Genomic DNA, 72,089 nt, shown 5'->3' with positions numbered 1-72,089 from the left:
GGAACTCATTTCTGTAATAATCAACTTGAGAAAGTTCTTAAAAGATATGGAGTAACTCATAAAATCTCCACTGCGTATCATCCACAAACAAGTGGACAAGTTGAAAATACTAACCGAGCTTTAAAACGTATTCTAGAAAAAACCGTAGGATCAAATCCGAAGAAATGGTCCATAAAATTGGAGGATGCACTTTGAGCTTTTAGAATAGCCTACAAAACTCCAATTGGAACCACACCTTTTAGACTCGTTTATGGAAAAGCATGTCATCTTCCAGTAGAAATTGAACACAAAGCATTTTGGGCTTTGAAGACATGTAATCTTGATTTACATGAAGCTGGACGTCTACGGTTAAGTCAACTAAACGAATTAGAAGAATTAAGACATGAAGCATACAAAAATTCGTTAATCTATAAAGAAAGAACGAAGAAATGGCATGATAAAAGAATCAGAAGTTCAAAAGAATTCAAAGAAGGAGACAGAGTTCTTCTTTTCAATTCACGATTCAAGCTATTTCCTGGAAAATTGAAATCAAGATGGTCTAGACCATTCATAGTCAAAAGAGTTTTCCCATACGGAACGATAGAATTAATAAATTCAAATGGAATTGAATTTAAAGTTAATGGTCACAGAGTTAAACATTACATAGATAGTCCGATGGAAGTCGACAACGAAGTTAATCACAATTTTGATACCACAGCTAACTAAGTGTGGGGAGAATCAAGTCTTTAAAGGATAATATGTATTTCTGTTAGAGTTAGATTGTCTGTTTTCGTGTAGTTCTCGAAAATGGAACCCGAATGGTCTTTCCCTAGCAGACCCTAAAGAACTAGTCTTCTCCCCCCATTCTGAATTTTTATTTTTTTTAGGTTTTTACGAAATGAAGACTTCCTATGAATTAAACCATGGTCTAATGCTACATGCTTTGATCACTAAACGTAATAATGACACACTTCCGAGTGAACTAGTATCAGTAATCAGAGAAAGATTGGACGGAGTAAGAAAAGAATCCAGATGCGAAGATAATAAGTTACAATTTGGTAAAGGAAAATCAAAATCCGCAGCGAAAAGAAGAGCACGACACCTTGAAAGATGTCACAAATGCGGAAAATGGTCACATGGAGGTAAATGTTCAAATAATCAAACCTATTCAAACACCGAATTTGTTACTTTATGCAGAGATGGACCGTTCATATGTATAGAAGAAAAAACACTGAATGCTCGAGGTTACGCCTATGTAGCCATGGAAAATCAATTAAACCGACTATCTTATGAGTGGGATAGATCGTATCACTAAGAATACTATCTCACAGGTAAGTCTGTACAGTTTTTATTTTTATTTTTATTTTTAACCTTTTGATAATAAACGCTAATTTGTTCGCTATAAAGTATTAAATTGGTATTGAATAAAATTAGGTTTGGCGACCGAAATTATTGATATCATTCAAAAATTTATTACATCACTGCGAAATTTAACGTTTATTCTTAAGGTATAAATATCTTTAATCAATCAACCCAAAATATTTCAAAAATTCGTCATGAGTTAAATTAGGTCATGGAACCGAAATTACTTTACCGAAAAGAGGGGCGTATATTTTTGATAATATTTGATTGATTAAAGTGGGATAAAAGACCAAAAAGATTTTTAATTTTATTTTTACCATGTTTTTAAAATTAATATATAAATATTAAATTAATATTGTAAACTTTTTAAATTAATATATTTAAAATTGTAAATATTTGAACAATTGATATTTTTAAGTTTGTATGTATAAAAACAAAAATATAATATAAGTTTGGAGTGAATTTATAATATGAATTTTTAATTAAGTTTGGTGTGAATTTTTAATTTTATGCATTTTAAATTTAAGTTTGGTGTGAATTTAAAAACAAAAATTTACTTTATTTCGTTAAGTTAAAAAATATGATTTTTAAAATTCGTCGTGAGTTGAAGACTAGGTCTTTGAATCGAAATTGCTTTACCCGAGGGAGGGACGAGAACTTTTATTATCATTATTTTTAATCTTATTGAATTAAAGTATGCCAAAAACATTAAAAAAAAAAAAAAACAAACGCCGCGACTCGCGGAGTTTGAAGAACAAAAACACCGCAAGTCGCGGAGGACCAAAATTACAGAAAAAAAAATAAAAGGCCCGAACTGATCAGTCCACACCACCCACACCCACAAACATACTGCGAAAAATAGCGAAAAACACTCCCAAAAATCGAATTTTTTCACCAAAAATCATCACATTTTTTTACTAAAATCATGTTGAGAAGGATGCTATCAAGGAATTACTCAAGAAAAACGGTAAATTTCTACACCTAAACACCATTTAATCCGAAAATTAGTGTTCTTGAGCAATTTTATACCCAATTCGATTTTGATGCTTTTTAGTGTAATTATGCTTAAATTGCTTATGTATTATGCTTGTATAACCTAGATTGATGCTATTTAACATGATTAGAAGTCTTAAACTTCAAATTTTGAGTAATCTAGGGTTTGTTTTCTTGAGCAAATTTGGGGCTTTTTGATATAAACAGGTTATGGCCGATTTTTGTCATGAATTATTGCTAAATTAAGTAGTGTAACATGTTTAGGTAGTTAAATGATCCAAACTTTGAGCCTAAATATGATTTTTGAGAATTAAAGTGGACTTTTTCAAGTCTAAAATTCATGAACTTGATTTTTGAGAGATAATGCCATTTGAAACTTGTTTAACTGCTAATAATGATTATTTTGACATTTTATTTGAGTTGAATGCTTATGAACTTGACGAACATTTTCGTATATGCTTATTTGGAAAAGTGTAGATTTGATAAAAATATGAAAATGAGCATAAGTTTGATATAAATTGAACATGTCATTGTAATTATTTTGATTGATGATTTTGCTGACACTAATGCATATTTGGATGCACAAAAATTGTGTTTGATGTGTTTTGCAGACTGAAAGGGGTGAATCTTCATCCCAAGCTCGCAATGCTCCTCCTGAGTATACGGAACAACAGGAGGTTGATAACTATTACAAACAAGATATACCTCATCCAGTTATGACATTTTCAGATATGCACTTGGAAGATTTGCACCCGAACTTGAGATTTGACAGATTTTGGATAGATTATCCAAAATACCAAAGGGGCTTGCATACTCTTCATTCTAAAGCTGTTGAAGTACCTAGGGTAATAGAATGGGCACCGTTAGAAGCTGTAGAATTAGCCGAGCCAATTAGGGAATTACTTGCACAGAGGTATGGTAATTCTACTTTTAACGACTGGGTACGTTTATTCAACATGCGTAGACCTGTATATAAAGTATGGTGTGAAGAATTATTGTGTAGTATAGAAATAAATGATCGAGTAGTTAGTTTAACCGATCGTTCTTTTATTAGATTTTTGTTAGGAGGTTCGATGCGCCACATGTCTCTACTAGACATGGCTCAGGCCTTACGTATATATACGCCTGAGGAGCTAGCATATGCCGATTGTCGAGGGTTGATATTAAATGGTAGAAAAATTGATGAAAATTTTAATACACATGGTGTATGGAGTCAAATGACTAGCCATCACCGATTTAAAGGGGGAAATTACTCTTATTTGGATATAGATAGAGCTGAGTTAAGAGTAATTCATAGGTTTTTAGCCAATTCGATTACACAACGAGGTAAGAATAAGGAAAAGGTAAATGAACAGGATTTGTTTTACCACATGTGTATTCGAGACCCACAAGGCGCTGTAAGTATACCTTATTGTGTGGGTTATTATTTATCAGCTATGGTTAAGGGGATGGGACCGCACAGTATAATAGGAGGTGGTATATTTATTACATTAATTGCTGAGTATCTCAATGTGGATATAAGTCGGGGGGGGATTATTAATCGAATAACCAGAACCCCACGATACAATTGGTTTAAATGTATACCATGGTGCTAAAGTTTTGAAGAGGCGAAATAACGCTGTAGTATGATATAATGGTAGACATCCACAGGTTGAGAGAAACCAACAGCCAGGTAATGTGGGAGGGGGAAATGAAATGACAGAAATGCAAAGGTTTATAGCTTCACAAGAGTATGAAAATGCTAGACATAGAGCATTTGAAGATTGGCAAGTTCATCAAAACCAATTCATAGCTCATTGCCAACATATAGGTAGAAACTATATTCCTACTCCAACGCCCGTATTCCCTCCCTGATCTATAGAGATGCAACCACCGTATCCTACGTATAACCCAGCCGAAGCATTCTATAACACATACGGTTATGCATGGAACCCCTACTGGTATCAGTATCATCCCTAGTCTATTTAGTTTTATTTATTTTATTATTTGTAATGTTGATACATTTAATACTTATGTTAATATTGTAATAGTTTTTATAATTTTCTAACTTTTATTATTAGATTTTAATAATTTTTGAATGTGGGGTAATATACCAAACTTCAAAAATATGTATATATGTTTGCAGTTTATCTTATGTACACAACAGGGTAAAACAACGCATTTTCAAAGACTGGCATTAAGTTCAGCAAAAGCAACTAATTTTGACGACAAGATGCAAAATATATGTGAAATAACAACAAGACGGAATGAACAAATGATATGCACCATTTATCATTCAGAAAACAAACGCCAATATGTTTGGAAACTTTGATAAAATTTAATCATTTTTCTACGCTAATCACCCTCAATAATTTAAATTGTTACTGATTTCTTACAAATGAGGGCATTGCAAGATCTTAAGTGTGGGAAGGGGTTAAATTCTTTTGGATTTTTAAAATTTTTACTTTATACACTTGATTACCATTAAAAATACTAGTAAAGTAGTAGTTGTATTAGAACCTAGTGCTCTCTGATAATAAAGAACAGCCCTAGTCTTATATACTGACTACCCAATTCTAGTAAAATTTTTCAAAATTTCCAATTAAATGAATTCAAAATCATGTTTATACATATTTATGAACGATAAAACTAGGTGTTAACACCGAAATTATTGTTACCTTGGAAAGGACATAAATTAAGAAACAAACCAAAATGTTAGAATTCATTTAAGAATGAAATAGAGGAGAACAAAAAGGAAAAATAAAAGCCAAGTGTGAGAAAATTCACCAAGTTATCTTAAACATATGTCACATATTTTTGTACAAATAATTGAAAATACTTTTGCTTTGGACTAAACTAAACAGTTTTACCCAATTTACTGTAAGAAAGATGGATCTACACGATGAATCAATTCCATCATTTAAAAGGAAGTAAAGTCTTCCGAAAAAGAAACACGCTTCTTGATTTAGGTCAGGAAGTTGTCGTCCAGACCAGCTGTAGGTTGACGAAAAATCTAGAAAAGTCATCACTAAAATCAGCAGGAAATCCACGGACCTCAGCATCAAACAGGGTCGCCAAGTGGTCAGACTTATCCTAACCATGAGAGGATCTGTCTCGTAAAATGGGGAGAACACCGTGCAAATTAGCTGGATAAGACTAATGAATCAGATCCCCAGAAAGGATAATCTCCTTAAAGATCAAAAATCAGCTTTTAAGACTGATATTACTCAATCCTAGAGATTGACCTTAAAGATTGAGAATTCAAACTCATGGAATTCAATGATATCTAAATTCGAGCTTGAACGAGAAAATAGTTTGATCAAATTAAAACCGATTTGTTTTCTGAAAACCCTATTTTCAATGCGTTCATTACCATTGAACGTAAAATCCTAGGAATTCACCTGAAATTCATTAGGTCACCTGAACCAAATCGGGTGTCAGCCGTAAGAACGGTGGTTGCATAGCATGGTCAAAGACAGGACCTTGTGCCAGACCAAAAAATTATAAGGGTGAGCTTTACTATTGCTTCTACAAAGGATAGTAATTGCGTCCGACACGTTATAAATTATAATCAAAAGAATGTCAGGGGACATTGCCTTAACAGTTGCTTGTTCAACGCTTTCCTTTACAACCGGACGGTAGTTTATCGAAAGGTAATATACGGAACAAGTAAACTGGACGTGTTGCATTCCCAATACAAGGTTAGCAAGTGGGTGACACAAAACCGCAAGTTTTGAGCTAAAATTTTCAAATATGAAACCCACCAAACCCACAAAAAGAATTTGAAAACACCGGTGAAGGGTTATTCCGGAAAACTTATCTAGGGTAAAAGCTAGATTTAATTTTCAAAAAGATCAAATGTTTTCATAAAGATCCAATTTCCTTAATGGATCTAAATTTTTATAGTCATGTGAGACTGTAAATCACATCGTTACTACCATTGTTTATACCGCCGTATAGAAATCACTGATGTACAAAGTGTGAAGAATAAAGAAGTGATTCTAGTATCTCAAGACTATATTGCTTGAGGACAAGCAACGCTCAAGTGTGAGAATATTTGATAATGCTAAAAACGAACATATATTTCATAGCATTATTCCTCAAGAAAGACAAGCTTTTAGTTGCAATTATTCTATTTACAAGTGATATTCGTTTAAATAATAAAAGGTGAAGACAAAAGACAGAATCGACGATTTGAAGACGCAAACGACCAAAAAACTCAAATGTACAAGATACAATTCAAAAGGTTCAATTTATTGATGAAAAACGTCTAAAAATGACAAGAGTACAAGTTACAAAACGCAAAGTACAAGATATTAAATTGTACGCAAGGACGTTCGAAAATCCGGGACCGGGACCAGAGTCAACTCTCAACGCTCGACGCAACGGACTAAAAATTACAAGTTAACTATGTATATAAATATAATATAATATATAATTAATTATATAAATTATATATATATTATATTTATATAAAAATCCGTCGGCAAGAAAGGAGCCAAAATGGTGTGAGCTGGAAATACGAACTCCGCGACTTGCGGAGTTCAAAGAAGGAAAAGGCCGCGACTCGCGGAGCTCACCTGGACAAAAATTCCTATAAAAGGCAACGCATTCTGATCGTAAAAATATCCATTAATCTATCTCTCTCTCAATATATACGTAAATATTTATATTTATATTTTAATTTTAATTTTAATTTTAATTTTAATCCTAATAATAAGGGTATGTTAGCGAATGTTGTAAGGGTGTAAGTCGAAATTCTGTCCGTGTAACGCTACGCTATTTTTAATCATTGTAAGTTATGTTCAACCTTTTTAATTTAATGTCTCGTAGCTAAGTTATTATTATGCTTATTTAAAACGAAGTAATCATGATGTTGGGCTAATTACTAAAATTGGGTAATTGGGCTTTGTACCATAATTGGGGTTTGGACAAAAGAACGACACTTGTGGAAATTAGACTATGGGCTATTAATGGGCTTTATATTTGTTTAACTAAATGATAGTTTGTTAATTTTAATATAAAGATTTACAATTGGACGTCCCTATAAATAACCATATACACTCAATCGTACACGATGGGCGGGATATTTATATATACGAATAATCGTTCATTTAACCGGATACGGGAATGGATTAATAGCCACTAGAATTATTAAAACATGGGTGAAATTATGTTCAAGGACACTTGGCATAATTGTTAACAAAGTATTAAAACCTTGGGTTACACGCAGTCGATAACCTGGTGTAATTATTAAACAAAGTATTAAAATCTTGTTACAGTTTAAGTCCCCAATTAGTTGGAATATTTAACTTCGGGTATAAGGATAATTTGACGAGGACACTCGCACTTTATATTTATGACTGATGGACTGTTATGGACAAAAACCAGACGGACATATTAAATAATCCAGGACAAAGGACAATTAACCCATGGGCATAAAACTAAAATCAACACGTCAAACATCATGATTACGAAAGTTTTAATAAGCATAATTCTTTTATTTCATATTTAATTTCCTTTATTTTATAATTAATTGCACTTCTAATTATCCCACTTTATTTTATTGTTATTGTATTTAATTGCACTTTTAATTATCGTACTTTTTAATTATCGCACTTTTATTTATCGAAATTTCATTATCGTTATTTATTTTACGCTTTAAATTAAGTCTTTTATTTATTTAATATTTTACATTTTGTTTTAACTGCGACTAAAGTTTTAAAAATCGACAAACCGGTAATTAAACGGTAAAAACCCCCCTTTATAATAATAATATTACTTATATATATATTTGTATTTTTATAAAATAAAACTAATATAGCGTTAAGCTTTGTTTAAAAGATTCCCTGTGGACCGAACCGGACTTACTAAAAACTACACTATTGTACGATTAGGTACACTGCCTATAAGTGTTGTAGTAAGGTTTAAGTATATCCATTCTATAAATAAATAAATATCTTGTGTAAAATTGTATCATATTTAATAGTATTTCGTTGTAAAATATAAAGCTATTTTATATACACCTCGCATAACGCCATATATATATATATATATATATATATATATATATATATATATATATATATATATATATATATATATATATATATATATATATATATATATATATATATATATATTACAATATATTAGAAGTCATATGTATTTATATATAGATTCACTTCTCATAATTACTTAATGATTCTGTTTTATTATTTTACATTTTTTAACTCAAATGATTAAATTATATTTATTAATTCAAAACATTATATATACACTTTTATTTATATAACTATATATATATATATATATATATATATATATATATATATATATATATATATATATATATATATATATATATTTACATTTTTTATTTGCATACAACTGTTCGTGAATCGTCGGGGATGGTCAAAGGTTTAAGTGTATCCATGTAAACAGTTCAAAGATTTTGGGATTTAATTAAATAGACTTTGCTTATCCTGTCAAAACCATATAAAATTAAGTTTAAATTTGGTCGCAAATTTCCGGATCGTCACAGAGGTAACGAATCCAACTTAAAGTGCCACAAAAAAACATTAATTTTTCTTGGAATAAATATATACCAAGTAGTGCGAAAAGGCAATGCCGGAAGTAGTTTCCGATCCAGGAACACCCTTAACGATTTGACTGTAAATGCACCATCCGAGTTAACCGAAAATATCCACTGATCTTCAGTATCCGTTAGATGAACGTTAGATAATTCGGTCCTAAGAGTATCAAGTGCAAATCTGTTTCGAGCCCCCAAGTTTTCTCTAGACCAACTCCAATGCCACTCGTCGTCCACCCACTTATCTTCGATCTTGTCATTCTTATGTACGTCTAAATGAAACAGTCAATTAAAACGGGTCGCTAAGTTATCGACCCAAACTATAAACCCGTTTGAACCGTACTTGTTTATTGTGATATACTCATGATCACTTTTGAATCCACTGTAGTTATGTTTAGTGATATATTAAGACCTACTCGACCTGGAAATGTTAAACCCAATTGAACCATTTTATAAAAATTTTGAGTTTGGTTTGCCAGACATAACGCGAAATGATCAAACGGAAAAAAACTAGTGTCTAGTAGATAAAATTGCAAACTAATGAATTATCCAAGTAAAAATAAAATAAAATTGGACTATGTTAAATTTATGACAAACAACAATTGTATGTGTAATCTTATGTAGTAGCTCATGTGGTAGTGGTCTGTCTCTCTTAGCGAGAGGTCAGGAGTTCGACTCCCGTGGGGTGCATCATTGTGCACGAGGTTGCCCCTTAATCCTTGAATACCACCAAGGGGACCTTTCGCACATCGCGTTGCGAGGGGGTGGGGGTTTACCGCCCATGCCCTCGGATTTGGCCGGATTTCCTCCTACGCAGCAGTTGAGACGGGTTATGCAACTGCGGGAGATGAACTCGTGAGTGGTTTAGTCCTCTCTGGATGATCCCGAACTGCTGTTAAATAAATAATTGTGTGTGTATATTTTTTATTTTTTCTATTTCTATCATGATTTTGGGAAGCAGGAAAAACATTTTTTTATATCAAGTTTTGCGAATAATAATAATAATAATAATAATAATAATAATAATAAAGGTTGTGAGTTTATATGACGAGTATGTTATGAAAGTGAAATGTGATGAATTAGTTCTTAGTAACGAGAAGAAAATGTTAAAGTAAGGCTAAACAAACAACATATTAATTTTAATCATTGGCTTATAGATGAAAATAGTCTAATAATATTCTGAATGTGTCTTTTAACATTTCCTTGAGACCTTATTATTTTTATGAAGGTTACGCTTATAATATTTTATTTTTCCAAGTAAAAATAAAAATAAAAATATAATCTCTTAATTAATACAGTAATAACTATTTAAAAAATCCGGACTGCGAAATTTCAAAATGAGTTGGCAACTTGGCACAACGCACATGCTGTCTCATTGTAACGGTGAGGTCATTCATGACACATAATATTGCAGTCCATTTTGCGCCTTATCCGCTAACTTTTCAGCCTGTTATGCCACGTGGCAGCGCACAGAGCTGTTGATGGCCCCCACCAAAACAGGATATAGAACTCTCTACAAATCGGCATATTTATATTTATTGGTATATACGAAGTATACTTTCTACAGGTATACTTGCTGAACCGCCTCTGCTTTTTAACTTTATTTTGTCACGAAAAGTTTCACTAACATCCTATTACTATAGTTATATTACAAAATATACCCTTATATTTTAGAAACTATCGCCAATGTTTCGTTTCTGACCAGAAACTCACCGATGTATCCAATGATTCGTTAAAAGTCAATTAGGCAACACATTGCTACGTATCCACAACCACTATTTAAGACTACCTGTTATATACACCGTAGTATGCAGCAGTACTCTTAGGTCATAATCATAAATTTATTGCTATAAACATTTTAAATTATTACTAGTACAATTTATTTTTTTAAAAGAAAATTAAAAATTCTATAACCTCATTAAAAAGACGAAGCTTCAATATACAACCAAGGAAACACATAACTATCCAAGCTCAACTAAAAGGAGTCGAACAAAGCACGTGACAATGAAAAGATGATGTCTAAGCGAGATGTCGAGAGAAAAAACCATCTTTAAGCCAAGTCAACAAGAGAAACCACGACACCAACAAAAAACGATCATATATCCTTCAAGAATTCACTGAATTATTTGAATTCTGCACTTTGGACAACCTTATCAAAATAGCACAATTGATCTATATAAAGTATCACTTTCTACTACTTGAAAAAGAAGTTCAAATATCATACTTATACCCAACATGCGTCAAGAATTACACATGCTAGCTTTCTCTTTGTTTTATTTACAGCAAAATAGTTTTTTAACTACAAAGATATTACATAAACGATACTTAAAGGTCCATGAGGCAGAGATTGAACTCATAATCACTCTCTTATACCGTACCTCCCCAATCACTGTGTTGTCATCGAGGGGACCACACCCCAAAATAAGATGTACACTTATGAATAATATGAAACAAAATTGAGTACAAAGAAGCGGAGATAAAATATGACGATAATAATAATATTGTTCGTAATTAGCAATAATAATACTTTAATAAAATTTAATATTAATACGGAGTATAGTGTTTTCAAATGTAAATTGCTTGGTAAACATGCCGTATACATAGGAGGTGATATTTCTACATTTAATTTTGATTGAATTCATAAAATTTAACATCATTTTCTAAAATACTCTCATATGTGTAAGTGGAGGTGAGGAAAAAACTATAAAGAGTATTTTGAGAACTATATAAAAAATTAATAAATTCATTAAAATTGAAAGGTACAATATGAAGTTATACTATACATTAATTCCAATTTGTCACATGGTCAATTATTATATTATGATGTTAGTTTGGGAATTTTACAGGTAAAGAGTATATAACAATTTTCCTCCTACGGTTGTGTGATATTCTTTTTTAGTCCCACAAAACTTGTAGCTATATTAAAACTTGTAGCTATATTATGCATCTCCGGTGGGATGACAATAAATTTCGATCCATCAGATATTTATTCAACATAATTCTTTTAAATGAATATGAATGATTTAAATAGATGATAAACAATACATATGAATAAGAATAATGTGAAAAATTAAAAGATCAGATATTGATGACATTTATCGTCTATGAATATATTCATTTATCACTCGAAATACATATGTGCATATAAAATATATACATGCTTACTTAAATATATCCATATACATCTACGCATAATTATCCATGTACATTATATAAGCTACTAACATGTTATCGGCAATATAGATTGTAAAGATACAACTATATTAATAGTATAATATTCACAAATCTTACATACATTACATATATTTTTTAAAAATACTTTGATGATTTCTAATGGCGTATCCTATCGTATACATGCATAAAATGCATAAAGGCATAATATTCGCATGAAATTAGCATCAGGAACACTGAGAACAACAGTTTTGTGAAACTGTCCGTCCAGCGTTCTCCGCTGTGCAGGCTGCTTCCGTCATGCGTAAGCCCTGAAGGCCGCCTAGCGCTTAAGCCCTGTCTGGAGAGCGTCACATCCAGCATAAATATCGAATCACGAATAACAGAATGAAGCATCATCTGACACGTGTCCCCGAATACTCCGGTGGATCTATCACTATAAATAGACCCCTTGGGTCGTCATTTTACACATTCAAACACACTGATAATTTGTGACCAGAGATTTCACCTTTCTCTCTCACATAGTATTTTCTCTCACTAGAAGTCATCCGGCTAGTAGCTCAACGCTCAGCGGACAAAGATTGATTAAGCCACCCCACAGATTTCTATATCTGTGATCCGGGTCTGCAGGGATTATTTCCCGAGGGTAAACATCAATCGGCAACATTCCCCCACTTTTAGCTATATACTTCTTGTATTTGTGCTGACACACTAAGCCTTACCTCATAAGGACATATGTGTCAACAATGGCGCCATCTGTTATCAAAACGAATCACCTCACCGATACTGACGACGAAAGCGAGGATAAAGAATTGGTACCCATAGGTGTAGGCATGATACATCCATGGAAAGCTGGACAACGGAGGAAGGCAGAGGTGTTAGAAGATTGGAAAGAACAATTAATATCATTTCCTTCTATGTTTAACACAAATTCATTCGATAGTCCAGTAGTTATAGAAGCGCGAGTTGCTAATTGCATAATAGGCAACGTTTATACTGACACAGGAGCTGGAGCAGGCATTATGTATGAACATTGCTTCATACAGCTTCCTAAACATGTACAAGAAACAATGAAGGAAACGTATGTGTCGTTAGCAAGTTTTACAAGTGAACCGTCTTGGTCTGAAGGAAGTATTCTTCTTGAAGTAGTTTTGGGCAAGCCACCCCTTAAACGCAAGGCCAACATACAGTTTCTGGTGGTAAAAGCAAATTCACAATACAATATAATTTTAGGAAGAACTGCCTTAATGACGTTTGGGGCTGTGACGTCAACCGTGCACGGCATGATGAAATTTTCAACGCCTGGCGGAATAGCAACGCTATACGCAGAACGGAAGAAATTAATTGAGTGTTCTCAAGTAACAAATACAACAATTAAGCCAATAATACATGATGATGGGTCAATCTCGCCAAATCCATAATTTCCAGATCAAAAGATCATAATTGGGCACACGTTATCTATGGAATGTAAAGAAAGATTATACAACATTTTGGCAACGAATTTAGACGTCTTTGCATGGCAACCGTCTGATATGACTGGTGTTTCAAGGGAAGTTGCAGAACATAGGTTAAATGTGAATCCTAATATACATAGGTTAATATACATCCATTGTTGACACTTATGTCCTTATGAGGTAAGGCTTAGTGTGTCAGCAATTTCATTCATAATATATAAGAATATCATTAAAAAAACTTAATATCATTAAAAAACTTAACATCTAACGATATTTGTTAATCCGCTTAATTCAACGGTGATATATGAATATGAATGAATAAATTATATTTAAATGGATGGATATTGATATTGGTTGAAAAAATTAAATGAAAATAAATATGAATATGAAATTACCTAATTTATATTCGAGTTTTTTTTTTTTTTTTTGAAAAGCAAAAGTATTATTATAACTTATAGAATGTATCGTTACAAGGCCCTACATTCAACCTATACAATGTATGAACAATAACGGAGCGAATGGACATATTGGAATATAAACAATTGAAGTAGGAATCGGGAGCATCGAAGCCTTCTTAGCAAAATGAGGGAACGAACTTGATAGAGACAAGCGGGGAAGGAGGATGCAACCGTACCGATCAAGCGGCGACAAAGTTGACAAAACACCAACCCATTTAATCTACCCACATAAGCTAAAGAAAAAACTCCGGCACTACCCGATTTCTGGGGAATCGAATTAGCCAATTCCCACGCGATTTGGAGATGGAACCGAGTAAAACGAAGGGTTTAAGAGCCATTGGTGCCATTCAATAGGATTTTTCTTCCGTGTTCGGGTTGAGATCCAGCTATAGCTTTGCGATTGAATTTCGGAGATGATCATAGCAGGGTTCCACATTTTATTTGAAAAGACTTTTAAGTTTCTATGTTTCCATATAATATAGCATGCTATCCATTTGGTGGCAAGCCATAAAGATGATCCAAAGGCGTTTTGTGGGAAACCTTGATCGGAGATGATGGCCCCGTTTATGTCGGAAATTGAATAGTTATTTTGATTCCACCAGTCAAGTATTTGTGTCCAGATTGAGGAAACCTTAGGGCAAGTGATCAGCGCGTGTTCAATGGATTCGATATGATGTTCGCATAAGGGACATAGGATGGTGTGTAGATCAATTCCTTTTTTATCTAGTTCACTTCTAGCAGGTATCTTTAGCTGTATGACCCTCCAAGTAAAAATGAAGACTTTTTGTGGGACGAATTTGTTACGAGGTATATCAATGTTTCGAGAATGGATACCGTATTTGAGTGCATTGATCAGATTTGATAATGATGATGTAGTGAATATGCCAGAGGCGTCGAGGGTGAATTTCCATGCATCGGGGCGATCTGTGATACACACGGATGATATTAAATTGTTGAGTTCCGTCAGATCATCCAATGCCCGGCCGCTAGGTGGACGGGACCAATCCCAGATTCCAATAGACTTGGAATTATCATACGATATTCTGTCGGCAACAGATGCTTCTTTTTGAGATTCCAACATGTAAAGTCTATGGAAGAGAGATTTGAGGTTATCGGATCCGATCCATATATCGTGCCAGAAACTAATCGAGGTGCCATTACCGATGCGCTTTGAAATTGATGTTGTGAAGTGAGTTCCTAACTTGTCCGCAGCTTTTCCGGCCTTAATAATCTCCTTCCAAATGGTGCGACCTGAAATATTCCTGCATAAAACATTAGTATCCAACCCCCCTCCCGCCCCATAAATACTTTTTATAATTTTTACCCATAGAGCATTATGTTCATTTTTGAACCTCCACCACCATTTTTAAAGGCAAGATTTGTATTAGAACACGAAAGATACAAAAAGATGTATGGCTTCTATATAAATGAATTGTTATACACAATAAAATACTTTATTTTATGTAGTATAAATATATTTCAAGAAAAAGTACAATTAACAACTACAGTACTTATGTATCAGATACATCCAGTAAATTATATAGAAGTACATATCATTATGAATTCGTATTTATTTATTTATTTATTTAATAACTTAATTTATTCTACCAAATAATAACGTCATAATTAGATATTGTTTTGTCCAAATTTAGATACGTATATCTAAACACGTGAAGACCAAGAAGACTGACACGTCTTTTGTCATAACAAGCGCGTGACGCAAAATATCCAGTTGGCACCCCTACTTTCTTTGCTGGCCAACCTTATCCCTTTCAACATTTTCAATTTTAATAATAATATAATATTTAATATTTAATTAATTACTGTAGTACTAATAACATAAACACTGTACGATATATTAAATATTAAATATTAAATATTAAATATTAAATATAAATAATAAAAATATAGATTTAAAATTAATGCACCATATACCCTCCTTTCTCTTCTCTAACAGCTTTTACACACAGATACAACGCCTATACACGTTCAAGATCCATCACATCTATTATATATCTTCTATTATTTACATATATAAAATCAAACCCTAGATTTTGTTCTGAACTCAAAATTAAAATTTCGATTCCAAAATTGATCACGTCAGTCGTTCAATCCTTATCTTCCGCTACAGGTAATTTATATAAATTTATAAACATTAAGTAATACGTTTCCATATTTTCTTTTAATTTCATGTGTTTAGGGTTTAGGATTCTAATTTGTGTATTTTTTTTCTAAGGATAAATTAGGTTAATGTATGAGGTCTGTTTGTAGCTCTGGACTGAAAATTGATGTATTTTTGACTTAATTTTGCTGATTTTGACTTTGATTTTAAATTAGGTATTGCTAATTGCTAATATATCTGATCTGTTTGTTTTGTTTACTATATGAAATTAATGATATTGATTCTCGTGTGATGCTTTTTGTGCTTAATTTCAGATCATTGGTTAGTTAGATTCTATTTGGATCAAAATTTGGGGTTTGGTTTGGTGTTGTGTTTTGATATTAATCCAAAATGATTTCGAGATCGTATGCGAACTTGTTGGATCTAGCAAATGGAAATTTCCCTGCTATGGAAGAACCTAGAAGGAAGATGATATCTAGGACAATGACTGTACCTGGTGTTTTAACCGAGCTTGACGATGAACAAGCTCGTAGCATTTCGTCTGATGCTGCTTCAACGGTTTTAGCCGATAGGTTAATCGTTGTAGCAAATCAGTTGCCAATAAAAGCTACTCGTAGGGTTGATGATACGACAAATGAATCGTCGTGGAGTTTTAGTTGGGATGAGAATTCGTTGTATAAGCATATTAAGGACGGTTTACCTGAAGAAATGGAAGTTATCTACATAGGTTCACTTAAGGCTGATATCGATGTTAGTGAACAAGATGACGTTTCGCAGATATTGTTGGAGAGGTTTAAATGTGTACCTGCTTTTATTCCTCCAGAGGTTTATGATAAGTCGTATAACGGGTTTTGTAAGCAGTACTTGTGGCCTTTGTTTCATTACAGGCTGCCATTTTCTGCTAGTCATGGTGGTCGGTTTGACCGGTCTTTGTGGGAAGCGTATGTGGCTGCAAACAAGATTTTCTCACAGAAGGTGATTGAAGTAATTAATCCAGACGATGATTACGTTTGGATTCATGATTATCATCTAATGGTTCTTCCTACATTTTTGAGAAGACATTTTAATAGGTTAAGGATGGGGTTTTTCCTCCATAGCCCGTTTCCATCGTCTGAAATTTACAGAACTTTGCCTGTAAGAGAGGAGATATTGAAGGCGCTTTTGAATGCTGATCTTCTAGGGTTTCATACGTTTGATTACGCTCGCCATTTTCTTTCTTGTTGTAGTAGAATGCTTGGTTTGGAGTATCAGTCGAAACGAGGGTACATCGGGTTGGAATATTATGGGAGGACGATTGGGATCAAGATTATGCCTAGCGGGATCCACATGGGACAAATGGAGTCTGTGTTGAGACAACCAGATAAACTAACGAAAGTTCGTGAGCTTGAACTTGAATTTGCAGGCAAAACAGTTTTACTCGGTGTTGATGATTTGGATACTTTTAAAGGTGTAAACTTTAAGATTTTAGCAATGGAACAAATGCTGAAATTACATCGTATTTGGCTTGGGAACGCAGTTTTGGTGCAGATTTTGAATCCTGCTCGTGGCAAAGGGCGACATGTGGAGGAAATAGAAGCCGAAATCAGAACTTGCACTGCAAGAATTAATCAAGAATTAGGGTTTCCGGGGTACACGCCTATCGTGCTTATTGATAAACCACTTAGTTTAACCGAAAAGGCTGCGTATTACACTATATCCGAAGCTGCTATTGTCACAGCTATTAGAGACGGTATGAATCTGACTCCGTACGAATATGTTGTGTGCAGACAAGGGATTTCGGGTTCAGATGGGTCTAATTCGCCTCAAAAGAGTATGTTAGTGGTGTCTGAATTTGTGGGTTGTTCGCCTTCTTTAAGTGGGGCCATTCGGGTCAACCCATGGAACGTTGAATCTACAGCAGAAGCCATGTACGATGCTATATCCGTATCCGATTTTGAAAAACAAATTCGTCATGAAAAGCATTATAAATACGTTAGTAGTCATGATGTGGCGTACTGGTCAAGAAGTTTTTTTCAAGATTTAGAGAGGACTTGTGCTGACCATTTTAGGCTTCGATGTTGGGGTATAGGATTAAGCTTTGGGTTTAGAGTTGTAGCACTTGACCCCATGTTTAGAAAGTTGACTGCTGATGTCATCATGGATGCTTACGGACGTTCTCAAAATAGAGCCATCTTGTTGGACTATGATGGCACTGTTATGCCACAAGCATCCATTGATAAATTCCCGAGTGCGAATGTTATCTCGATTATCAACAGACTATGCAACGATCCTAATAATACGGTGTTTGTCGTTAGTGGACGTGGTAAAGAGGATCTCGCTAAATGGTTTGCCCCGTGTGAGAAACTAGGAATTGCAGCCGAACATGGTTTCTTTTTAAGGTATTATGTTACTATCTTTATGCACATACATAAAACTAGTCAGTCAGTATACCTAGCAATCGAGTCGGGTTGGGTGACAGTCGAACCCAAATGGGTCAGCTTTTTTTTAACGGACCCAATCGGGTGATGTCTGGTTTGGCTCAAGACCCAATTTTTTCCTACATTTATAATAATGAGATAAAAATCTTACAATGAGCATAAATGAAAACTGATAATTGTAAACTAAACCGCAAAACAAACCTGAAACGCGAAACTGAAACTTGAAACGTGAAACTAAAACTGTAACTGAAACGCAAAACTGAAAACTGACTGAAAGGTGAAATTGAAACTGAAACACTAAACTGAAAACTAAAACGCAAAAATGATAACTAGCAGTCACAAACATGTATTTGCAAATCTGGAATGCTAAAAATAAGTAAATGATACAGGTGGCCAGGTAATAAAGAATGGGAAACAAGTGCACAAAATGCTAATTTTGGATGGATGCATATGGCAGAACCTGTTATGAGCTTATATACAGAATCCACTGATGGTTCTTATATTGAAAGAAAAGAAAGTGCATTGGTTTGGCATTTTCAGGATGCCGATACAAGTTTCGGCTCAGCACAGGCTAAAGAAATGTTAGACCATCTTGAAAATGTACTTGCAAATGAACCGGTTGTTGTAAAAAGCGGTCAATACATCGTTGAAGTAAAACCACAGGTATTGCATCCATACTTTTGACAGATACATAGTTATCGGATGGATCAATTTCGACCCATTAATGGGAAATGGGTTTCTTCATGTTATATCAAATGGGTAACTGCAATAAGTTGGGTAAGAATGGAACATGCCAAATGGGTCGGAAGTGACCCAAATTGTACTTGTGTTTAATACATTCAAATAACTATGCTAATCTTAAATGGTATAACTGAAGGTTTTTCACTGTTGTAGGGTGTGACTAAAGGTTTAGTTGCAGAGAAGATATTTACGTCGATGTTCAAGGATAAAAAGCAGGCTGATTTTGTACTTTGTGTTGGAGATGATAGAAGCGATGAAGACATGTTTGTGATGATTGGTGATTCAATAAAAGCGGGCATAATCTCACACAATAAATCAGTGTTTGCTTGCACCGTTGGCCAAAAACCGAGCAAAGCTGAGTATTATTTGGATGATACGATCGAAGTTATAAACATGCTCGAGAATCTTGGGGACATTTCATTGTCGGATCATTCTGAAGAAGAAGAAGATTCAGGGAGCTCGTTCTGAGCGTTCTCATCCCTCTGCTTTGTATCTTTTCGGGGTTGACTATTCTTGGTCAAAATTCAAGGCAGAGATTGTACATTCTGAAAGCAAGGGGTAAAGAAGGCATTTTTTTTTCTTGAATAGGTTACAAGGGAGTTTGTTTTGTTCTTTCTATATTTGGAAACATAGAAGATTGATTAAGAATATGTGGGGGCATTTGTTGGTACATTGTGGACATAAAAGTAAATGTTTTTCTTTGTTTCTGTCTGATTGAGAACATATAATGAACTCTTTGATGTAAATCTTGATAGAGTTTACCCTATTTCTTTTATCTCTGATTATCTTGTTGGAAAGGGCAAACTAGTAATTTGTGGCTCATTGGTTTATATTGCCTGCTATTATTGCTTCTTTGCTTATAGGTATTTAAAAACATCATAATCTTGATGGTTCACGTTCCACTATAAACTGCTGCCATCATCACCCACCATAAAAAAGATAGCAGTGCATTATCAGCCCATTATGGGCCCAAGTCAGAAAACCAATCTCCATAACAAAAAGCCACAAAAGATAAACATTTCGGTGCATGTAATTAGTTGTGTACGCGTTTACTTTTATCTAGTTATTATACGTGCACGTATCTGTAGTTTTGGACCACTCTAAACTTAAAAGATGACAATACCACAACATGACCAGAAGCTTTTTAATGTGTACAAATATAGGAAAAAGGCAGAACATAGCACATGTACATTTTTCTATATATAATTTTTTTTAAGTGTGTATGTATCTATATAGATGTAGTCTTTTTTTCTTTTCGTTTTTACGTAGTAACATTTTTGTCAAGATGTCTACGACATACTATGCATATGAGAAGTATGCGTTACTATCGCATCAGAAGATGGTCGAAATTTATGGTGAGGTCATCTTCTTGTCTCTGACATTTTTGGTTAATAAGGATGTTGACATGGTTGGCATTATAATGAGTAAGATTATTTGCGACGATAAAAGGCATATATATAACTATTTAAGACTGTTTATATCAAGTGGATTATGAACATATATAAGCTTTATGCAGTCTATAAGCCAAACATGCATAAATAAAGTTGTTCACTTTTATTATCCAAGTATAATCATATTTGCTTTATTGAAATGAAATGACTTCCACAACTGCTTATGATCAATGGGCCCTTTGCACCAAGCTACAACTTATGTTTTTTCATTTTCGAAATTCAATTCTTCACTTGAAATTCAAGATATATCCACATAATATTCAAGAACGTGAATCTGAAATTAACCCTTTTGAAAAATTCAATTGTACGTCAATCATGTTGGTAGAAAACGATACACAAAGTGTAACATCTTACACTTTTATAGGAGACACAAAAAGAAATAAAAGGACTAAGCACGTAAGTACATATATGGACATATGTTAATGTAATACATAGCGTGTCAAGTAAACATGAAGTGATAGTACAAGATATTAAAGTAAGAATGTGTCTACCTTTGACAATTTTGTTAGCGTGTTAAATAAAGTTGGATGGATGGATACAAATAGTTCTATTTATGTCGGAACACTTGAAACTGTTCTGTATATAGATAATGTTTGGTTGTATTAAGATTGAGTTGTATACTAATAATGGGTAAGTGGTGTACTTGTAAATTACGAGTATTTAATTTTCTTATTGAATTCTTAATTTTGTTATTTCATATGCATTTGATCTGTTTAATATATAGTTTTCATGACCATTGGAATTACAATGATTTACTGATTTTCTTCAAAAGGTATGGATCTGTAACTGATTTATTCATCCCGATCAGGAAAACCTTAAGAAACGGTAAAAGCTTCGGCTTTGTACGCTTTGCGGATATCTCTGATTTAGATTTTCTCCTTAAGCGATTAAATAGCATCTATCTAAATGGTAATTGGTTGCGTGCGTACAGAGCTTTTGAAAGAAAAGGACCTTCACTGGTTAATAAAATGCATCGTAACCAAGGACCTACACATCCTGCCAATCAACCTTTCGACAATTCAGTTCCTCCTAACCAACTCCCCAACAATCGTCATTCTGCAAGTTCAATTCCCTTTGAAAAAAAACAGCCTCCCAAAACACGCTACATCCCTAAAACTTCAACCGTTAAAACAAGCATCCCTAAGTACAATGAAGACAAGAACCTGAAAGAAAACCCTCATGAAAAACTCAACCAAAAAGTCCCAAACCCTGCTGATAAGCCTCGAGTTATTGATTTGGAAGAAGAAGATTCGAACAAAAAAATACTTTCAAGAGCCATTATAGGTGAAATATTGGACATTGATCTAATCGAGGAATTTCCTACACTTTGCACCGCTGAAGGTCTCTCCAAATTCAACGTTAAATATCTTGGTGGACTCGATTTATGTCTAACCTTCGAAGACGATAAAACTATTGAGAATATCTTAAATAATGAAGATCACATTCTAAGACAATGGCTTAAGAACATCCGTCGAGTTCAAGAGAAATCATTCCAATCGGCCAGGCTCTCTTGGCTCACCATCAAAGGGGTCCCAATCAATTGTTGGTCGGAAAAGAATTTTAGAAAAATTGCAAGTTGGTATGGTCCAATACATGATCTTCATAATTGTAACTTCAATGGTAATCAGAACTTGGTGGTAGGAAAAGTACTAGTAAAACTTTGGGGTCAAGAAAGTCTTATAAATACAACTGTCCAAGTGAAAATCAAAGAAGGTTTATTCTATGTGCAAATTATTGAAGATGTTGCAGGTATAGTGGAAATAGAGATGGAAGAAACGGATTCATCTTTTGACCTCACGGATTCAAACAGCAACTTCAAAAATGAAAACGAGCATAACGTAGATATTTCTGACAAAGAAGACGAGGATGATTGGCCACCGGTGGGAGTTAACCAGTTCGTCACCGGAGAAGATGAAGCTTCAAAAGTTTTCGCCATGTCAGATGATTTTTTCGAGAAGAATTTCAACGACAATAATTACGTCTCTCCCAATAGTGAAAAAGTAAATGAAGATATTAATGGCAACAATTCTCAAAAAAACGAGGGTAATGTTGGAAGTGATAGTGACAATGACTCCTTCATTGATGAAACGACACACGAGGTAAACAAACAGAATGCGAATTTCATTAATGTGTCATCGGACTTACAAGAAAAATCTGCACCACTGTCGGACGAATCTGTCCCATACCCTTTGTCTCCTGTAAAATCGACACTTTCTCCTAGCCCAATCCATCCCACAAACGATCCCAGCCTCATTAACATACCCAGCCCAATAAACTCGAGCCTTAAATCGATGGAGCCCAATAATGAAACTCGAGCCTTAAATCTAGAATCTGAACAAATACAACCTGACCCCGTTTTTGTTTTCAATTCCGATCCAATTCAGCCTACTGATCATGAACTTCATTATGATAACCCCTCTAAACCTTCAAACCAAGCCTGTAGCAAAAAAGAATTTCCGAGCAAAAAACGAAAAACTTCTAGCAAATCCTCAATTGAATCTTGGTCTAATATCAGAAATTGGACTTCATCTTCCAAGTTTCTAAAGGTTAAAAGCCTAGCAAGAAAGCCAAGGAAAAAGATTTCGATTAATAAGGCTGGCTCAAAATCGGTTGCATCACAGAAAAAAGATAAAGGACCACAATCTCTTTCTGAAAAATCACTGAATTGTGACGAAGTTGGCGATATATTAGGTCTATCGAGAAAGAATTTTACTGTCAGGAGTTGAGGTACTCTCTAACCCTATCGTGATTATTATTTAATATTTTAATAATGAAGCTGTTATCTTTAAACATTAGAGGGTTGGGTTTAGACGACAAAAAGAAATTCAATTGGTTTAAAAAACTTTGTTTTCAACATAAACCAAACTTAATAGCAATTCAAGAAACAAAAGCTGAAAATATTCCAGAAAAATGGGTTGAAAAAATTTGGGGAAACTGCGACTACAGGTATGCCTTCAAAAAATCAAAAGGCAATTCGGGGGGGATTTTAACGGTTTGGGATCCGAACATCTTTAAAGCTAACCGTGTTGTTGAGCGTGATTCCTTTATTGCGATAAAAGGACATTGGCAGGATATAGGTACTGAACTCGTTCTAATAAATGTTTATGGTCCACAAACCGAGAACGACAAAAAAGTTATGTGGAATGATCTCTCTGATGTGTTGAAATACGAGGACGCTATGTGGGCAATTTTTGGTGACTTTAATGAAGTTAGATACGCATCCGAAAGAAAAAACACTGAGTTCTGCGCCAGAAAAGCCAAACTGTTTAACGATTTTATCAAAGATAATTCTCTTCTTGATTTACCTCTGGGCGGTAGAACGTATACGCGCATTAGTGACAACGGGACGAAATTCAGCAAACTAGATAGGTTCTTGGTATCGGACAATTTTATTCAACAATGGACAAATGCGAATTTGTTGGTTCTAGATAAGAAACATACAGATCATTGCCCTCTACTTCTGAAAGACGGTGATGTAGATTTTGGTCCTAAACCAGTTAGAGTATTCGATGAATGGTTAAAACATAAGGATTCACACGATGTCATCAAAAGTGCATGGGACTCAAACATCAATAGCAATAAACCCGACGTCATCTTTCGAGAAAAGTTAAAGATTGTTAAACAAGAGTTGAGGAAATGGTATTCAACGACTCATGGCAAACTCAATGTCGAAATACAGGATCTCTCGAATGCAATCATTGATTGGGAAAAGCTAGCTGAAAAGTCAAATCTTAGCCCCGATCAATATGAAAAATGGATGAAGGATCGCGAATCTCTCGCTCAAAAAGAAAACACGCAACTTGAGATGCTCAAACAAAAAGCTAGATTTAAATGGGCATTAGAGGGGGATGAAAACAGCAAATTCTTCCATTCCTACATCCGACGTAGGCACCATAAAAACAATATCCATGGAATTAACGCCGCAGGGGTATGGACTTCTAACCCTTCTGATATTAAAAACGAAGCTTTTACTTTTTTTCAGGGTCTTTTCGAGAAAAACAATTCCGATGGTTGGATGTTTAATAACTGGGACGGCTCTAAATTAGAAGAACACATGGCAGAATCACTTGAAGCTCACTTCTCAGAATCAGAAGTTTTAGAAGCAATCAAAGGCTGCGGTACAAACAAAGCTCCTGGTCCAGACGGTTTCAATATCCTTTTTTACATAAATTTCTGGGACATCATCAAGGAAGATCTCTTAAAAGCGATTAACTGGTTCTGGGAGTCGGGTCAAATTTCGAACGGATGCAATGCTTCTTTCATCACCCTCATCCCAAAGGTAAAAGACCCGCTCAATTTCTCAAACTTTCGTCCTATTAGCCTCATCGGGAGCTATTACAAAATCCTTTCAAAGCTCCTTGCAAATCGAATTAGAAAAATAATCCCGAGGCTAATAGGGGACGAGCAAACCGCTTTCATTGCTAATAGATATATTTTAGACGGTGTTTTAATTGCTCTTGAAACTATCGAAGACCTCAAATCTAGAAATCAAAAGAGTTTTATATTTAAAGTTGACTTTGAAAAGGCCTTTGATTGTCTAGATTGGGATTTCCTTAGTTCCATTATGAAGTCTATGGGGTTCGGGGTTAAATGGGTTAAATGGATTCAATCGTGTTTAAATTCCACCTCAATTTCGGTTCTTATCAATGGTTCACCCACTGGTCAATTCTTCCCAAAGAGAGGGGTAAGGCAAGGTGATCCACTATCTCCTTTCCTTTTCATTCTTGCGGGTGAAGGGCTAAACCACCTTTTGAAAGTTGCATCTAACAAAAAACTTATCAACGGCGTCGAGGTTGGAAATGATAAGGTCATTGTTTCGCACCTTCAATATGCGGATGACACTATCATTTTCGGTAAATGGAATAAATGTGAAGTTCGTAATACTCTGAAAATCCTTAAATGTTTCGAAGATTTATCGGGTCTTAAAGTTAATCTTAATAAAAGTTGTGTTTACAGAATTGGTACTTCAAATGTTGAATTAAGTAATATTGCCAATTGGTTTGGGTGTAAAGAAGAGTCTTTTCCGTTTAATTATCTTGGTCTTCCAATCGGGGCAAATTTGAAAAAGCATAATAATTGGACACCCATTCTAGAAAAATTCAAAAAACGCCTTTCCGATTGGAAGGCCAAATCTATCTCTTACGGCGGACGACTAACTCTCATCAAAGCGGTGCTAAGTAGCCTACCACAATATTATTTCTCCCTTTTCAAAGCCCCGGTAAGTGTTATAAAAGAATTGGAAAAAATGCGTCGAGTATTCTTTTGGGGCGGGTCATGTGAAGAGAATAAAATGGCTTGGGTCAAATGGGAAAAAATCCTTTTACCTTATGAATTTGGTGGTTTAAGTGTCAACTCTTTAAAGCTAAAAAATCTTTCCCTGTTAGCAAAATGGTGGTGGCGCTTCCTTTCAAATAAAAACTCTTTTTGGGTCCGTGTAATTAAAAGTATTTACGGGGAAAATGGAGGGTTGGGTTGTATATCTCCGCTACCTGCCAATAAATTGAAAAAATTCTCGGGTCGACCTTGGTTTAATATTATCAATATCGAGCAAACCCTAAACAAGTTAGGGTGTAATATTGCTAATGCGTTTGTTAAGGATGTAGGAAATGGAGCTGACACCTTTTTCTGGAAGGATAAATGGATTGGAGATAAGCCGCTCTGTGATGTTTTCCCAAGACTCTTTAGGTTGGAGGTAGATATAGAGACGTTTGTAGCTGACCGAGTGCTAATTTCCGAATCTGGCAATGTTCTCAATTGGAATTGGGCCTCACAGCCCAAATGGAGAGCCGCTGATGAGCTTGCTACTCTCACCGATTTGCTCAGTCGACACCATTTCTCTCGTAGTTCGCCTTCCACATGGTCTTGGAAATTTAACCCAAATGGTATCTTTTCTACAGACTCCCTAATGCATCTCTTGAACAATTTGGCGGCGGCTTCTCAACCTTCGCGTATCCCTACTGACCTCAACCCACTCATTCCCCAAAAAATTGGTATCTTCATTTGGAGGGCAAAACAAAACAAATTACCCGTCCGATCCGAATTAGATAAAAAGGGCATAGATCTTCACTCCGTTAGGTGCCCGGTTTGTGACGATGACATTGAAACACTTCTTCATTCTCTTTTAAAATGTTCGAATTCCATGGACATTTGGAATAGAATTCAAAAATGGTGGAGTTTAGACCACTTATACCTTTCGTGCATCTATGATCTAGCCAAGGGTTCAAATCCGCAACTGATCTCAAATTTAGGGTCCTCGCTGTGGCAAGCGGTGGTATGGACTACCACTTATTATATTTGGATCCACCGTAATGATCGTGTTTTTAGTGATAAAAATCGTAGCTCTTCAAAAATAGTGTCTGAAATACAATCAAAGTGCTATGAATGGATTAATTGTCGTTGGAAAAAAGGTACTCTAGACTGGCTAAAATGGATCTCTAATCCGAGATGGTTCGATGCTAACCAAGCAAAAGTAGGCATTGGTTAATGTGCAGGTTTTTTATGCCGGATTCCTCCGATTCTCTACCTTCGCCGAGACTAAGAGGGGAAGGGCCAATTTGCTTTGTCGTTGCATAATGCAATACTGTAAGTTGGCTCCTTTCCCTGCTTGTAATTACAAGTTGTTCTTAGCCTAGTTGGAAATCGTGGATGAAGGCTTTTTCCTGCTCGCGAAAAATTAACCTTCGTGTTTATGCATTTAGATACTTGTATAGTCTTTGCTTAGTTTTCACGTTTGTATCTCGTCGTGTCTAGCTCTTTTAATTCTTGGTTAGGGTCTCGTTTCGAGTCTTTGTTTATGTAATTCTTTGTATTGGTTCTTTCTTAATAAAGTTGTTTGGCTTTTCAAAAAAAAAAAAAAAAATATATAGTTTTCATGGTTAACGATTTACCGTGATTAGGGCGTATGAGTAATACTAGTATACTACACATTCATGTTTCCAATTTGATAAGAAACAATTTTTTTTTCTTCTTTTTTTTTGTGTGTGTGTGCACGGCCGGTCTTGAGAGTTTTGTTGCTCGGTACGAGATGACAATAAGATGCCCCTATTAAGATTTATAAACTTACTACACAGAGTGTTTGAAACGCTAGTTTATATTGCTCATTCTTACATTAATATCTTAACAAATACTCCGTATAGTATAGTATAACACTTTGAAGAGACAAACTACATTTAAAAATCATAATAATAATGATAATTCATTATAAGTCAAGTCTGAGATCGATATATTCAAAATTAATTCTAATATCAAAACTAAGTTCTTTTCTAGTCGTAATAGTGTGACTTGATACTAGAAAAAGATTAGATTTCAGAAATATAATTTAAGTTTTTACTAAATTATTACATACTCTGTAGAATTTATTCAAGAGGGCACAATAGCCATAACTTATTGTATCAATAAAGTAAAATACTACTTCATAATCTGGAGTTATCTAAATAAAAACTACTTATTATAATTCTTGTATTTAACAGAATCTAGAAACATCAAATTTGTATTAAGAAAAATTGTGTAGCTCGTTTAATATAACAAAGAATCTAAAAAGAAGAAAGAAAAAAAAGAAATATGAAGATAAATAATTTTTACTCAGCTAAATATATGAAGTTTTGAAAGTTACTAGATGTCCTCATCATTTCACAATTACATATTCATTGTTACTTAAAATATTCATATAGCTACAAAAGGTACATGTAAATGCATTACATGCCTGTACTATAAAGTAATGTACACATTTTCTCCCTCGAAATCACTCCACCTTTCCCTTCTTCCTTATTCTCATTAATCTATTTACCCATTCTCTGTAACTTGGTTATTTATTTATTTATTTATTTTTAAAGAAAAAAAAAATATGAAAGCCATATTTGATGCCCTTTCTAACTTGATGCTCAGTGCGATTGTGACGACCCGGAAATTTCCGAACAAATTAAAACTTAATCTTTATATGTTCCAACACAATAAGCAAAGCCTGTAATGTTGAGTCTCGAAATGTTTGAACTATTTATATAGATTCATTTAACATGTGACTATTTCCGACGATTCACGAACAATTGTGTATAAATAAATATGTAAATATATATACATGTATAAATATAAGATTGCATATTAAGTTGTATTAATAAAATACAAAATAATCATTTGAATTGAAAATGTAAAATAATGTACAAGATAATTAAGATTAAAATTTATTTATGATTTAAACGAATTCATATTTTTATTTATTATCATTTTTATGATATTATTTAGTTATTTTATTAGAATTATTATTAATATTATTAGGGTATTTACTATTAATATTTATTAAAAATAAAAATAGGGAATCCCATTATGTTAGAAGTAACTATCAATTTTTTTTCTTTTTCTTCACATGAAAATAATTTACGTACTTCATGTCTCTAGTTTGTTACAAGTCTACTTCACAAATCAATTGGAAATTAATTTAACTGTTAAATCATGTACCTAATCACTCTATATAAGTTACAAACTGCAATTTGAGTTGAAAACAAAGAAAACCCAGAAAATAAGCTCGACACTCTGTACCTTCATCTTTTTCACCATATTTTGATTTAGAACAAATTTTCAAAATGTAATAATGAAGTCATGTTAGGAATCGTCTATCTAAACTATGTGTAAGTTTTCAATCCTCAATTCTTTCTATTAATTTCTAATTTGAGAGTCAAAGTTTTGGTTTTCAAAGTCAACTAAGTGTTCTTGAATCAAATTCGAGTTTGTTTTGATATCTCCAGTTAATTTGATGATCCATAAAGATTATAGGAATGATTTGCAACACAATTCATGTTGTAATCATAACCTATAACACTCTTAATCTAAAAATCAATTTTTGAGTTCTTGAGTTCTTCACAGTGATATACACTAACATGAATTCGAAACAAATTTCAAAAACTAAAAATGTAGAGTTGTTAGGAATCATTTACTTAAACTTCCTGCAAAATCTCAAGTTCCAATTCTTGATAACGAATTCGAATTTGCGAGTCAAAGTTAAATTGTCAAAAGTCAACTGTTTTGTTCTTGGAGAAATTAGAGCTTGTTTTGATGTTTTAAGTTCAATTGACGATTTCAATAGTTTTTAGGAATGATTTGAAACATGTTTCATGTTGTAAAGATTGTCCAAAACGAACTCAAAATTGAAAACAAATTTTTTTTTTCTTGCCTACAAGCAAGCAGTAGGATTTTTTTTTTCTTTTCTCATTTTTTTTTATATCATGAACACATTTTTATTTTTTTATTTCATGTTTGTTTAGAAGTCCTAAAACCATTTTGATGATTGACTATTAAGAATGAAGTTGTTTGATTGTTTAGATTTTGGTGAATAAGATGAAGTGGGTTGAAACATGTAATAGATAAGTATTTGGGTTTGTATTATAAATCAGAAAAACTGATATGGAGGAATGGTTAAGGGTGTTGATGAGTGAACGAGAGGTCTCGGGTTCGAGCCCGGCTTGGTGCAATTTTTTTAAAACTGACTCCTAAGGTAGTTTTATACTTTTAAAAATTATTATTATTATTAATATTATTATTATTATCCTTAGGTATTTCTACAATTATTAATTTTACAAAACAAAAGATATATATGTAAATATATTATTACATAAAATATACTAATATTACATAAAATTATGTTTCAACTAATATTATTGATATAACATTAATTAAATATCAAATAAGTATCATAATATATTATAAGAATAATTAATACATAACAAATATATAAACTTAATTGATTTATACTATAATGTGTTAATACTTGATATAGGTTCGTGAATCCGAGGCCAACCCTGCATTGTTCAATGTCATCATATGTATTTTTACTACAAAATACAGTATTGTGAGTTTCATTTACCTTTTTACCCTTTATATTTTTGGGCTGAGAATACATGCGCAACTTTTATAACTGTTTTACGAAATAGACACAAGTAATCGAAATTACGTTCTATGGTTGAATGATCGAAACTGAATATGCCCCTTTTTATTAAGTCTGGTAATCTAAGAATTAGGGAACAGACACCCTAATTGACGCGAACTCTAAAGATAGATCTATCGGGCCCAACAAGCCCCATCCAAAGTACCGGATGCTTTAGTACTTCGAAATTTATATCATGTCCGAAGGAGGATCCCGGAATGATGGGGATATTCTTATATGCATATTGTGAATGTCGGTTACCAGGTGTTCAATCCATATGAATGATATTTTTGTCTCTATGCATGGGACGTATGATTATGAGAAATGGAAGTATGAAATCTTGTGGTCTATTAAAATTATGAAATGATTCTTTATGATAAACTAATGAACTCACCAACCTTTTGGTTGACACTTTAAAGCATGTTTATTCTCAGGTACGAAAGAAATCTTTCGCTGTGCATTTGCTCATATTAGAGATATTACTTGGAGTCATTCATGACATATTTCAAAAGATGTTGCATTCGAGTCGTTGAGTTCATCAAGATTATTATTAAGTCAATTATATTTGGATATATTATGAAATGCTTTACATGCCTGTCAACTGTCGATGTAACGAAATTTTGTCTTTTAAAAACGAATGCAATGTTTGTAAAATTTATCATATAGAAGTCAATTACCTCGCGATGTAATCAACTGTTGTGAATCGTTTGTAATCGATATGGACTTCGTCCGGATGGATTAGGACGGGTCTCTACAGTTGGTATCAGAGCGGTGGTCTTAGCAAACCAGGTCTTGCATTAGCGTGCCTAACTGATAGTCGTTAGGATGCATTAGTGAGTCTGGACTTCGACCGTGTCTGCATGTCAAAAGTTTTGCTTATCATTTTTATCGGAAAACATCTGCTTATCATCCTTAGGAAATTACCTACTCATTATTCTTAGTCTAGACACATTTTACTGCATTGACTGCATGAATAGTGTATAGACAAAATTCATATCTTAGCGTATCTGACAATTCATATCTTAGTGTATCTGTTACTGTAGACCTTGCCTGATATCTCTCGTAAATTTCTCCTTAATTTAAGGGATCCTGGTACTATATATATCTATGCAAATTATGCATTGAGAATACCATCTATCAATTGATGCCACTAAACTCTTCATACCAAAAATCTTTCCTGAGATCGTTTAAGATGGCCTCTACGAATCGACCAAGTTCCTCTGACTCCGAAGACAGCGTGACAGGAGCACACCAACCAATCAACTACCGTGATTACTGGAGAAAATGGGGATGGGTTCGCGACATACTCACCCTATGGAGAAAGGAAGAAGGTACTCCATATCATGAATCAAATCTACCACCTAACCTTGGAGTACTTGACCCGCTCACCGGCGAACCCGTTCGCAATACCGTTTATACCCTATTTGCAAGAATTTTTCATCTTGAAACTACCATTAATGGAACTAGAGAAGATATCCGACCTCTACCTCACATTGATAAACAACTCGGGTTAGTAGAAGAAGTTAGAGAACTCCGAGCTCGAGTATTAACTTTAGAGAGCACGGTATACAATTTGCAATCATCAACAGTATCACCAACACCAGTAACATCACCAGCCTTAGCACCAATGGCACCAGTACCACCAACAACCCAGTTTAAACAATCCATGCCTCAACATCTCATTCTGTACCTCGAGTATAATTATCGTTCCACAAATCATTCTACATCATTTATCTTCGTTCGACATGACGATTATGTAAACTCTAATGTTTTAGAGATTATGTATCATAGTTCTAATCGTAAATCTGATGAGTTTAATATCACATTGACTCATTAAATCCATAATTACATCTGAAGAAAATATATATGTAAATATATTTTCATAAAGATTGTGATTAAAAATTCTTTCGTACAAACTGTTAATGGTAAAAATATTTTAACGGGTAGGTAATACCCGAGAAATATTTAAGATTTCACATTAATAAGTTACATTGTACAGTCTTCGAATCTGATTCAACGGCCGATTACCATCCTACCTACATCTATCAATATACGAATCCGTTCACCATAGAATAACCATTTTCATTCAAATTCAATTTCATATTTGGATTTTTACTTACCAGAATCCAACAAGTGGCATAATGAAGAAATAATGGACACAATAAAAATTGATTAGAAACAGACTAATTAACAATATGGAATTTTGTTAAGAAACCATGCTAACTGTTCCAGCTAACTGTTCCTAGCTAACTGATTACATTCTATTTATCGCATTTTATTTATTGCAATTTAATTATCGCAATTTACATTCCCGCAATTTTATTTATTGTCATCTAATTTCTGTTATTTACTTTACGCACTTTAGTTATCGTTATTTAATTCCTGTTATTTATTTTACGCACTTTAAATATCGGGACACGTATACAAGGTTTTGACATATCATATCGATGCATCTATATATATTATTTGGAATCACCATAGACACTCTATATGCAGTAATGATCGAGTTCTCTATACAGGGTTGAGGTTGATTCTATAATAATATATATACTTTGAGTGGTGATTGAGTCTGAGACATGTACACGGGTCCCGATACGTATTAATTAATTCGGATATTATATATTAAGCTATATATGTATTATCGGACTGTTAATTGTGGACTATCAAATATGGATTGTCGACATTGGATAATTAAAATGAATTAAAATATTGATTATAACATATGAAACTAAACATATCTTTAAGTTTGCCACTTGATCTCATCTTAAACCTCATCTGTATCTTGACGATTACAATCTGCGTTCAAACCTTTCATGATTCTTGAAAACACCTCAATCGATAGGATGAATCAACCGCACTTCATCTACGGAAGGAAAGGTTTATGCATATAGTAATGCACCTGAGAAACTCTCGGCAACTGAGTAAAAGTTTAACACGTAGCCGCATCAGATCCTTTGGCATTTATTAGCAAAAATAACTTTGCGATCCCTTTTCAAAGTAGCCAATTTTGTCACAGCTCCAGCAAGTCAACTTCGACTTTTCATTCGAAGTAGCCTTACTATAATCCTGATATATACAATTACCCTTTTTATAACGGAGAATTCTTTTATATTCCACCATATTACCAGAAGACGTACCAGCAGCCTCGTTGTTTTTTTTTTGACTTAAATCTCTCTGATAAATCATTATATTTATTCATTGAAACCCTATCATATACTCATCCGCATCTTGTAACGAGAACTGCCATACCAATTACTGGGAATCAGCAAATTTGTATTTTGAGTCTCGCAACGTTTCCACATCAACAGTTATATGTATCCATATAACATTTATCTCTTAGAACTATGATCTTCCATTCTGAAATTCAGAAAAGCACCCAGTCTGTGAATTAATGCTCTAAATTTTGAAAAGTTGAATGAAGCAACAAAAACTATGGATGATTTTAACAGTCAAAAGTTTGATAAAAAAAAAAAAGATACGTTGGAAAAGCTCAAAAGGAAGTTTGGTACTGAAAAACGAATTGAGCAAACCATGAAGGAGACTCTGAGCAAATCACAAGGACTAAACTTGTACATAAAGAACCCTGATGATTCTGTTTCTGATGAAGTGTTTAGTGAATATCTTGCTCCTTATTTATTCTAAATCCTTGCGAAAGGATTTTCTTCATCAACATTCGATCTCAGAAATTCTGAAAATATCATCATAAATATCTTTGATATTTCCGAGGATATTTTCATAACAATTCTTATCTGAAATCATTAATCTCTTCGTGCTATCAGTGTTACATCATATAGAAACTGTTAGTTTCTATATTCTGTAAACTTTCGAGCTTGAAATATGAATGTTATTGAAGTAATGTTGGGAACTGATGCATGAGTTAGTATAATATAATGACACTTGATCAACGTGATTATATTACAGTAAGTCATGCTGAGTTTCTAATGGAACGTGATGATTCACAGATCATAACGTCATCATGTGCCATGTTACACGACTCTTACATTCTACCCAATCTCCAAGTATATCAAGAACATATATTCTTAATAGTTCTATCTTTTCAGATATTCTAGTAATTTGAAAAATCAAGATCGTGCCATTACGATTTCCTTCTAGAACATTAACTATGTTCATTTCAAAATCCATATCTACGAATTCCAGACCATTATTCGCTTGACTTGAAGTCGGGAAGAGGAGACGAAAGTATGGAACTCTTGAATATAAAGAAAATATAAAGCTCGACAACAACACATAAATTACAAACCGTGCATATCAATACGTATTGCCACGTAAAGGCACGGGAAAATTAAAAACACTATAACCCCAAGATAATAGTAGAAGTAAATATAATCCTCCGGTGGTAGATGAAAGAGAAGAATGACAGATATGAAAGTTAAGAGTATATCAAGGATCAGAACTGGATGGAGCATATTAAAGAATGCTTTAAAAATATGAATCAGGGGAGAAAGAATGGAAGGTGTGAGCTGTGAAAATAAGGAAACGAATGGAGTGGATTTATAGTAAAATATCCGACAGAGCAATCGAAACAGATTATTGCATTTAATCAAAGAAGATCTAATTTCCTATATCGCCGAAGAACCAAATCTTATTACGAAGATTTTCTTTAAATCCCATGAATTCCGGAAATCAATCATAACTACGTCATCAGTTCCCTCTCTTGCGATAGCTTCGATTATACTCTTCGCGTAATCAAATTTTTTTTTACCTATATTACTCACTGATGATAAAACTCTAATTTCTAGCTCGGATACGTCATGAAAACATACTTATTGTCAGCCATGACCATTCCACTCAAATTTCGGGAAGAAATTTCTTTAACGGGTAGGTACTGTGACGACCCGAAAATTTCCGACCAAATTAAAACTTAATCTTTATATGTTCCAACACAATAAGCAAAGCCTGTAATGTTGAGTCTCAAAATGTTTGAACTATTTATATAGATTCATTTAACCTGTGACTATTTCCGACGATTCACGAACAATTGTGTATAAATAAATATGTAAATATATATACATGTATAAATATAAGATTGCATATTAAGTTGTATTAATAAAATACAAAATAATCATTTGAATTGAAAATGTAAAATAATGTACAAGATAATTAAGATTAAAATTTATTTATGATTTAAACGAATTCATATTTTTATTTATTATCATTTTTATGATATTATTTAGTTATTTTATTAGAATTATTATTAATATTATTAATGATACCACAGCCCGCATGCGCATGTAACATACACACGGGCATGCGCTATGGTGCGTATGCGGGGTGCTCTCATGCGTCATGCGGCATGCGGATCCGTATCTGGTCCCTTTACGGCGGTTGCTTAGCTAACAAGCAAATATCTTTTCCATAATTATATCCGTGATTCGGGGGAGATGGTTATGGAAACGATTATCACTATCCTATGACGGTTCTAGAATTAGGGTTTGCCTATAAATACAAACCCTAATCGTCGTTAGCAACATACCACGTTACGTAGCCATCTTCTACCACACATCCTACGTAACTTACATCCTCTATCATCTTCTAAAGGTTAACAGGTTAGTTCTTTATTAACTGGTACCTACAACCTTGCTTGGGGCCTTCTGATCGACGGACGTCATCGAAGGTGGACTTAATCACTTGGCCACCCCGCCGACATCATCATGTCGGCCAGGGTTATTCACGGTAGCCGGACCGGAGAGCCACGTTCTAAGATCCTTAAACCCCTCCTTTACGTTGAGCAAGCATGTTAAGACCCCTCGGTTAAAATATGCATGATCAAGTGGTGCTTTCATTGAGAGTCGAATTAATTCAAAACTGTTTAATTGTTCTTTCTTTTTAGGTTTTGAATTATGATTCGCTATTTACAGAATTTTTTGAATTTTTTCTTTTTAACAGTATCATGACTTCCGAGGAATCATCGGAGCATACTCAAACAGCAATTCAACACGCGCCGTCTGGTAGTCAGCAAACGCCAGTTTTGACTACGGAGGCGGCTGCTCAAGCAGGGTACACAATGTACCCCCCACCTGTATCCGGCGAACCCTTTCAGCGGTTTAAGCCGATATATCCGGATGGGGTTACACCGCCAAGAGCAAACTCACCAGTCACAACCACGCGGTTGGATTTTTCATCGGTGGATCCAAGGGTTATCCCGATAAACGCTGGTGGCGAAACCATGGGACCACATGTAGTTTGCTGCGGCCAGGTACCTATTTACAGTACCACTGTTTCGATACCTCTGCAGACGCAGACTATTCAGCAAAACTCGTCGTTTACACCCCTGCAACCTTGGCAACCACCGCGCCCAGTTTCTCAATTCTTAACCCCTGCGGATGCGCAGGCGTTACTTAACAGCTGGGGATTTGGTGTCATTCCAGACGCAAACTCTCATTGGGCGCCAATAACAGCACAACAACAAAGCACAGCGCAAACGGTTGGGCTCTTGAGTGTGTATCCTCAGTTTTCGCAGGCATCTGCGCCATAGGTCTCGCTCCCCTTACAACCTGTGTATTCGGCATCTTCAAGTAATCCCTCTTTTCCAACACCGCAGCCGTGGGTATATCCGCAGATGCAGGGTCAACCTTGGCAAAATATTCAGGGGCAGGCTAATCTTGCAGGGCAATTTATGCAGGCCGCACCCCCTGACATGGTTCACTTATTTTCGCAGCCTGACTTCGTTCAGGACATGATGCGGCGTTTCTTTGCGGGTTTAAAAGGGGATCCTGTTAAACCACCTTTCGAGCTACCGACTACTTTTGACAAATTTCCTCCGCACATAACTGCATATCCGTTTCCAGCAGCACCAAAGATACCTGGTACGCTAGGTACTTACAATGGTTTGTCCGATCCGGATGACTTTTTACAGCGCTTTGAGGGTGCAATGCGCACTCAAGGTTGGGTGGATCCGGTTGCGTGCCAAATATTTCCAATGACCTTGCAGGGCATTGCTCGCGAATGGTCCAATAAACTCCCGGCGGGCAGTATTGCCGGATTCATGGATCTGCGAACAAAGTTTTTATTGCAGTATCAGAATCAAAGACCACGCAAGCGCACTCACATTGAATGCCATGATATTAGGCAGAAATCCAAGGAATCTTTGGGAGAGTATCTCACAAGGTATACTAATGAATGTTTGCGCATTCCAGATCTCAAGCCAGAACAACAGATATCAGGACTCATACATGGCATCAATTCAGAACGGCACCCAACGCTAGTCAAGCGTTTGCGTCATACGGTGCCAACAACTTACGCTGAGGCGCTTAAAGAATGTCACGATTATATGCGGAGTGGCGAAGATAACGATGTTCCCACAAGCAGCTCGCGAAATGAAAAAAAGGATGATGATGACCGCTCACGAGATCAAAACCGCGGAAATAATTCTCGCGGGCGTTACCATAGTGGCGGTCCTATCAGAAGTGAAAAGGGGAGATCTAATGGCAATTATCGAAGCAATAATCAGCGCGGCATCAACAATCAGAACTATGCGCTTCTTAAAAGCTTATCCAAAACGCCCAAAGAAATTTTGGCGACGGAGCCAGTATGCGCGACCTTCGCGGTCCCAACTCCGCTTACAGAATTTGGTAAGCGGGATAAGACAAAGTATTTTGAATTTCACGATGATTACGGGCACGATACGAATAGGTGTAAAAACTTGATGGAACGGGTACTGGAGGCGCTCCGTGCGGGTAAGTTGGATCACCTCAAACCGCCAAAGAAAGATAAAGGGAAAGCCGCAGAAGAGGGGTCAAAAACTAAAACCTTCGCGTGGCAGAAAGTGGTTAAGGCCAAAAATGCTGATTTAACCATTAACATGGTTGACGCAGAGAAATTAGGTCAGCGAAGAAAGTATAACGATCATCAGGATTGGGAACTTCTTCCAATCACTTTCCCTCCTGTGATGTCAATTGACAGGGTGAATGAACCTATCATTATCAAGTGCCGCATTCCTTCTTGCGGGGTGCAGGTCAAGCGCATGCATGTCGACACTGGGAGCGGCGTTGACATTATGTACGAGCATTGCTATCAATTTCTTCCCGAACACGTGAAGGCGCAGCTACGTCCGTCTGATATCACGCTGTCTGGTTTTTCCGGAGAAAGCTCATGGCCCGTGGGACGGATAGAGTTATTAATAGAGCTCGAAGATGACAAGAATCCGCAGTTAATAAGGAACGAATTAGTTGACTTTTATGTGGTTCGCTCGACTTCGCGATATAATGCGCTACTAGGAAGAAATTTCATACGGCGTTTTAACATCATACCTTCGGTAGTGCACGGTTTGATTAAGTTTCCTACTAAGGGAGGAGTTGCCACAATGGCGTCACATCAAACGATTGAGATATGTGCGTCAGTTGTGCAAATTAACATCCCTAGCGTCGGGGAGCAGATTGCAAGCAGTGCGGTCATTGCTAATCGCTTGCATCCAGATAAGGGTATAAAAATCGGCGCAGGTTTATCAGCTGAAACCAAGGCTAAGTTACATGGTATATTGTCCGCAAACGCAGATGTTTTCGCATGGCGCGAATCAGATATGACAGGTGTCCCGCGGGACATTGCGGAACATAAATTGAATGTTAATCCATCGCTCACACCTGTTAGACAAAAGAAGCGGCATATGGCTTTAGACCGCAGTGATTGGCTATGCGCAGAAGTAGACAACCTTGTCAAAGCAAACATTCTACGCGAAGTGCGTTATCAAACATGGGTTTCCAATCCGGTGTTGGTGAAAAAGGCTGATGGTAACTGGCGAATGTGCGTTGATTTTAAAGACATTAACAAAGCATGTCCTAAAGACAATTACCCTCTCCCGGAGATAGACTGGAAGGTTGAATCTTTGTCTGGATTCAGATATAAGTGCTTTCTGGACGCATACAAAGGTTATCACCAAATTCTAATGGCTGCGGAAGACGAAGACAAGACTGCTTTTCATACGCCGCAGGGTATTTATTGTTACACAAAGATGCCTTTCGGCTTGAAGAACTCGGGCGAGACCTATCAGCGTGTAATTGACGTAGCATTCAAGCCTCAAATTGGCAGAAATCTTGAAGCGTATGTCGATGACTTGGTAATCAAAAGCAACACCGAAGAAGACATGCTCGCAGACATCCTAGAAATGTTTGCGTCTCTGCGAAGGATCAACATGAAGCTTAATCCGCTTAAATGTAGCTTTGGAGAGGAGGAAGGCAAGTTTCTAGGTCCATGTGGTGACAGCGCGGGGTATCAAGGCTAATCCCAAAAAGATTGAAGCTATTGATAATTTACCATCTCCGAAAACAAAGAAAGATGTGCCGAGTCTCACTGGAAAGCTCGCAGCAATCACGCGGTTTTTGTCAAAAGCCGCAGAGCGTCAGCTACCATTCTTTAACACTTTGAAAAACTGTTTGAAGAAAAAGGATTTTGTCTGGACTCAGGAAGCAGAATCAGCCTTTCAGGAGATGAAAAAGGTGCTTGCAGAGTTACCAACACTTACTGCGCCAGTCCCTGGGGAGACGTTAACGCTGTACCTTGCGGTATCAAAGGAAGCAATCAGTTCAGTTCTCATCGCAGACCGCGAAAAGGTAACCTATCAATTTACTTGCATTATTTATTTCGCAGAACTTTAACGCTGAGGTTTTCTCAGACACAAATGCCGGTCTACTTCGTAAGCAAGACGCTGACATCAAGCGAAGTAAACTACTCGCCAATAGAGAAGCTAGTATATGCGCTTGTCCATACAGCGCGGCGTTTGCGCCGATACTTTCAAGCACATCCGATTGTGGTTCTAACTGATCAGCCAATCAAACAGGTTGGTACATGATTACTTTGCGGCAATGACCGGGGTTACCGCATTGACTAACGCAATCATTTTATTTCATTCAGGTACTGTACAAGCCCGAGATTTCTGGCCGAATGGCCAAGTGGGCAGTCGAATTGGGAGAACATGAAATAAACTTTTCTTCACGCAGTGCGGTTAAGGGTCAAATACTTGCTGACTACCTAGCAGAAATACCTGCGGATGTCGAAGCGTCAGCAGAACATCAAGATCCGCCCGCACCTGTTCTATCACCATGGGAATTATACACCGATGGTGCGTGTAGCGCATCTGGCGCAGACGCAGGTGTAATTTTGACAGGTCCAGGCGGTGAGGAACATACGTACGCACTGCGGTTTAATTTTGCTGTCACAAACAATGAAGCAGAGTATGAGGCTCTGCTAGCAGGTATGCGCATCGCGCATAAGTTAAATGTTAAAATCTTGCACGCTTACGTGGATTCAAAGCTAGTATGCAATCAAGTCTGCGGAGACTTCGAAGCGCACGACATTGCTATGCAGCAATATTTATCGCTTGTTCATAATCTCGCTGACCAGTTCGAGGCTTTTCAAATCTCGCACGTAATGCGGGGGCAAAATAAGAAGGCGGATGCGCTAAGCAAACTAGCTGCCTTGGCTTTTGATCATATGGGTAAGAAAATTCTAATAGAGGAACTCAACGCAAAATCTATTGTCATGATGCCTCTAGTGGCACCGGTTGAGGAATCAAGCCCAACGTGGATGACGCCCATCATCGCTTTTTTACGGGACGGCACTTCACCCGCGGACTCCTCTGATGCGAAGAAAGTCCGCACAAAGGCACCGCTTTATGCCCTTGAGGGTGACGTCTTGTATCGAAAAAACTATTTGGGACCGCATTTAAGGTGCATAGGTCCGAAAGAGGCAGAGGAAGTTATACGCGAGGTGCATGAGGGTGCATGCGCCCTTCATTCGGGACACAGGTCCATTGTGTCAAAAATCATGCGGTTAGGTTATTATTGGCCTACTATGTACGCAGACACGGCGCGTATTGTCAAGCAATGCGAATCATGCCAAATACATGCACCTATCAGCAGGGCACCTGCGCATCCAATGATACCGGTCTCCTCACCATGGCCATTCTGCAAATGGGTGATCGACATAGTCGGACCATTCCCCAAAGGCCAAGGTAATATTGCCATTCATTTGCTAAATATGCTACTTACGTCATTATCTTACGCATACTCTGCACACGCAGGAAATGTCAAATTCTTAATTGTTGCAATCGATTACTTCACGAAGTGGGTCGAAGCGAAACCGCTGGCAACAATTTCAGGGAAAAGAGTGCGGAATTTTGTATGGGAAGACATTGTCTGTCGATTCGGCATACCTAATGAAATTGTTAGTGATAACGGTACACAATTTGCTGGCGATCCTTTTCGCAGTTGGTGTGCGGAGCTTAATATTAAGCAAACTTTTACTTCAGTTGCGCATCCGCAGGCGAATGGCCAGTGCGAAGTTACCAACCGAGATATAGTTGCTGGAATCAAGGCAAGGTTGGGTCATGACCGCGTTGGTTGGGTGGATGAGCTTCCAAAGGTTTTATGGGCGCATAGAACCACACCCAAAGCAAGCACTGGTGAGACTCCGTTTAGTTTGGTTTATGGGTCAGAAGCTGTTGTACCCGCAGAGATTGGGGTACCAACGTTCCGCATACAAAACTTTGATGAGCAAAATAACTCTGAAGCTCTGCGGGAAAATCTTAATCTGCTTGAAGAACGCAGACTCTCTGCGGCTGTTAACGAAGCAAATAACAAGCAGAAAATCGCAAAGTATTACAATCAGCGTGTGCGTTCACGCACTTATAAGTGCGGTGATTTGGTTTGGCGCCAGAACGATGCAAGTCATGCGGAAGATACTGGGAAACTGGGACCTCGTTGGGAGGGCCCATACAGGGTAGCAAAAGCAAGCAACACCGGGGCATACCATCTAGAGACATTAGATGGCAAACCTGTGAAACGCACTTGGCATGCGACGTTATTGAAAAAATGTTACATGTAGCTAGATGGACTTGATCACTCCAATTTGTTTAGCACATTATTTTTTGTATTTTTCATCCTTTCGGATATGTCGCAGTTGTAATCATAATTAATGCCAAATAAAAATAATTACATGCGCATACTTTTGTTGTCCATTTATATTTTTTGTATGCGGTTCCTGCCTACTTAAGGGGTGTCCTCTAGCCCCCGTGCGGCAGAAGCCTGTTTGGTTACAAGGCTAGACAATAACGGCAGGCGAAGGGAATTGGTTTTCCCCTAGCCAAGCGCCACGCAGACTAGATGGCTGCAAAGTCGACTTTAAAAAAAAAAAATACAAGCATTGGTTTGCTTGTGCGTAATCGCTCTCGCATTGGTTTGCTTGAGGAACTCCTAAGCATAAAAACATTGGTTTGTTTTTAGTTGCGTTTGCTTACCATACAACTAATAGTGCACCTCTAGTACATGACAAAGCAATAGCGCAGTAGCTTTTGAGTCTAAATTATAAAATGTAAGTTAAAATATTGGTTTATTTTACGCAGTACCATCCGCATACGCATAAGTTGTGGTTAACTATGTGCATGCGCATGCGGTTCATAATTTTTTTTGATTCGCGATATATAAACAAGGACATCACGCATGCATAACAGACAAACATATATACACATCCAAATAAATTATTACATAAGTAATTGTTTCACATGCCTGCCCAACATGGGACTTAGGGCTCCAAAATACATTTACAATTACCTGCCTAAGATTAGGGCTTACGGCACAAACTACTCTAGTAATCCTCCTTCAAAAACCCATCAAGCGGCATCGTCGGGTCAGCCGCAAATGCATTGATCAATGGGATAGGGATGGACTTGATTGCCTCTTCCACCTCCAGCAGCGCCGCGGCCGTTCCCTCCTTTAATTTCTTTTGGGGAACGGTGGAGTTAGGCCGCATGCCTGGATCACTTCCCGCACAGCCTTGTTCACCTCATGGTCCTTGACCGCATCGACATAGGCATTAAACCGGTCGGACACGGGCTCGGAGTCCATCACTTTCTGCGCAATTGCGGGGAGTGCGGTGCGCAGCTTTGTCATATCTGCCTCGGCCAGCTCGCGGTTGGTAACCGCATCGTCCCTCTCCCTCGTCACCTTTTCCAACTCCAGCCTCACTCGCTCAGTTTCCCCCTTTGCCTGATCAACCGCACCCACAAGCTCTTGATTCTTTTTTCTTTCTTGAATCAAGAGGGTCTTGGTTTCGGCCGCAGTCAATTCAACAGCTTTGTGGGCCTCCTCAGCAGCGTCCCTGTCCTTCTTGACCTGATCTACACCCGCCTGCAGCAAACCCAACTCCACCTCTTTGCGCAGTGCAACATCGTATAGGCTGGAGGATCGACGGGCTTGATCCGCAAACATCCCAAAGAATACCAGCCCGTTCTGGACAAAGGCGTTGAGCGCCTGGTTAAACGGCAGCGCGGCCAGTTGCTCGCGGAACTCTGCTGGGAAGATTTGCTGCAAGAATGCAGATTGCTCCGCAGCATTTTCTGCGGAGGACTGGCAAAGTTGGCGGAGGTTGGCAACACGGAAGCTGCCTTGCGGAGGAGGTAATGTAGACTCAGACTCGACGGGTATCGCCTTGTCTTTGGATGTGGCAGTGGCCTCCAGCTCGGGGTTGACCCGCGGTGTTGTTGGCTGCGTCTCCTCCACATGCTCTGCAAAATACTCAGATTAGTACGCAGATTTTTCTACGCGGTATACATGCGAAAAAATAAACGCTCACCATTAATGGGGGGAGGTAGGTCTGCGGACCGCGGCTCGATGGCAACAAAATTATCGTTGCGCATGTCCTCCAGCTGCTTAGGAGTCATCTTCTTCTTCTTCTGAGCCTCGGACGTCCCAGCCGCCTTGCGTTTATTGCCTGACTCCGCCGGCGTTTCCTCCACATGTTCGCTAGCAGCTGCCTGCTCTAGCTGTTTGTCCACATCCTGCTTGCGGAAAGAGATCCCAGCAATCTCCTCCGCGGTAAGCACCTTCTTCATCCTCATCTCTGCAAACAATAAACGCCTGCGTTAGAAAATATACAAAAATTTATGTAAGTACGCGTTTATGCTATTCCTACCCTTTCCATCGGGGCCAACTATGGCCGGCCGCACATCCTCCCAAGGCCAATAAGCGGAGATCTTCCCCAACCGCAGCATAACATTACCATACGAACGGTGCACCAGTTGTGCGTTGACGCACTGCTTCAACAACTTTTTCTCCTCGTCATCCAACGCTGGCATCTTGTTCACATCTTTTTCTACCTTCTCGCACCAAATGAGCGTCTGCGGGAAGCCAGTGCCTACTACGGTCTGGTCGACGAAGAAAAAAGTTTCTTTCCAACTTCCCGCATTCGATTTCGGGGTTTTTGTGAAATTTTGGCGTGCGAAGAAGGTGAACCAAGATTTATGGTGGCTGGCTAAGCGGAATAGGTGGCAAAAAACCTTCACCAATGGTACTGTGTTGAGTGCAACACACCACATCTCGAATAGAACGATTTTGCCTATAGCATACAGGTGCAATTGCCCTAGCCCTACTTTGAAATGATCTAGTACGCCTAAAAAGAAGTCGGAGGGTGGAACCCTAAAATTACCATGCTTAAAAGCATGTTCGTAGATCGCCACCTTATTCTCTGGTGGCTGATGGGCTCGCTGGCTAGGCAGTGGTGGTACCGGATTGTAACCCGCTAGAGGGGGGTATTGCTTAACTAAGTGGTCGATGTTTTTCTGGCCTATGTTGGACTCTACATTCTCTACGAAAGTTTCATTAGCTTTGGTCATTTTTAGATGAATGGAGAACGACTGACCTTTAAATGACGATCGGAATATGACGGAGTTGATCGGAATTGATAGGATTTGGAGGCGAGAGCGTATTTGGGAAGCTTGACACCGGAAAAGTAAAAATGTGTGTGATTTGGGGCTATTTATAGGCAAGATTGGGGGAGCGTGGGTTGGAATGGTGTGATCGTGGCCATACACGTGTAATGCAATCGACGGGTAGCATTTGCTGATCGCGCGTGGTGTCAGTTAAGAATGATTACAAACACGCGCGTGGTTCGCACGCGCCTGCGGCACTGTTACTTTATGTCTTGTCAGCCGAATGGGCTTCTGCGATTGTGACAGGCATCGAGGCGCACGCGAGGACATTAAATGCTCGTCGTCCTTTTGTTTTCTCTTTTTCGCTTAATAGTTTGATATCATATGACTTGCGTCATATAACATCAAACTGGGGGGATTTAATGATACCGCAGCCCGCATGCGCATGTAACATACACACGGGCATGCGCTATGGTGCGTATGCGGGGTGCTCTCATGCGTCATGCGGCATGCGGATCCGTATCTGGTCCCTTTACGGCGGTTGCTTAGCTAACAAGCAAATATCTTTTCCATAATTATATCCGTGATTCGGGGGAGATGGTTATGGAAACGATTATCACTATCCTATGACGGTTCTAGAATTAGGGTTTGCCTATAAATACAAACCCTAATCGTCGTTAGCAACATACCACGTTACGTAGCCATCTTCTACCACACATCCTACGTAACTTACATCCTCTATCATCTTCTAAAGGTTAACAGGTTAGTTCTTTATTAACTGGTACCTACAACCTTGCTTGGGGCCTTCTGATCGACGGACGTCATCGAAGGTGGACTTAATCACTTGGCCACCGCGCCGACATCATCATGTCGGCCAGGGTTATTCACGGTAGCCGGACCGGAGAGTCACGTTCTAAGATCCTTAAACCCCTCCTTTACGTTGAGCAAACATGTTAAGACCCCTCGGTTAAAATATGCATGATCAATTATTAGGGTATTTACTATTAATATTTATTAAAAATAAAAATAGGGAATCCCATTATGTTAGAAGTAACTATCAATTTTTTTTCTTTTTCTTCACATGAAAATAATTTACGTACTTCATGTCTCCAGTTTGTTACAAGTCTAATTCACAAATCAATTGGAAATCAATTTAACTGTTAAATCATGTACCTAATCACTCTATATAAGTTACAAACTGCAATTTGAGTTGAAAACAAAGAAAACCCAGAAAATAAGCTCGACACTCTGTACATTCATCTTTTTCACCATATTTTGATTTAGAACAAATTTTCAAAATGTAATAATGCAGTCATGTTAGGAATCGTCTATCTAAACTATGTGTAAGTTTTCAATCCTCAATTCTTTCTATTAATTTCTAATTTGAGAGTCAAAATTTTGGTTTTCAAAGTCAACTAAGTGTTCTTGAATCAAATTCGAGTTTGTTTTGATATCTCCAGTTAATTTGATGATCCATAAAGATTATAGGAATGATTTGCAACACAATTCATGTTGTAATCATAACCTATAACACTCTTAATCTAAAAATCAATTTTTGAGTTCTTGAGTTCTTCACAGTGATATACACTAACGTGAATTCGAAACAAATTTCAAAAACTAAAAATGTAGAGTTGTTAGGAATCATTTACTTAAACTTCTTGCAAAATCTCAAGTTCCAATTCTTGATAACGAATTCGAATTTGCGAGTCAAAGTTAAATTGTCAAAAGTCAACTGTTTTGTTCTTGGAGAAATTAGAGCTTGTTTTGATGTTTTAAGTTCAATTGACGATTTCAATAGTTTTTAGGAATGATTTGAAACATGTTTCATGTTGTAAAGATTGTCCAAAACGAACTCAAAATTGAAAACAATTTTTTTTTTCTTGGCTACAAGCAAGCAGTAGGATTTTTTTTTTCTTTTCTCATTTTTTTTTATATCATGAACACATTTTTATTTTTTATTTCATGTTTGTTTAGAAGTCCTAAACCATTTTGATGATTGACTATTAAGAATGAAGTTTTTTGATTGTTTAGATTTTGGTGAATAAGATGAAGTGGGTTGAAACATGTAATAGATAAGTATTTGGGTTTGTATTATAAATCAGAAAAACTGATATGGAGGAATGGTTAAGGGTGTTGATGAGTGAACGAGAGGTCTCGGGTTCGAGCCCGGCTTGGTGCAATTTTTTTAAAACTGACTCCTAAGGTAGTTTTATACTTTTAAAAATTATTATTATTATTAATATTATTATTATTATCCTTAGGTATTTCTACAATTATTAATTTTACAAAACAAAAGATATATATGTAAATATATTATTACATAAAATATACTAGTATTACATAAAATTATGTTTCAACTAATATTATTGATATAACATTAATTAAATATCAAATAAGTATCATAATATATTATAAGAATAATTAATACATAACAAATATATAAACTTAATTGATTTATACTATAATGTGTTAATACTTGATATAGGTTCGTGAATCCGAGGCCAACCCTGCATTGTTCAATGTCGTCATATGTATTTTTACTACAAAATACAGTATTGTGAGTTTCATTTACCTTTTTACCCTTTATATTTTTGGGCTGAGAATACATGCGCAACTTTTATAACTGTTTTACGAAATAGACACAAGTAATCGAAATTACGTTCTATGGTTGAATGATCGAAACTGAATATGCCCCTTTTTATTAAGTCTGGTAATCTAAGAATTAGGGAACAGACACCCTAATTGACGCGAACTCTAAAGATAGATCTATCGGGCCCAACAAGCCCCATCCAAAGTACCGGATGCTTTAGTACTTCGAAATTTATATCATGTCCGAAGGAGGATCCCGGAATGATGGGGATATTCTTATATGCATATTGTGAATGTCGGTTACCAGGTGTTCAATCCATATGAATGATATTTTTGTCTCTATGCATGGGACGTATGATTATGAGAAATGGAAGTATGAAATCTTGTGGTCTATTAAAATTATGAAATGATTCTTTATGATAAACTAATGAACTCACCAACCTTTTGGTTGACACTTTAAAGCATGTTTATTCTCAGGTACGAAAGAAATCTTCCGCTGTGCATTTGCTCATATTAGAGATATTACTTGGAGTCATTCATGACATATTTCAAAATATGTTGCATTCGAGTCGTTGAGTTCATCAAGATTATTATTAAGTCAATTATATTTGGATATATTATGAAATGCTTTACATGCCTGTCAACTGTCGATGTAACGAAATTTTGTCTTTTAAAAACGAATGCAATGTTTGTAAAATTTATCATATAGAGGTCAATTACCTCGCGATGTAATCAACTGTTGTGAATCGTTTGTAATCGATATGGACTTCGTCCGGATGGATTAGGACGGGTCTCTACAGCGATCGCACCTGCGGTCCTACCCCAAGTCCGACTCTGTGTGTGTGTTGATCATCGAACTTTGAATTGCTAAATTTCAATTACCAATCTAGTTAGTATGGAGTAATATTTAGTAGGACACAATGATGAGTGATTTATAAATCTTCAAGTATAGTCTTCCTTGATCTGTAAAGAAAAAAGATTGAGCTTAATCGATGAGTTTATAATCGTTAAAGTTGCGCTCTATCATCATGTTTAATTATACCAATATATACGAACATATAGTTAAAATAATCAGCTTTGTTAAAAATAAAATCGGTAGATATTGCCACACGAATAGAGGGTTTTGGCCGCGAAGAATTTTTCCGGCCACATCAAGTCGCTCAATAGGATGACTGAACAATAAAGAATTTCAGCTTCTTGACTTTTAATTTGTCAACATGTATGTGGCGATAAAGTCATCTCTATAGTATTTTCTTCATACTCATTTTATACTTTTGGTCAAAGTTTGAAAAAAACTAACCGGGTTATTAGTGACGACATGTCACCAGAATAAATTTTCTAATCATCTCTTTTCTTTTGTTCACGCCGAAATAAAAAAATTGCCATATGGATCTGATCGAAACCATTTGAGCAACGCCGTTGTTACCACTGCCGCATATGGATCTGAGTTTTCAAACCACTTGGTGCAACGCCGTTGTTACCACTGCCACAAATCACCCTAAATCGAGCAATCGTTTTGTAAATTGAAGCTATTGACATTTTGTAAACCCAATGTTAATCGAATCCGAAGCATGGGTTTGAAACAAATCCGTTTTCAAATTCGGAGCACCAAATTGCTTTCGTAACCTTAATTTGTGTTGTATTGTTGCTTAAGTATTAGATCATGAGTGTGTTGTTTGATCAATGGAAACGAAATTTGCTAAGAACATCAATTTGTAGACCCAAATTATATTCAACTATTGACCAAAACGTGCAATTTTTCTAACAAAATATAACAATTGGCTCTAAAAAGAGAAAATTATCAAAATACTCTCGCATATTGCAAGGTGTCTTGCGAGCCTTGCAACTTTGGCAATGCCCGATCATTATCAAGACAACTCAGGTCGTGAACAATTGTGGTCAAGTTGCAAGGGCTTGTGTCTTTTGGCTTGCGAATGGGTCACTGGGTGATACATGTGTTTATTGGCTTGCGATCTTGCGAGTTGGGCCTAATCATGCATTCGCAGGGTCGCAAAGTGACATTGCGAAATGGGGTAAGGTTCATTAATTTGTATTAACTTTCTTGTAAACTTTGCAACGTCATATAATTTGACTCGTAGCTTCGATTTTGACACAGTTTTTTTTAAATTGTGTATTTTTTTCGAGATTTATCCATTACAAACAACCGTAGGCGGTTTGTCCCAAAAAATTTAAAACTCGGTCTCGGAGACCTTCTATTATGCCATTTATGTTCATTTTGACTTTTAAACGCACTTTGACAGTTCATAAGTAGCTATAGAACATTCTATAATGTGATTCGTTTAATTCTCCATAATTATTAATTAATTAATTATTATTAATTAATTATTAATTAATTAATTATTATTATTATTATTATTATTAATTAATTATTTTAATCCTACATACTAAAAGACACCAACTATTGTGTAGTTTTAGTACAAAAACATTGTAGTTTCAGCTTTGTGCTCACACTACAATATTTTATTTTATTTTATTTTTGTTAATTACTAAAAGACACCAACTATTGTGTAGTTTTAGTACAAAAAATTGTAGTTTCAACTTCGTGTTCACACTACAATATTAGTTAATTATTAATTATTAATTATTAATTACTAATTAATTATTATTACTATTATTATTATTATTATTAATTAATCCTACATACTAAAAGACACCCAACTATTGTGTAGTTTTAGTACAAAAACATTGTACTTTCAGCTTTGTGTTTACACTACAATATTTTATTTTATTTTATTTTTGTTACCTACTAAAAGACACCAACTACACTATTGTGTAGTTTTAGTACAAAAAATTGTAGTTTCAACTTCGTGTTCACACTACAATATTAGTTAATTATTAATTATTAATTATTAATTACTAATTATTATTATTATTATTATTATTATTAATTAATCCTACATACTAAAAGACACCCGACTATTGTGTAGTTTTAGTACAAAAACATTGTACTTTCAGCTTTGTGTTTACACTACAATATTTTATTTTATTTTATTTTGGTTTTGGTTACCTACTAAAAGACATCAACTATTGTGTAGTTTTAGTACAAAAAATTGTAGTTTCACCTTCGTGTTCACACTACAATATTTTATTTTATTTTTGTTATTCAACTCATAAGATACTATTATTATTAAAGACACCAACTACTGTGTAGTTTTACAAAAACATTGTAGTTTCAGCTTTGTGTTCACACTACAATATTTTATTTTATTTTATTTTATTTTTGTTAATTACTAAAAGACACCAACTATTGTGTAGTTTTAGTACAAAAAATTGTAGTTTCAGCTTCGTGTTCACACTACAATATTTTATTTTATTTTATTTTTGTTATTCAACTCATAAGATACTATTATTATTATTATTATTATTATTATTATTATTATTATTATTATTATTATTATTATTATTATTATTATTATTATTATTATTATTATTATTATTATTATTATTATTATTATTATTATTATTATATGTCACTTGAAATTAATCTAATAATAAACCAATTGTTTAATAGTAAAACAAGTTTTGTAATATGTTTAACATAAATATAAGTAACTATTCAATTGCAATCAAAATAATTATTTTGAATACTTTTTTAGACTTTGTAGTGTTTATATTTATATATCTTATAAGATGATATTATATTTATATGTATTATTTTACTTTTATAAATCAATAATCCTTTGAATTTTTTTTTCTAACAATAACTTTAATATATGTTGTTAACGTACTACATATGTATATATAGAGATTGTGATTGACTTTTGTTTAACGCTAATTATTTTGTTCAAACATTTTATGCGAATTTTGTAAGTTTAGCTGATTTTTTTCTTTTTTTTTTGGTAATCATAGTACGAGTAAATATTTGAATAAGAAACATATATTTTTGTACAACGACAATCCCGCCCGTAGTAAAGCGCGGGTAAAACCTACACTCGTTGAAAACTAAACGAATCCTCTCAATCAATTTGAACTACATTACACAACGCGGAAATCACACATTTATACATAAATCGCAACTCGCTATATGCGGTCATTTTTTGAATAAAAATTTGAGATTTAGTTCTGATAAAAATGAATAGATCTCTAGAAATTACATACTAAAAAAAGGTGCCTAAATATGAGCTACAGATCAAAAGTTATTGCGATCTGAAAATTTTTTGTTTGTGCCAAGTCGCGCTCAGTCGCAATAGCACCTTGCGACCCAGAGTTTGCATGGTCGCAAGCCTATGTCGTAAGGCTCGTAAGGCACCTTGCGACTTGCGAGAGTATTTTGACAATTTATTTTTTTAAGGATGAGTTATTCGTTTGCAAAATTAGCGTTTTGGAAAAAGAAAACTATAGTCTAATATTAATTGCAAAGTCAATATTTTCAATATAAAATACAATCTAGTGGCGGAAGCAAGAACTTTTTTCATCGGGGACGAATTTTTTTTTGAAAGTGTAAGAAATTTTTTGGGCAAAATATGGAGGTTTTTAAACAAAATACGAAGGTTTGTGGGTAAAATACGAAAGTTTTTGGATAAAATACGGAGGTTTTTAAACAAAATATGGAGACTTTGGGGTCAAAATATGAAGACTTTTAGACAAAAATAATTATTAGAGGTAAAATCAAAAAATTCAAACTTTTTACACTGAAGGCGGGCAGCAGCCCACCCTGCCCCCGCATATTTTAGCATCATTTGAACGGTGTGATGCTAATACTAATAGGTATACCGTATACAGTATACCGTATACAGTTGCAAATACAAAATATTTAATATTTAATTTAAATTATTTTTTTAAAGGATGAAATGAACAAATCAAAAGTGAAAGAGAAGTGTTTAAATAAGGTGGTGATGATAAGTTTGAAGGATTGTTAGAGAAGCATGTCTTTAAAGGAAATTCCTAGGAATAATTCTTTCCAATATGTTTTGGTGGGACATCTCAAGCGTGGGCTCCAGTCGCCGACCTTTGCGACTCTTCTCCATCATCCTTGTCGTCCTAATGCACCCTTAATCACTTTTATTTCTAGGAGAAAATTATATTATATTATATTATATACCAACATTTAAAAGATAAGGTGAAAATGAATAGTACTATATGGTTTTCCACTTTTCACAAATTTAACTCCATAACTTTCATTAAAATACAAATCGAACCCTTCACTTTATACGTATATTTTTCTCCAAATTTCACAAGCTTAACCCCCTAACTTTTATTAAAATACAAATCGTACTCCCACTTTACTAACTTTTTTTTTACTAATATTCAATTTTCACAAACTTAACCCCACTAACTTTTATTAAAATACAAATCGAACCCCCACTTTATACGTACAGTTTTTTCAAATTTGACAAACTTAACCCACTAACTTTTATTAAAATACAAATCGAACCCTCACTTTACTAACTTTTTTTTTAAAAATAAAACCCGAACGCTAAAAGAAGCAACTTTCACAAAAGGAACAACCCTTCAATGTTATGTCGAAAAAAATTCTTTTTTACAAAATAAATCAAGACTTTTTTTTTAACTCGCATTCAAAACGGAGCCCCCCGGCGCGAAGCGAGGGCTCCACAACTAGTTATATATAAATTGTTATCTAAGTTTGCTTTATATTTCATTTATTATTATTATTATCATATTATTTATTAGATAAAAGTTATGAACAGTATTTGGATCTCTCTATGTAGTGGCCGGCCTTCTAGAAGCTTCGTCTATCGAGGGTATTTTCGTCCTTTCACTTTTTTTTCCAAAAAAAGCCCCCCACATTTTGTTAAAAAATTAAAATCGACCCCCCAAACAGAGGGGTAAAGTGTCAAATCAACATTTTCATAAAAAATCTTAAATAAACTCCACTTAAATATTAAACGGGCCATATCTTCACGCCCGCAACGAGTTAAATTTTTCCGACACCATCGTTAAGCTCGAAATAACTTTATGAACACAATGTCACTAACTATACGCAAAACGGACGTTTTTTTAAAAAATGATACATATTTGAGTCCACCATTCATACACGTTGATTTTTTCCTCACGGGCTCCGTAACTATTTTCATCTATTAACAACATATACATATGGGTCTTATTATTTTTTAAAAAATTATTATTACTCGGTAAATATTCTATTCGTAAATCATACGGAGTGTTAATATAAGCTACCGAGTTAATTGCGTTAAAATTTAAAAAGTCAACAACTCCATAGCGAAACGCGAAAATACACATATATTGTTAATTTAAGATAACGTCTAAATCTTTGACGGGTTATACCTTTTCGTTCGACTCGAGTTGCACTTCAACGACATCATCGTTAGTCACGAAATAATTTTGCAAAATAAACGCAATAAAATACATTGGAAACCGAATCCCGGCGCGAAGCGAGGGTTAAAAAACTAGGTATTATTATTATTATGTACTCCGTATTAATTTTTATTATTACTGTATTAATTATATATATACATATATTAATTAGTATTTAATATTATATAAAAACTAATACTTGAAATTAATGATAAAATGTCAAAAATACTAATGAGCGTAAATAAGTTTTCCAGACTCTCTCTAAACCTAAGTTCTCCGTAGAATATATATATATATATATATATATATATATATATATATATATATATATATATATATATATATATATATATATATATATATATATATATATATTGTGTGTGTGTGTGTGTGTGTGCGCGTGCGCGCGCACATTAAGATCATATCAAAATATGAATATTTAAAAAATACATTTTGTGATGAATGTTATTATTTTTGTGAAAAAATGCTCGAAAAAATAAATGATAACATGCATCATGAGTAATGTTTTAATTAGAGTTTTTTTTTCATCATTTTTTTTTTCATTTTATGTGAAGTTTTTTTAATTCAAAATCTAGTCCGATTTAGAGTTTTTTTTTTGTTCATCATTTTTTTCATCATGATTAAAACGCTGACAGAACTCTGAACTAAAGTGGTGAAAAATTTAATCTCATCGTTTTCAGAGTGGATATTAGAAAATAAACTAAAAGAACTTTGACCAGTCTACGTGCTAACTTTTGTTTAACCTGTAGATTAAGTTGTTAACATTTAAACGAGAAGCGTTAAAAAGAAGTAGAAAGTTTCATAGTTACCTAAGAGTTGTATTCACTTGAAATCAATAAAAAATGTTGAAATTCAAGGGACCAATCACAGTTCGACACGTCACATGTGATTTACGTGGGAGGTTCACATGTGACTGTAACATTTCAATCACATGTGATTGTGATATTCATCACCATCATCAACTACAAAATTATACTGCAAGCTGGAGACAGGGCTTCGAAGGTCCATCAATGTCGGAAATAACCGAAACCATGTGAACTGAGTCATCGTATCCATCGCGAGAAAGCAAATATATGAACTCAGAAACATCAATTTTCGACAATACCGGAGCTTGTGATTTTGAACTACTCGTCCGAACCACAAAATTAGGGTTTCGAATTCGATCGGGACGGAGTGAGTGAGGGACGGAGATGGCGCCGACGATGACGGAGACGGAGATGACGTAGACGACGGCTGGAGATGACGGACGGAGATGGCGCCGGCGAGAAGTGAGCATACAGATAACGGATTAGGGTGTGTCCGATGAGTGAGCGTATGAATGATTGATTTAATTTTGGGGAAAAGGGGATTTGATCTAAGCCATTGATTATCACTCAATCCAATGGATGAAATTCATCCCTTGATCTCAACCTTTTTATTGGACTCAAATGAATATTCCTATATAAAAGTTGAAAGTCAAAAGACAAAAAAATGATTAAGACACTTATAAAATTAAGTAAAATAAATATTTAAATAGATCATCGTAATTGTAAAAAGGTTACAAAGAAAGTCAAATTAAATTTAATTAAATTTTAAACTTTGTTAGAAAATAAAATAATTGTACAACTCAAAATGATTTTTGTCGATAACATTTAAGTTCGGATAGATTCTTGTTACTTTAACGTTGACAAGTAACGGTCGGATTACACGAACGAATCATGTTAAATTTACCAATCACAAGAATGATTCAAAAAAAAAAAAAAAAATTAATAATTTAAAAAAAAAATAATACATTATGGAGTACTAGTTAAAAGACCTGCAACTTTACAGATTTGTTGAAAGAAAACAATATAAAGATTATTAACAAGCTGTCTAAAACAATAACTTTCTCGTGTCTAAATTACTCACTCAAAGTTTAATGTTAATTTTTTGAGTAAGTGAGAAAACCCTCATATGAACGAGCACATTGGCTCATCATAGAAGGTAAATCATCGGGTAATCAAGCTCCCCGAACGCGAGACATGGTACCAGATAAATTATGCATTATGCGTACCCTCTAGTCACACTCTCTTTTTGAACAATCTGACGTGTGTTATCCTCTTAAACACTATTTACAACTTGATCCAGGAAGTCCAAAGTGAACATGTGGAGACAAACCTGAAACATAAAATGATCTAAACATTGACCAAATTTATGTGTTACAAAGTAAAAGAAAAGGGTATGATAACTATACATTAATAAAAGAGTATCAAAGCAGACCTATTCCTCGATTAAGTTCAAGATGATTCAACTCACTGTATTGAACTATAGTTACAGGTCCTCCCTTACCACGTCTTGCAAATACACCAACTTTCTCTTGAGGGTATGCTTGTTACGTTAGAGTATGAATCGAGTTAAACAAAAAGAAAATTTTTGTAGCTGTGAAACTCGCGACCGCGAAAGGTAAAGACGCGATCGCGAGTTGGTAACGGTTAGGTGTCGCGTGTGGGAGAAAACAAGTCGCGACTGTAGTTTGGCATCAAACAATAACTCGCGAACATGAGATTTTTGCCGAAATGGAGCTCGCGATCGCGAGAATGGAGTTGGGTTGCCAGAAAATTCTAGAACGTGTATTCTAGTTCCCAAAGTTATTTCCTTATTCGTTTTCTCCCTTAAATACCCAATATGTAACCTGTAAACATAGACCATGAATATTATTAATAAAGAACTCTCTTTGGTTGGCCGATGATTAAAGTAATCATTATTGATTATATATAACGTCGTTAAATTCTCTTGTTTTTATTATTCTTTCTAGTTTTTTTGTGTTCATCACATATTTTCGTTTATTGTAAGTGGGTTTGATAACTTGGGGTTATCAAGTCTTGTTAGGGCTCACCTATTCATACCTAACAAGTGATATCAGAGCTCATGTCAGTTTTTTGCTGGAACAATGGAGGAAAAGATACATGTGAAGATCAATCGATTTGATGGTACTGATTTTAGCTTTTGGAAGATGCAAATTTAAGATCTACTCTATCAAAAGAAGCTTTACCCAACAGTTAACCGGTATTAAACCGGAAGATATGGCTCATGGAAAGTGGCAGTTGTTGGAAAGGCAAGCCCTGTGAGTTGTTCGACTTTCTCTGCCCAAGAATGTTGCTTATAACATCGTGGGTGCAACCACAATGGCGTGATTGCTTGCGGCTTTATCTAACATGTATGAAAAGCTATCCGCTTTGAACAAGGTTTTCTTGATAAGAACATTGGTGAATGCTAAGATGAGGGAGGGTTCTTCGGTGAAGGATCATGTGAACGAATTTAATTTGATTTTGACCCATTTGAAATCGGTTGATATTAAATTTGATGATGACCTACAAGCGTTGTTTTTGCTATCTTCGTTACCCGATAGTTGGGCTGGTACGGTAACGGCGGTTAGTGTTCATCCAGAACTACTAAACTCACGTTTGAATGAATTCGTGACTTGATCCTTAGCGAATGTATTCGAAGAAAAGATTCAAGTGGGAGTTCGGGTTCGGTTCTAAGTGTTAGTCGGGGAAGAGCTAGGTCAAGGAGTCCATCAAGGAGCAAGAATGTGATGTGTTGGAATTGTCAACAAGTTGGTCACTACAAATCAAGGTGCCCGAGTATAAAGTCGGGTAGGGGGGAGCGCAACGAATGTGGTGATCGAAGATGATCCAACTTTACGTGTTACAAACTAAAAGAAAACGGTATGATAACTATACATTGATCAAACAATATCAAAACATGCATATTCCTCGATTAAGTTTAAGATGATCCAACTCACTGTATTGAACTATAGTTACAGGTCCCCCTTTACCACGTCTTACAAATACACCAACTTTCTCTTGAGGGTATGCTTGTTACGTTGGAGTACGGATCGATTTAAACAAAAAGGAAATTGCTGCAGCTGTGAAACTCGCAAACGTGAAAGGTAAAGTCACAATCGCGAGTTGGTATTAGTCAGGTGTCTCGTGTGGTAGTAAACAAGTTGCAACTGGAGTTTGGCCTCAAACAATAACTCGCAAATGCGAGATTTTTGCTGAAATAGAGCTCGCGATCACGAGAATGGAGCTGGGAGGCCAAAAATTCTAAAACGTGTTTTCTTGTTCCCAAAGTTATTACCTTGTTCGTTTTCTCATATAAATACCCCATATGTAACATGTAAACATAGACCACAAATTTTATCAATAAAGAACTCTCTTTGGTTGGCCGAGGATTAAAGTAATCATTATTGATTACATATAACCTCGCTAAATTCTCTTGTTTTTACTATTCTTGCTAGTTTCTTTGTGTTCATCACATATTTACGTTTATTATGCGTGGATTTGATAACTTTAGGTTATCAAGTCTTGTTAGGGATCACCTAGACATTCTTAACATGTTAGTAGCTAGGGGATCAATATGATTGTTGAACTTCTAAATGTTCTGCTTGTAATGAGCTAATAATCAAATAAAAGAAGCTAGACAACTCACCTAACGGATAACATTTGCAACGAAGATTATGCACTAATCAATAAAATAACCCAATAGAGTAGGATCACCAACACATACCTGGCACTAAAGCACAATACAGGATAATACTGAGAAAGTAGGATATGCAAGATCACTTTTTTTACACGATATTATAGAAAAAAAGATTCAAATTAAATGAAAAATATACACTAAACATTTACAAAATAGTGATCTTTAATATATACCAGAATAAACTTCTCCATTTTAGTCAAGCAACTTTTCCACGTGAATGAAGATTTCGATTTCGATATTACCTGGAAACGTAGATTAAAATGAAAGCAAAAAAATAGGAACTAAACTTTCAAGTATCTCGAACATGAACGTTTTGTCCACCATATGATCAAACACATTAGAAAAAAATGTCAAAAGTACCATTTCACCATGAAATATGCTCGTAATGAGTTCCCCTTTCTATAACCACAACCCTACTGCAAAATCCATGAAATGTATCTATTCAATACATTATTTAAACCACATATATATGTTTCAAAAACCCTTTTACTATAATTCAACCAGCATTTACATTCCATGATTCAATTATAACAAGCATTTATAAACAAGTTAGCATAAACCTCTATCATTTACTCGTATTTAATTTTCTTTAGCTTCACATAACTAACAAAAAAATTACAATCAGTTTGAAGAAATGACGTTTTCCTTCAAAGTAACAACACTTGTGTCTGTTGTAGAGCTATCCGACCCATCAAAGTAGAAGCAAGACACAAAACATTTCCTAAATCATAAAAATAAGAATAAGAGTTATAATTTATTAATCATACCGGCCAGCAGGATTTAGCCATCAAATGTTTACTACTTGCTGATAAGTTCTAGTTATTCATTCAAGCATTCCACTTAATATGCATATTGAACAATAAATTTGCTTACATAGATTCAAACAAACAACTCCTTTCTTTATTATCCTATTCTTGTTAACCATCTTACAGATAAAACTCACAGATATCAACATCTTCTCCCTCCATGTTTATTAAAATCCAACCATTTTTCAACTATTTTCATCAGATCGAAGGCTGACTAAACCAATAAACGTTGGTGATTAGAGACAGGAGACGGTGATAGAACTTTGTTAAGGTTTATGGTTGTTGAATTTCGAAAGATAAGATTGAAGATAAGATATTTGTGTTAATTAAGGTTCTAGATACATATTTGTATCTATTGTGGCTTTAGAACTTGTGATGAAGTTCATGAAGATGAAAAGATCATTGAAACGACTCAAAACCATTTCTGAAAATTTGACCCATTTTTTATACAGAATGTTGCTCGCCGCGTAGATTTGATGCGCGTCGCGATTTAGTGCGTGTTTTCAAAAAGTAGTTACACCAGGCCTGATGACCAAATCCTGCGCGTCGCGCAGTTTTGCTGTGCATCGCGATTTATATCTATTTCTGAGGTCAGTCACCATAAGGCCACTACATCAATTCCAAAAGTTTCTAAGTGTTGAAAATGACCCATTACGTGTCAATGTGGTCCCAAACTTGCTCAAATGCATTTAACACTTCAAATTTTTGTGCCAATATCATTATCAACATAATTAATCATCAAGTGGGTTCGGCGACCCGTTACAACTTAAGTGACAAATTTGACCCGTTTACACTTAATACAAAAGATGACCCGAGCATGGATCTTAGGTTCACTCTACCCAAGAATTTCACAAAAGACATTGTGACAACCCGAAAATTTTTGACCAAATTTAAACTTTATCTTTAAATGATTTAATGTTTCCGACACGATAAGCAAAGTCTGTAATATTGATTCTCAAAATTTTTGAACTAATATTATATATTCAGTTAACCTTTGACTATTGACCGACGATTCACGAACATCTATTTGTAAATATATATATATATATATATATATATATATATATATATATATATATATATATATATATATATATATACAATAAGTTGGAATATTAATTATTAAAATTAATTATAAATAACTTGCAATGTGTATTTAAAAACTAATTTATGTATATTAAATAAAGATATATACATCTATATAATTTCAAGTTATTTAGTAAACGATAGTAACATTCGTTTATTGATTCGATTGATATTTAGATAAGTTAACTAAAACGTTTAAGATGAACAAGTAAAACACTATTTGCTACAGTATTTTCGAATTGTTACAGTACCCGAAAAGCTACAGTGTTTTCGAAAACCACTATTTGATACAGTAAAATCATTTTGCTACAGTAAAATACTATTTCAAAATGAAAATGTATGTATATTTTACAAATGTTATAAAATATAATATTAACCTTAAGATAAAACGTTCTGATTTAAAATAATGTATATACGTATATGTATATACTACGAGACGATGATTTATAGAAGCAAATAATCAAAACACTTAATTGATTAAAGCTACACTTCGAGTGACATAGTTTATCAATGATTAAGTTTAATTTTTGATAAAAGTACACATCACATAACGAAAAGTACTAGTTTTCTAAGCGTACAAAAATGCATTCGAGAAACCGGAACTGAGACATTAGTCGAAGCGTAAACGTACGAGTCATCGGACCAAAAATTACAAGTCAACTATGCACGTGAATATAATATAATATAATACATAATTAATTAATATAAATTAAATATATTATATATATATATTATATAATAATATGTCGATAAGCTAAATAACAAACGATCATGAGCTGGAACTAGGGGCCATGCGATCGCATGGTTTCCCCTCACATTTCCCATGCGATCGCATGGTGTGAGTTGGTGGCTCAAGTCTATAAAATTCGACGTTTTGGTTCATTTGTTGCACACTTCCTCTGATCTTATATTACACCGTATTTATTTTATTTATTTTATTATTAATTATTATTATTAATCTAAATATATTATTAGTAGTATTATTATTAGTATTATTATACATAAAATACTACGACGAGGTTCTGCTCGCATGTTTTCAAAATGAATTTTCGAGCGGAATAGAGCTAAGGAAACTATGGGTTATTGTGACGATCGCTCCAAATCCATATGGACGAACACGTCATTCATTGATTTCATTGCGAGGTATTTGATCTCTATGTGATACGTTTTGTAACATTGCATTCGTTTGAAAAGGTATTTCATAAATGAATATATAAATTCCAGGTTTTTAACATCTGATGATTTCTACGTATAGACAATCACCATTTAAATGGTTTACAATAATACATCTGTTGACAATACAGTCAAAATAAGATACATGGTAATGGTTTGGTGAATGCAAGTTTCTTGTATATAGCATGTATGACTCCAAGCACATATCTTGTATCACGTATAAGAAAACAGCGGAAGACTTCTAGGGAACCTGAGAATAAACATGCTTCAAGTGTCAACACAAAGGTTGGTGAGTTCATAGTTTTAATATTACACATAATCCGTATATCAATGTGGATTACAAAAGTTCAGTTGTTTTATTCAAAACGTTTATCAATAGGTTTTACATAAAAGGTGGATCACAAGATTTCAGTTGTTTCATCCGAAACGTTTATCAATCGGTTCTACAAAATTGAGCACCCTGGTAACTAAACTTTAATGCTTATATAATTTGTACCCTTTGTATAATCATCTTAATAATACACGCAAACCAACGTGTACGCTTCTCAAATAGCATACGTCCGTTAAAAGGCTAGTGCTCTAGCTCGGACGGGGATATCAAGCCCTATGGATCCATATACTACTACTCGCGCCCACCAGTTCTTATAACTGGCAGTTACTAGTTACCAAAGCTAAGGGATTTTCGGTTCAAACTCGGTGTAGAATTTAGTATGTACTTGTATCCATTGCGTTTAAAATAAAGTGCATGTATTCTCAGCCCAAAAATATAGATTGCAAAAGCAATTAAAAAGGGAGCTATGAAACTCACGCATATAAATATTGTATTTTCAGTATTTATAAACAGTCGCATGTATTCTCAGCCCAAAAATATATTGAGTAAAAGGGATCATATGAAACTCACACATATAAATATTGTATATCGGTTAATAAAACATTTGCATGTATTCTCAGCCCAAAAATGTAGAGAGTAAAAGGGATCTTATGAAACTCACAGTTTAATATTGATATACAATATTGCAGGAAAGCACGTAGACGCATCGGAGATAATAAACACGAGGTTTGATTCACAAAAATACCCCCGAACATTACCCATAACCTCCTTGGAAATAACCCATATTTTCCTTAGCTCTAGCTCGCTCGGAAACTCGTTTTGAAAATTACTTGGACAGTACTCCGTCGTAATATTTTATGTACATTATTATTTTTGTATCGCAAAAATAATAATACTAATAATAAGATTAATAAGATTAATAATAATCTTAATAATAATAATAATAATAATAATAATAAATATTATACGGAGTAATATATATTTGTGTATGTGTGTTTTTAAATCGAGCGAAAACACTGAAATTTATAGATGTGGCCTGAAATCTGGAGTCATGCGACTCGCATGGAAATGGCCTTCTGGCCATGCGACTCGCATGAGGACCAGGGACAGCTCACATTGTTTTGTATTTTAGTTTGTCGACATATTTAAATATAATATATATTATATTTAATTTATATAATTATTTATATATTATATTATATTTACGTGCATAGTTAACTTGTAACTTTTGTTCCGATAAGTCGTACGTTGTTACTTGACTTATGTCCCGGTTCCGGTTTCTCGAATGTCCTTTCGTACGCTGAGAAAACTTGCATTTTTCATTTCGTGACTCGTACCTTTGTTAAAATTATAGCCTTAAATTATTCCTAAACTATACCACTCAAAGTATATCTTAAACTTTCGAGTATTTTGGTCATTTACTTCTATAAATCATCGTCTCACTATTTGTTAAAATATATTTTTAAAATAGTGGTTTACTGTAGCAAAGTTACTGTAGCAAAGTCAATTTTTACTGTAGCAATTCACTGTAGCAAAGTCAATTTTACTGTAGCAAATAGTGATTTTCGAAAATACTGTAGCATTTTGGGTACTGTAGCAATTTGAAAACACTGTAACAATTTAGTGTTTAACTGGTTCATCTTAAACGCTTTAGTTAACTTATCTAAATATCAATTGAATCAATAAACGAATGTTACTATCGTTTATTATATATATGTATATATCTTTTTAATATACATAAATCAGTTTTTAAATACACATTGGAAGTTATTTATAAATAAATTTTAATAAATATTTCAACTTATCATATACATTCAAATAGATATTTAAACCAATAAGTTTAATGTACGGTATCAAACAATTAATACATTGTTACCTTTTCATGTTATAGTATATATGTATCTATTTACATATAATTGTTCGCGAATCGTCGAAAACAACCGAAGGGTATTTAAATATATAAAAGTAATTCAAAAATTTTGAGATTCAGTTTTACAGACTTTGCTTATCGTGTCGGAAATGTTAATCATACAAAGATTAAGTTTAAATTTAGTCGAAATTTCTGGGTCATCACAGTTATAGCTATGGAGGTTATGGGTAATATTCGTGGGTATTGTTCGCAAGTCAAACATAGTGTTTATCATCTTCGTTGTGTCTACGTACTTTCCTACAATATTGAATCACAATATTGATACGTGAGCATTCATATCTTATCTTTTATATATTAATAGTGTATCCATATCTAGTGCTCGAGTATATATGTTTATACATGCTTGTATGCAAAATTTTGTCGTTAGATAGTTTTATGAAGAATCACGAATTTGATACATATGCTACTGATATAAGGTATATGATATGCATGTTATTGGAAAGCTGGCGAAAAATTAATAACTTTTCATTTAGAAATCGCGTAATTTCGATGAACGGATTAAAAGATATGGTCAACTGAATTATGTTTGACGTTAATTGAAATTGTGTTGGAAACTGTAAATTAATATTTAAACAACTTATCTATGAGATTGATAAATTGGATTTTTAGATATTACTAATCGAATAAATGAATTTCTATATAAGGCACGTTTTGTCTTGTTGAACAATTGTCAAAATTGACTGTCTTATCATGTTTTAAAGCTTTATAAACACTATAATCTGATTTTACAAGTATTGAAAAACTATGTGAAATAATAAATCATGTTCGATTACCATGATAATTCAAATATAATATAGCTCCTGAAATAAATAATATTTTGAGGTTGTTAAACTATAAATTCGTTCAATTATCAAGACTTATACTATGTCAATAAACATGTATAGATTTAAAGATCATATTGGGCTAGGTTAACTTTTGAGATGACTTTTGTTAACTTCTGCATGTCGGTCTCGAGCATTAGAATTGTGATACACTATGATCTGATCTAACTTGTTAGACATGTATTGACCAACATATGTTCTCTAGGTTCAGATCTACGGTTATTTTGCATTCCGAGTTTCGGTCACATTTCGGTGAATGACCTTATGTGCTGCTAAAGTGAGTTTATATATCATTTTTTAAATGCTTTTGCAATCTATATTTTTGGGCTGAGAATACATGCACTTTATTTTAAACGCAATGGATACAAGTACATACTTAATTCTACGCTGAGTTTGAACCGAAAATCCCTTAGATTTGGTAACTATCAGCTGCCGGTTATAAGAACTGGTGGGCATGAATAGTTGTATATGGATCCATAGGGCTTGACATCCCCGTCTGTTCCAGGTATAGAAACCCTAGCCTGAACTATAAAACAGACATATGCTATTTGAGGTTAGTACACGTTGGATTGCGTGTATTGTACATGTTGGTTGCGTGTATGTTAAAACAGGGGTACTTATAATAACGTTAAAGCTTAGTTACCAGGGTGCTCAATCTTGTAGAATAATTTGATAAACGCTTCTGGAAGAAACAACTGAAATCTTGTGATCCACCTTTATATACTGATTATGTGCAACATTAAAACTATGAACTCACCAATATTTGTGTTGACACTTTTAAGCATGTTTATTCTTAGGTTCCTAGAAGTCTTCCGCTGTTTGCTTATATGTGATACAAGCTATGTGCATGGAGTCCTACATGCTTTATTCAAGAAAATGTTGCATTCACATAATCATCACCATGTATCTTATTTTGACTGCATTATCAACGGATGTAGTATTATAAACTATTATTTACGGTGATTGTCTATATGTAGAACTCATCAGACGTCAAAAACCTTAGAATTTGATATTCATTTATGGTGTGCCTTTTCAAAAGAATGCAATGTTTACAAAACGTATCATGTAGAGGTCAGTACCTCACTGTGAAATCGATAAATGATGTATTCGTCCAAATGGATTTGGACGGGTCATCACAGTTGGTATCAGAGCTTGAGGTCATATGGAACCAGAATTTGCATTAGTGTATTTAACTGGTAATTGTTAGGATGCATTAGTGAGTCTAGACTATGACCGTATTTGTTTTTACCGAGTTTTGCTTATCATTTCTTGTCAAAAATTAATTGCTTATCATTCTTAAGTCTAGACACATTTTTCTGCATTTATTGCATAGATAATGTACAGACTAATTCATATCTTAGCATATCTACTACTGTAAATTTTTCCTGACATCTTCCGAAAATTTCTCCGTAATTTATGGGATTTTGATATTATATATACATATGTAAATTATGTATCGAAGAATACTAAACTAAATCCTATAATCTATTGCATATCAAAATTCAATTCCCTGATTATACAAGATGGATCCCGCATCTAGTTCAAATTCCTTAAACTTCGACAGCTATTCCGATATGGATATTCACCTGAACTCCGAAGACAGTGTAACCGGAATGGATCAACCAATCAGCCATCTCCTATTCTGGATGAATTGGGAATGGGTTCATAGCCTACTTAGTCATTAGAGATAAGAAGAAGGTGAGCCCTTCCATCCACCCCATTTCTCTCTTGGCGAAGAACCTGAAGCACTTACCGGCGAACCTGTTCGAGACACCATTTTCGCTCTCATTTCCAGAGTATCTCGTCACGATAATATACTATCTCAAATTCTGGATCTTATTCATCCGCTCGTCCGAACCGCCAATCATCCTTGTGTAATAGAAGAAGTCAACGAGCTTCGCGCTCGAGTATTGGCTTTGGAGAATATGGTACAAAGGTTACAAGCACCTGCGGCATCACCGACATCAACCGTACCACCATCATCAGCACTAACGGTACCATTACCACCACTAACAACCTCCGCATCCCACACCTCAACATCACAACCTATACCTCGAGCATCAACGTCATACGCACCATAGATACCAAGAAGTACCAACAACGATAACCTATGAAGTATTAATTCATAACTTCATTGGAGAAATATTCTGCGGCAATTTTGTAATCTCTAAAGTCTTAGAGATTATCTATTCTAGCCTTAACCATAAATCAGATGAGTAGACCGAAATGATAGAAGGAAGAGTAGAAACCTTGATCGAAATGGTGCACGATTTACAAGCTAGATCTGTTTTACAAGCAGCATCAACAGTACCGTCAGCATCACCAGCACCATCAGTACCGTCAGCATCGTCAACATCAACATCATCTACAACATCACAAGCTCCGCCAAATCCATAATCACCGCAAACATCATCACTAATCAACAACGCGTATATCGTATCAACGAGTTATGAAGTATTAACTCATTCACTCTGAAGAAATTATATGTATATTATATATATATGAATTTTGAGATCAAAATAAATCTTTACGTACTAAGCTATTACTTGTGAATCTTAACTACTCGGTTAGTTCATGTTATTAATATGCTATGATGTACATCCTTCGTTAATGACTTAACAATGTTAACTATAATCTCTGCTTCGACTTAATAAATTCCATTTCATAATAAATCAAGTGTATTATTCAAATACATGTTTGATTTTACACTTTCATTTTCGATGTACTTGAAACTTTCCAGAAAACATCATTCATATCTTGCAAAGTTGGCAAGAGTTCCATAAGTACCAACATGATTCATTAAGGAAATATCAATAAAACTGAATAACGAAGTATTGATTACATTAGTGAAATACTCCACGAAGATTATGAAATCTTTAATGTTTTAGAGATTATTTATTTCTAATCCAGCCGAAAATCAAATGGGCTTAATATGATATTAACTCATTAAATCTGTATTACATCTGAAGAAAATATACATAAATATATTTTCATAAAGAGTGTAATAAAATTTTCTGGTACAAAATATTACTTGTGAATTTTTTAACGGGTAGGTAATACCCGGAAAATATATAAGTTCACAAATAATATGTTACACTGTACATTCTTCCATTTTTGATTCAAGAATCATTAACTATACTCATTACATTCACAGCGATATACATTCTTCCATAAGAATCATAACAACCATTTTCATGAAAATTCGATTACACATTCTGATTTTTGACAGATCAGAATCCGAGTCAAGATTTAACAAAAGATATCACTATTAGATTTTCACATCTTACAAAACCATACTTTGAATTCAAAACTGTGGTAGATCCTTTGACATTATTATTACCGAAAATAACTTTGCAATTCCTTTTCAAAGTTATGATGGCCCGAAAATTTCTGACCAAATTTAAACTTAATCTTTGTATGATTAACATTTCCGACACGATAAGCAAAGTCTGTAAAACAGAATCTCAAAATTTTTGAACTATTCAAATACCTTTCGGTTGTTCTCGACGATTCGCGAACAATTATATGTATATAGATACATATATATATATATATATATATATATATATATATATATATATATATATATACACTATAACTTGAAAATGTAACAATGTATTAATTGTTTAATACCGTACATTAAATTTATTGGTTTAAATATTTATTTGAATATATATGATAAGTTGGAATATTAATTGTATGAATAACTTGCGACGTATATTTAAAACGTGTTTATGAATGTTGAAAATATATATTAACTTGGTCATAAAACGATTTGTTATTATATATATCAACAAATAACGAGACAATGATTTATAGAAGTAAATGACCAAAACACTCGAAAGTTTAAGATAACTTTGAATGATATAGTTTATTGATAATTTAAGACTATATTTTGACAAAAGTACGAGTCACAAAACGTAAATTGCGAGTTTTCTAAGCGTACGAAAATGCGTTCGAGAAACCGGAACCGGGACATAAGTCGAGTGACAACGTACGAGTCATCGGAACGAAAATTACAAGTCAACTATGCACATAAATTTAATATAATATATAATTAATTATTTAAATTATATATATTATATTTAATTATGTCGACAAATAAAAAAACAAAAAAAATATGTGAGCTGGATCTGACGGCCATGCGATCGCATGAGAAATAGGCATAAAACCCATGCGAGTGCATGAGCTCATGCAAGTGCATGAGATTTGCACTAAAATCCCATGCACTCGCATGGGCATCAGAATCAAGAATTATGGCTATAAATACCAGGTTTCTGCTCGAGTTTTTTTTACACATATATTACTCCGTAAGTATTTATTTATTTATTTATTTATTTATTATTATTATTATTATTATTATTATTATTATTATTATTATTATATTATTAAGATTATTATTATTATTAATCTTAATATTTTTAGTAATATTATACATAAAATATTACGACGAGGTCATGAGCGTGTCACTTTCAAAACAAACTTCAAACGGGATAGAACTAAGAAAATTATGGGTTATAGCTATGGAGGTTATGGGTAATGTTCATGGGTATTGTTCGCAAGTCAAACCCAGTATTTATCATCTCTGTTGCGTCTACGTACTTTCCTGCAATATTGAATCTCAATATTGATACGTGAGATCATATCTTATCTTTTATATATTAATAGTGTATACATGTCTAGTGCTCGAGTATATATTTATACATGCTTGTATGCTAAATTTCATCGTTAAATAGTTTATAATGAATCACGAATTAAATACATATATTACTGGTAAAAGGTATATGATATACATGTTTTCGGAAAGCTGGCGAAAAATCAATAACTTTTCATTTAGAAATCGCGTAATTTCGATGAACGAATCAAAAGATATGGTCAACTGAATTATAATTGACGTTAATTGGAATTGCTTTTGAATCTGCAATTAATATTTAAACAACTTGTTTATGAGATTGATAAAATACTACTAGCCAAGTAAATGAATCCTTATATAAGGCACATCTCGTTTTGTTGAACAATTGTCAAAATTGACTTTTTGAAATGACTTTTGATAACTTTTGTATGTCGATCTCGAGCATTAGGATTGTGATACACTATAACCCAACCTAGTTTATTAGACATGTATTGACCAACATATGTTCTCTAGGTTGAGATCTACGGTTAATCTTGCATTCCGAGTTACGGTCACTTTTTGATGAATGACCTTATGTGCTGCTAAGGTGAGTTTCATTTGCTCCCTTTTTAATTGCTTTGGCAATATATATTTTTGAGCTGAGAATACATGCACTTTATTTTAAACGCAATGGATACAAGTACATACTACTGAGTTTGAACCGAAAATCCCTTAGCTTTGGTAACTAGTAACTGCCATTTATAAGAACTGGTGGGCGCGAGTAGTAGTATATGGATCCATAGGGCTTGATATCCCCGTCCGAGCTAGAGCGCTAGCCTTTTAATGGATGTATGCTATTTGAGAAGCGTACACGTTGGTTTGTGTGTATTATTAATATGATTATACAAAGGGTATAAAATATATATACGTTAAGTTTAGTTACCAGGGTGCTCAATTTCGTAGAATATTTTGATAAACGTTTCTGGATGAAACAACTGAAAACTTGTGATTCACCTTTATATACTGATTATGCGCAACATTAAAACTATGAACTCACCAACCTTTGTGTTGACACTTTTAAGCATGTTTATTCTCAGGTTTCTAGAAGTATTTCGCTGTTTGCTTATATGTGATACAAGCTATATGCATGGAGTCATACATGCTTTATTCAAGAAAACTTTGCATTCACAAAATCATCACCGTGTATCTTATTTTGACTTCATTGCCAACGGATGTATTATGGTAAACTATTATTTATGGTGATTGTCTATATGTAGAAATCATCAAACATTAAAAACCTTAGAAATTGATATTCATTTATTGTGTACCTTTTGAAAAGAATGCAATGTTTACAAAACGTATCATATAGAGGTCAAATACCTCGCAATGAAATCAATGAATGACGTGTTCGTTCATATGGATTTGGAGCGATCGTCACAGTTGGTATCAGAGCGTTGGTCCTAGCGAACCAGGTCTTGTATGAGTGTGTCTAACTGATAGTTGTTAGGATGCATTAGTAAGTCTGGACTTCGACCGTGTCTGCATGTCAAAAGTTTTGCTTATCATTTCTTGTCGGAAATTACCTGCTTATCATTCCTATTCTAGACACGTTTTACTGCATTGATTGTATGAATAATTTATAGACAAAATTCATATCTTAGCGTATCTGTTACTGTAAACTTTTCCTGACATCTTCCGAAAATTTCTCCGTGATTTATGAAATTTGGTATTATATATACATATGTAAATTATGTATTAAAGAATACCAAACTAAATTCTATAATCTAATTCATATCAAAAATTATCTCCCTAACTATATAAGATGGATCCCGTATCTAGTTCAAATTCCTTAAACTCTGACAGCTATTCCGATATGGATATTCACTTGAATTCCGAAGACAGTGTAACCGGAATGGATCAACCAATTAGCCATCATCTATTCTGGATGAATTGGGGATGGGTTCGTAGCCTACTTAATTATTGGAGACAAGAAGAAGGCGATCCCTTCCATCCACCACATTTCCCTCTTGGCGAAGAAGCTGAAGCACTTACTGGCGAACCTGTTCGTAATACCATTTTCTCTCTCATCTCCAGAATATCTCGTCATGATCATATACTCTCTCAAATTCTGGATCTTATTCATCCGCTCGTCCGAACCGCCAATCATCCCGGTGTAGTAGAAGAAGTCAACGAGCTTCGCGCTCGGGTAGTGGCTTTGGAGAATATGGTGCAAAGGTTACAAGCACCAGCAGAATCACCGACATTAACAGTACCACCGACAACAAAACCAACAGTACCATTATCACCACCAACAACATCCGCACCGCAAGCCTCAACATCACAATATGTACCTTGAACATCAACGTCATACGCATCGTAGTTACCAAGAAATACCAGCAACAATAACCGATGAAGTATTAACTCATTTCCCCTGAAGAAATTTTATGTATATTTAATATATATGAATTTTGAAATCAAAATAAATCTTTTCGTACTAAGCTATTAAGTGTGAATCTTAACTGGTAGGTACTACTCGGTTAGTTCATATTACTAATATGCAATGATGTACAACCTTCCTTAACAACTTAACCATTGTTAACTACAATCTCTGTTTCAACTTAATGAATTC

At 34.8% G+C, this 72,089-nt stretch overlaps 3 protein-coding genes across 4 annotated transcripts; 1 reads left to right on the top strand and 2 right to left on the bottom strand.

Moving 5' to 3' along the window:
* Positions 1–14,265: 14,265 nt before the first annotated feature.
* On the bottom strand, positions 14,266–15,069 carry LOC139864401 (uncharacterized). The gene has a single exon (XM_071852979.1). It carries the CDS (start codon positions 15,067–15,069, stop codon positions 14,266–14,268), a length of 804 nt encoding a protein of 267 aa, XP_071709080.1.
* An 891-nt stretch (positions 15,070–15,960) lies between these two features.
* LOC139862961 (probable alpha,alpha-trehalose-phosphate synthase [UDP-forming] 7) lies at positions 15,961–20,014 on the top strand. 2 transcript variants are annotated; one of them, XM_071851592.1, is made up of 5 exons: positions 15,961–16,119; positions 16,225–16,325; positions 16,425–18,488; positions 18,917–19,190; positions 19,422–20,014. In XM_071851592.1, exons 3-5 carry the CDS (start codon positions 16,501–16,503, stop codon positions 19,734–19,736), a joined length of 2,577 nt encoding a protein of 858 aa, XP_071707693.1. In that variant the 5' UTR covers positions 15,961–16,119; positions 16,225–16,325; positions 16,425–16,500; the 3' UTR covers positions 19,737–20,014. The 2 variants fall into 2 exon arrangements, with proteins under 2 accessions (XP_071707693.1, XP_071707692.1); XM_071851591.1 differs by lacking the exon at positions 16,225–16,325.
* Positions 20,015–44,181: 24,167 nt separating this feature from the next.
* On the bottom strand, positions 44,182–46,138 carry LOC139864400 (uncharacterized). Its single transcript, XM_071852978.1, has 2 exons — positions 46,077–46,138; positions 44,182–44,483 (listed from the first exon to the last, which is right to left on the bottom strand). The coding sequence occupies exons 1-2, from the start codon at positions 46,114–46,116 to the stop codon at positions 44,182–44,184; spliced, it is 342 nt and encodes a 113-aa protein (XP_071709079.1). The 5' UTR covers positions 46,117–46,138.
* Between the last annotated feature and the right edge of the window lie 25,951 nt (positions 46,139–72,089).

Source organism: Rutidosis leptorrhynchoides, chromosome 8 (assembly GCF_046630445.1).
Source record: "Rutidosis leptorrhynchoides isolate AG116_Rl617_1_P2 chromosome 8, CSIRO_AGI_Rlap_v1, whole genome shotgun sequence".
NCBI lineage: Eukaryota > Viridiplantae > Streptophyta > Magnoliopsida > Asterales > Asteraceae > Rutidosis > Rutidosis leptorrhynchoides.
This window is presented reverse-complemented; position numbering and strand designations above follow the sequence as displayed.

Excerpts from the sequence above, each read along its gene's own strand:
- LOC139864401 (XM_071852979.1), bottom strand. The coding sequence starts at position 15,069 with ATGTTGGAATCTCAAAAAGAAGCATCTGTTGCCGACAGAATATCGTAT.
- LOC139862961 (XM_071851591.1), top strand. The coding sequence starts at position 16,501 with ATGATTTCGAGATCGTATGCGAACTTGTTGGATCTAGCAAATGGAAAT. Across the intron at positions 18,489-18,916 it reads GAACATGGTTTCTTTTTAAG|GTGGCCAGGTAATAAAGAAT; the intron begins GTATTATGTTAC and ends TAAATGATACAG. Across the intron at positions 19,191-19,421 it reads TCGTTGAAGTAAAACCACAG|GGTGTGACTAAAGGTTTAGT; the intron begins GTATTGCATCCA and ends TCACTGTTGTAG.
- LOC139864400 (XM_071852978.1), bottom strand. The coding sequence starts at position 46,116 with ATGACGTCCGTCGATCAGAAGGCCCCAAGCAAGGTTGTAG. Across the intron at positions 44,484-46,076 it reads GGCCCCAAGCAAGGTTGTAG|AGATGAGGATGAAGAAGGTG; the intron begins GTACCAGTTAAT and ends TATTGTTTGCAG.